This window comes from Prionailurus viverrinus, chromosome B3, assembly GCF_022837055.1.
Source record: "Prionailurus viverrinus isolate Anna chromosome B3, UM_Priviv_1.0, whole genome shotgun sequence".
NCBI classification, from domain to species: Eukaryota; Metazoa; Chordata; class Mammalia; order Carnivora; family Felidae; genus Prionailurus; species Prionailurus viverrinus.
Window position 1 is genome coordinate 75,719,439 of NC_062566.1, and position 72,089 is coordinate 75,791,527.

Below are 72,089 nucleotides of genomic sequence, written 5' to 3' on the forward strand. Positions count from 1 at the left end.
TGTATTAAGGCAAAATAAAGATCAGGACAAATTCTCTGACATGCCTTCCATTAAGAGGCGAGATGTCTATCCCATCCCCTTGATTCTAGGTGGGCTCTGTGACTGCTCTGACCAACAGAATACAGTGGAAATAATGCTGAGCCCATTTGTGGGCAAAGTCCTTAAGCAACTGATAGCATCCAGCTCATAGAAGAAGTCCCAACTACTCTCATGGAGAAATCATATGGTGATACCCTGAGACCACAGGGAGAGGGACCCAGCTGAGTCAGCCAAGGGACCCAAACGTGTTAGTAAATCTGTCTTGAACCCTCCAGGTCATCCCAGAGACCAGCTGAATGTCACCAATGATGCCAATCAAAGCACAGGGAAAAGAAGTACCTGAATTCCTGATCCACAAAATTATGAGATATAATAATATAGTAGCTGTTTTGCAGTGGTGGTTTACACAGCAGAAGAGAACATGTATAGGCATGTAGGTGCCTGAGATGGACCACTTCAGTTTTTAAGGCTCCTGGACTTTTGGCATGCACTCACAGATGGAAAGCTGTTCTATCTAGCCCAATTCAACGCATTCATGCATAGGGAAAAACATGCTGCTTTCCCCAAATAGCTCTTAATTTGTGACTTGATACCATTTCTGCAAGACAAACACTGGTGTGCTGTCCTGTGGAGCAAGTCTTCTCAACTGATTACACACTGTTAACAAAGTATTAATCTTTTAGTATATTAGCATCTCATAATTCATGGGCCACTTGGAACCCAGGTGTAAGCCAAACACACTGAGCCTACGCTTTGTTTTTCCCTTTAATTTCCTGAGCTGCCACATTATTTTCAACAGTCAGAAGGTAAATCTCTTCACTTCGGAAGAAAACCCTGCTCCCAGGTAGATAAGGAAACACATTCTTTGTTGTAAGGCCTAAGAATTATGGTGAAAGACATAAAGGTAGGCACTTTTAGTTAATGGCTTCCAAATATAATTTCATTCTTCTATTTAATTATATGTATCTCAAAGTATACTCTAAATGACTGTGAGAAAGAAGACAGCATATTCTGGAAACATAATGCACTTTTTTGAGTATCCACAGTTTGTCAAACCATAATATACTTTCATGGAAATGAAATCAATAAGAAAAACAACCCAAGAGAGAGAAATAAGGGAGACTTGACAAGTAGTCAGTTTGGTTTTATGCACAAACTACACTTGGTCAAAGTATTTTTTGAAGTGAAGTAATTTACTATGAATGTGCTTATTTTCTATACTAAAGTTTTTGTTGTTGGTTTGTTTGGTTTATTGTTCAATTGACACAAAAACAAAAGCTGAAGAGAAAACTTCCTTCAAGAGAATCCCATCCCAGAATTCTACACAAAGATGTGTTAATCCTTGACCTTCCACATGCAGGTTAATATCTCTAGAAGCTTAAAGAAGAGACATTTATGAACCTTTTATTTCAGACTTACCCTGACAATCACAGAACACAGAACTCTTTGCTGGCATGGAGAGATCAGTCTCTTAATCTGTAAATTGAGATTGATAATATCCAACCCATAGGTTTTGTTTTGGGAATTATATTTTGGAAGAAGAGGAATTAGCCAAAACACAAGGAAGGGTGGGGAAGAATAACCAAAAGGCAATGTCATATAGAAGTTAAGGGAGAGGATAACAATCTTTTATCTGGGTGGTGGAATTTGGGTTGCTTTTTGTATTCTTTGTAATTTTATATGGCTTAATTTTTTTGTCATTAACATGTGTCATATATTTTAAAAAATAACAAGACAACTAGAAAATCAGGAAAAGAAAATATTTCAAGGAAGTGTAGTCAAGAGGTTTTAGAGACGCTCAGAGACCCAAGAAGACAATGGCTTTTCAAAATACAAGTACCCCCTCATCCATCCTAAACTTTTTGATGGTACCTTGCTAGGTGGAGGGGAATCCTACCAGGAGCCAAATCAAAGAATGACTGGAAATACTGGTTTGTAAAAGTCCCTGTTTAATGATTAATTGCTGTACCTTATACCCATGGGGCTTCCCAATTTCTCCCATTTTATGTCCCATATCTCTGTATGGGGGAAGCTTGGCCATTGTTGTAATATTCTGGACTCAAAACAACCAAAATAGTTTAGGATATGATGCTGATTCCTTTACAGGTAGCTGTAAAGTTTTCAAGATTTTCAAGACAAATTGGATAAAATCTACAAATAAAAACTTTATGGTCTGTGAATGCTATTCCATAACTAGTTAAAGCTCTTTTTATTATAACAGAACACAAACATGACCTAAGTGTATTAAATGCAGCCTATCTTCATCTTATTTCAATTTTATGAAATGTTTAGTATTTTCCTATTAAATAATAAGCTTTCCAAAAATCTAGGATGAACAATTTTGCATGGCCTGCTTTAAAATGTGCAAGAAGTTCTGGGGTGCCTGTGTGGTTCAGTCAGTTAAGCATCCCCTCTTGATTCTAGCTCATGACCTCATAGTTCCTCAAATGGAGCTCCACCTCAGGCTCTGCACTGATAGCGTGGAGCCTGTTTGGGATTCTCTCCCTCTCTCGGGCTGTCTCTCTCTCTCTCTCTCTCTCAAAATAAATAAATAAATAAATAAATAAATAAATAAATAAATAAATAAGAATAAAAAAATAATAGGCTAAAAACATGAGGAAGCTAATAAAGAGGGTATTGGTGAAAAAATTAAAAAATGAATAAATAAAAAGTGCAAGAAGTTTTACGAAATTCTTTAGGCTATACTGGCTTAACAGAAGACATCCAACAGGTTTTGGAGGTTAAAGTCCTGGGTCTCAATGCCGTATCTGCCACACCATGGGTGTGTAACTTAGCGTGCAAGTTACTTCAACAGCATTCTCTTCAAGTACAGACTGAATTTTCTTTAAGCAGCAGGCATTGTGCTAACCACTGAGAATACAAAGAGAACAGGGTACAAATGGTTCTCCCTCATAATTTCTCTGGGCCTCCCCTATGTAAAATACTTACCTGATATGACTGTTACAAGGACAGGAGTGTACTGTATAGGGTTCTGACACAAAGTTGTATAACAAGCTATATTACTATCATTGTGACTCTAAGGGCAAAGGGTAATAGGTCGTACCCTGCGTAAAGACCATCGACCCCCACGATGGGGAAAGCCAGAGGAAAGCAGGTGTGGCCTTCTGCCCCGGGATCCTCACCTCCTCTCAGACCACTTTTCACTAGAGCCATCGCTGTGGTGAGCAGCCAGCGCTGGAGGAGCGGGACCAAGCCGGCGGCCCACGCCGGTTTCCCATCTGCCCTCTGGGCTCTACAGCGGCGCATGCGCAGCCTGCGAAGGTCTAGGTCCGGCTGTTAGCCCTGAGGGGCGATTCCTGAGTCCCAGGGAGTTGGGTTAGAGCTTAAACGCCCGGAGTTCTGCGGCTCTGTCGGTAAGAGCTCTCAGACGGAGAGAACCCACAGGCCCACAGTGGGCGCAAACTCAGCGAAGCACATTTGTATGGACTTTCCCGCCTTCTCTGTTTGACTGTCTCCGGTCTCTGTCCTGACATCCGCCATCACTTCCCCAATGAATGACAGGCATGCAACCCCTTGTCTCAGGCTTTGCCTTAGAGGGAAAACCAGGGTAAAATACTATCTATAGAAGGAAAATATTAACAGAATTTTGTTATTGGAGGAATGTGTGAAAATCACTATACAGTGGGGTGCCTCAGTGGCTCATTCGGTTAAGCGTCGGACTCTTGATGTTAGCACAGGTCCTGATTTCACTGTTCGCGCGAGTTGCAGCCGGCCTCCGGCTGTGGGGAAATGGCACCCAGCCAACTTGGGATTCTCTCTCCTTCTCTCTGCCCTTCCCCTGCTTCAGTGCTCGCTCTCTCTCTTAAAATAAATAAACTAAAAAAAAAAAAAAAAAGAAAGAAAGAAAGACAAGGGGAGCCTGGGTGGCTCAGTCGGTGAAGCGGCCGACTTTCGTTCAGGTTATGATCTCAAGGTTTGTGAGTTTGAGCCCCTCCAATCCCCTCTTAGCCCCCTCCCTCAGTAGGGAAGGTTTGGGGGCGTTCGGAGGGCTCCGTGCTGATGACTCAAAGCCTGGCGGCTGCTTTGGATTCTGTGTCTCCCTCTTTCTCTGACACTCCCCTGCTCACGCTCTCTCTCTCTCTTTCAAAAATAACCATTAAAAAAATGACTATACAATGAAATAATACATGGCCATTGAAAAGAGCGAGGTAAACCAATCCAGTTAATGTTAGAAACTTCTAAAACATACTGTTAAGAAAAGGAAGATGCAGATCAGTTTATGTAATATCTTATTTTGTAAAAAAAAAAACAAAAAACCCTCAAAAATTTCTATATCTGCATGTAAATATACTTATTTATAAATGTATAAAAATGTAAACATTTATTTTTATTGTATTATATTAATATATTATGAATATATATATAAACTTTTAAAAGGATATGTGCTAGTTTGTCAAATGTGTTTGGGGGTTGGGAGGAGAGGAGAGGAGGCTAGTTAAACAAAAAGAGGTCTTTATTTAAAAACCGTATATGTGACATATTATTCCATTCAGGTAAAATCATACAAATATGAGTATGTGCTTATGATAGATGAAAGAGGGATAGTCACCAGTATGCTAATGATCATCATCTCTGGAATGTGGGATTTCAGGTAGGCTTTTACTTTCTTCCTCACACTTTTCTTGTTTTAAGTTTTTCAATAATTGTAGATTTAAAACAAAATATAAAGAGGCAGTGTGGCATAGTGGTGAAGAGTACAGCATCTGGAGCCTGATAACTACATTCAAATCTTAGTTCTGTCACTTAGGGTTGTGTGATCTTGGACAGGTTATTTCATTTCTTTGGGCTTCAGTTTCCCCAACTGTAAAATGAAGATAATATAGTCCCTACTTCATTAGGCTGTTAAAAAAATTAAAAGGGAAATAGAGGTAAAGCTTTCAGAATGGTGCCTGGAACATAGTAAATGCTACATACAGGTTAGCTAGTATTATTTCTTCATATTCATTGAAAAGAAAAATAGCTGATGGACTTAGATGCACCTCTGGTTACGCAGTGAGAAAAGATAGCCTTCACTGTCATCATGGCCTGGGTAGCCATTTACACACAGCCACTCTGCTCCTGTAGGTCAGCAGCTTCTGCTTCCAGAAAGAAGGGAAAACAAAAGGGAGAGGAAGAAAGAAAGGAGAGAGAGAAAGGGAGGAGAGAAAAGAAGGAGAAAGAAAAAGAAGGAGGAGGACAGGGACAAGGAACGGAAGAAAAGGAAAGAAACAGAATAGTTCCAAATGTTCCACTTGGATGCTGGTGGGACAAGGCAAACGTCCCCCTCCTCCCAGGTTTCTGGACTGGCTCTAAAGGATTCTCTTCCCAGGTTCCTGGTAATCCCAATTCTTCAAGAAGTGTGCAAATTCATGTTGGCGGCCTATTTTCTTAATGGAGATGTAACTGTTAGTATTGTCCATATTGCTGACATTCTTGTCATATTCCTAGATATTAGATAAAAAAGTTTTAATCAGTTATAAATGAGAATGTACATACAATAATTCTAAAACTGTGTCTTCATCAAAGTTTGCTTGCAACTATGATACATGTGGCTTTAGTGCCAATTCTCATTAAGTGTGCAGTGCAATGTGCTGACACCCATGACACATTTCCCCTTATTCAGTCACAAAAATACTTCTAATTAGCCATAAATGAGAATGTACACACAACATTTCCAATAGCTACTCTGCTCCTATCAAAGTTCACATCAGAGAAAATTTAAACTGTTGCCACTGAGCTGCCTTGCCCCAATTCCAACAACTCTTATTTCAAAAATGCTTAGAAAATTGAATCTTTAGATCTCGCTGGGTAAACAGATCTGAGGTAGATTTATTTCAACCCAAGTCCTTTATTTGAGATATGTGTGCTCCTGAACCCAACTAAAATGCATACCATAGCCATTTCAAAGGCAGTGATAAAATTACTTGGTTAAATATTTTGGCTAGATTTCCTGTTTCCAGAGACCTGGGCTTTGTATTCTGTGGCTTCTGCATTGCCATGTGGTGATGTGGGCGGTATTAAATGGCACCACATCTGCCAACCTCCATAAGTACTATGCCCCACAGGGAAAGCCCCAGGCACCCATTACCACTGCGAGCCACAAGGACAAGACAACGCCAAATCTCAATAACCACCTTTAAATTCTCAGACCTTTGGCTTTCTTCAGGAATCCAGGCTGTAAGCTTCTTAGGATGACTACAGACCGCAAAGTACCGCCTCGTTTCAGTGTGGAGTCTATAAAATCACTTTAGTTATAATTCAGATATTCTCCAAACTTGAGGCTGCGAAGCATTCCGATCTGCTCTTAGATTTCTGTATAATCTCTCCTTCATTTTATAACATTCTTTGTCTTCTGTTGCTCTGTGCAAATACCAGTGCTTTACAAGTCATCAGGCCATGATTTGTGCATGGCCTGATACGTGGAGGTGAAAGGGGAGCTTTATGTGAGGCAGGGAAACGGTTCTGTTAAACTTTGCTTGCTTTCACTACCTTTAAAACTCATTAAATACGATTCTGCCTTTTACTTTGCCAAAGTGTTTAAAACCCATTTTAATGAAAAATTCTAATCCTATATAATCACACCATAAGCACTTTCTTTCTGTTCAAAGAGGAAACAGTGTTAAATTTTAATGCATACCTCTGGCAGGCTATATTAAAAGTGTTTAGTCAGTTTTAAATCCGATTAGTGTAACTGTTACAGATTAGAGAAAAATCCCAAGTGATTGGAGCAAGTCCCCAGCTCAAGGGAACTAATTTAGGGTCCAGGCCTGATCACGCCAGAATTAAAAGGAACCTCAAGACTCTTGCATTCAGTTTGTCCAAATTTTGTTCATAAGCTAATAAAATAAGGTCCTGTGCTAGGTAGTCAGCACTATAAAGACAAGTTTTCAAGTAGGAAGCAGATGAGACATAAAGCAACGCTAGACAAAGTGGAATGAGGGCAAGAGCAGAAGTGAGAAGCCCCTAAGAGAATTCAGAAAGGACAAAAATCACATTCCAGGGAGAGAAACACTGACACTTCTTAGAGGATGTAACTTCTAAAAGAGGCTTTCAAGGAGAGACAGATTCCATAGATGGGGAGACACTGCTAAGATTGGAAAAGGTAGAAAGTTTTCCAAAAAATAGAAAAAGTCTGTTGACAACTTGAAGGGAAGGGGGATGCCTCTTTGTTGAGCAAAGTGTTGAGCAGACACTATACGAGTCATCTACATCTATTTTCTCATTTACCCCGCCCCCACGACATTCCAAGGAGATGGTTATTATTATCCCTATTTTATAGATGAGAAAAATGAGCCTCAGAGAGATTGTCTAAGGTTAAACTTGCCTAAGGTTAAATAGCTAGCATGTAGTAGCACTCAGGAGAAAAATATGTTTGAGCTTTTGTCAGTATTTAGTCTCAGGAACTCCCTGCATCACACCTTCCTCTTAGCCATTATTAAGGCCCAATTTGTTGTAAAAGACTTTCCTGACCACATGAGTTAGAAATGAGATTTCCAGTCCCTGAATTCACAGCACTCTTATTGTCTGTTACCCAAGTGGCATTTACTCCACCCTGGCTTCTATTTTTTTTTTTCTTTCCTCATGCAAATGTTGACCTCAGTGCTTCTTAATTGGTTGGGTCAGTTGAGCAGGAATACCAAAAACATCTGAGAAAATATGCATATATATATTTAAATATTTATATTTTTGAGACTGCCCTCCCACCCTCATCACTTTGCCTTCCTCAGTAGTCTGTTCTAGAGGAGAGGGTAGTTATCCAGACCCTAAGAATGCATGCCAGCACTTGTGAAGGCACCAGCCATAAGCATCTTTTAATATTCCCTCAGTGGTCCTAATTCCCACCCCATCCCAGGTAAGAATAATTAATTAAGCTAGCTGGACTGAAAATCAGGTGATTTGACTCCAGGCACCTGGGTGGCTCAGTCAATTGAGCAATTCTTTGTGTGTGTGTGTGTGTGTGTGTGTGTGTGTGTGTGTGTTTATTTTTTTGAGAGAGAGAGAACAGGAGAAGGGAGAGAGAGAATCCCAACCAGGCTCTGTCCTTGAACTCAGGAACTGTGAGATCATGACCCGAGCCAAAATCAAGACTCGGATGCTCAAGGCATCAGGATGGCTTAGTCAGTTAAGCATCCAACTCTTGATTTCAGCCCAGGTTATGATCCCAGGGTTGTGGAACCAAGCCCTGCATCGGGCTCTGTGCTGAGCATGGAATCTGCTTAAGATTCTCTCTCTCTCTACCCCTGTCCTCAACTCATGCTGTCTCGTTCTCTTTCTCTCAAAAAAAAAAAAATCAGGTCTCAACTCTGCCACTTAGTAGTTGTGTGATCCTTTGAGACCCACTCTTATCATCTATAAGTTGAAAATCTATGTATCTGCTTTACCTACATTTTAGAATTAATGTAAGAATCAAATGACTAAGTCTGTAAAGTATTATGTAATGATATGGTATTAAACGTGTCTGGATCAGAAACACCTTGAAAGCAGGACAATGCATCTTGACTATATATATATATATAAATATATATATATACACACACTAAGTGATTGCACATAGTGGATATTTAATAGTGGTTATTGATTTGCACATGTATGTCTTAGAACCTTACAGAAATAAAGCATATTCAACTAAAATGTCAGGAAAAGTACTGAAATGTCCTCCACCTGGAATACCATTTACCTCCCAACCGCCTCTCCCACCTGGATACATTTTAAAGACAATGCCTGTTTAAAAGTCACGGAAGTCTCTGAACAGGCTCCAGATTGTCATTATCTATCATCTTTCTTTTTTCTCAGTCCTCAATCGGTGCCTCCAAACCAAAATGTTCACCTATATCTCAGGCAAGATGGAACTCTGCCTTAATAAATTAATGATTACTCAAGAATAGAGGACATGTTTTACCTTTCAAAAAAAAAATCTTCTAGTGAATGGTAAGAAAAAAATTAATTTCCTCATTAAAAAAAAGGGCCAGGAAGGGGAAATGAAAGCCAAATATAAACCCCCTACAGTAAGAGAAAGGACGGCAAAAAAATAAAAACAAGGATTCATGAATGCAGGAAGAAATTAAAACAAACCTGCAGGCCCTCATAAATACAGCAATCAGGCAGCTCCATGCATGCATCCCATATTTGAATTTTTATTTTACATGAAGTATTTTTGTATCTGCTTTGCCTAAATTTGGCCTCTTACCAAAGCCTAATGACTCTACTTTATGTTAAGCTTTTCGAAGGATCTAAACTTAAAACTAGGGGGAGAAAAACCTGTTAATTTATCTTGCAGGAAAAGGTGTTATAATTTGAATGAAAAACAGCAAGCAGACAGATAAAAAGGAGCTGGCACAGAGCTCAGGCAATCAGTAACATTTTTTGTACCTGCAGGCTGAGAAATTGTCTCCAGTGTTGTATGATGTTATTACCATTGCCTATTTTCACTTGTACATTAGGTTCAAGCATAATTGTGTGAAGATTTGAATGTTCTCCACAGATTTACTATTTTAATAAGCTCATAATGTTAAAACACTATATGTGTTGACAGTGGTACTTACACTGTATTAAGGAAACAAATCAAATCATTTCCTTTAAAATGCTAAACAGCCTAATTTGACCTTTCTACAGGCCCTGGTCGTATCAGAAATAGTTCAGATAATAGTCTTCTTTCTGACTTTTCTGTCTTTTATCCCATCCATCAGCAAAGGTACTGTCCTCATAGACCATATGACCTTATCGCTCCAGAAACTGTCTTTGTCCTACTGAAGTTTATGGGGCAGAGTGGGGCCACTATGAGCCATATTCCTGAATATTCATAGTAACAAAAATAAGCTCAGGTACCAAAAAGCAAGTGTGTCATCTCGTTCATAAATCTAGTTTATGAAATGAAATTTAGGACACGGTAGGATATGGATGTATTAAAATAGCAGGAAACATTAAATCCATGCAGCAAGCAGAAGGGAAAATCATTGGCATAAGTAAATTCAAGATCAGAGACAGCTGGATATTGACATTGAGTTCAGTATTGAAACAGAGTCCTGTCCCCATTATGAGCAGGTGCTTTTGGTCTCTTCTTTAGTTGAAGAAATAATTTCATAATATTTGTTAAAATACAGATCTGTTTTTTAAAAAATGCAAAAATATACACAAGCATGGAGGAAAAAAAAAATCAATGATTCTATCTCTCAGAAATGATCCTTGTTACTGATGTTAGATCTTATTATTCCAGGCTTCTTCTGTACATGTTTGAATCTGAAACAAACTGATTTTTAAGTTGGTGTTTCTCTTTCCACTTAATGTTTTAACATTTTTCCATGTGATTAAATACTCTCCAACTACAGTAACACATTAATAGCCATATAGTATTCCATTAAGGAACACTGTATTGCCTATTGTTGGATATTTAGGTTGCCTGGAGAACCCAATTAAGATGGTACTGAACTTATAGCAAGTTCTTTTTGAATACCAAAGCCTGTCCATCTGCACTCCTCGTGTGATGTTTTGTAGCTCTTAAAGCCTCTGGCTTTTGTGAGTTTAGTGACTTGAACTTTTCTATTGACTTCCATTTAGTTTTAAAGATATATTACACAAAACATCGCTTTTGTCTCCAGACTTGTCAAAATAATTGTATCTGCTTCAATTAACATTTTACTTCTACAATTCAGTATTGTGTACTTTGTATATATTTGTTTCTGCAACATCATCCTTAGAATAAGTGTATGAAATAATATGCACACTTAAGAAGCACTGCACCAATTACTTCCACCTAATCCAAAGACAACTCTCATCTATTTATTGATTCATTCACCAAGTACTTATTGAGCACCTACTGTATAACTTCTATGCCATGAGCCATGGAAGAAATATTTAAGCATCTACACTGGGTATGTCTTTACTTCAAAGTCAAAGCCACTAGGAAATGTTTGTTTTTCTTATATTTTCCTCAAATATCAGAAGCAATACTTAATTTATATTATAAAAAGATGTCACCCTACTTTTGAGTAGCATGTAGACCCTTTTCAGCTTGTTGACCAGTTAATTAATCATAAATTCTAACACATCTCTCTTGACAGAAATGTAATCTATACCAATTTTAGCCAAATCACCAGGATTTTCAGCAGTTCTATACTTCTGTGGCCCTTAGATAACGGCCAATAGATATGTTATGCAAGAGACTCATCTTGGTAAGTGTGATGGGCAGTTATAGTAACAAATTTTAAGGGTCCCATCACGTCCACATTAAGTTTTAGAACCTACCCATCAAGATCATCCAATATCTCTCTTGGCTATCCTCAAGCTAAACTATGTTCCTTTATCCCATCATTTCACTTTTTAAAATGTCTACCTTTACCTTATCATTTCTTCAGTGATTCAGCTCTAAACCTAAGACTTCACTGATTCTATCTCCCAGCCTTCGAACACCCTCCCAAACTCCCATCAAACTAAACAATGGCCCTTTTCTAGTGAATACTTCAAAGAACACTCAAAGCTGGCCTCTTTCTCAAAATCTTTCCTGACTGATTGGAAGATAAAGCAGCTTTCCAAAGAGTTCCATCTCAACAGCATGCCATTCCCCATGGAATGTGTATTTGGATATAGATAGCGTTGTTACATATGTATGAGAATATGTTTTACTTATTCACCTGCCTTTTTTCAGCCTGATTGCAAGCCCCTGAAGACTAAGAACATGTTTTCTCTCTATTCTGTAATGATCCCACCCCCACAGAGTTATACTGCTAAATGTTGGTGCCACCTTTCTTCAAAGCATTTATCAATAATCAAAACATTTTAACTAGCTAGATCTTAGAATACAGATTTTTAGAAGTAGGAGACAATGTTAGAGGTTACCAACTCCATCACCTTCCTTTTCTTTTTAAAGCTCACATTTATTTAGGATCTATTACATGCCAGATACTATGCTAATCTCTTTATGTGAATTATCTCAGTCTTCACAAAAACTGATATGGTAGAAACTCTAAATATCTCCATTTTTGTGTGCATACCAAAACCCTCCTTACACCTTTTCACAATAAAGTACATATAAATGAAGGAATCGTAATAGCTTAACATAGGCTGAGAACTAGAATAAGATAGGAGAGGCACCAGGGAAGCAAAATTTAAGGAGGCTTGCTCTTTCAGAGTTGTAAAGCACCTCCTTAAATTTGAACCTCTACATACCTCTCTTGCCTCACCCTAGTCTCAGCCCTAGCCAAACCTTATTGTATGTCAGGTACTGCTCTAAGCATATTTATGTAGTTAATGTAACAATCTTATGAGATAAGTAGTAGTATCCTCATTTACAAATGAGGAAATGGAGATGAAGTAATAATATGCCTAAGGTCTCACGGCTAGTAAGTAATAGGGATGGAATTCAAATCCAAGCATCCTGGTTGGAGATAGATAATTAAATGAATACTTGAAAGAAGGAATGGATGAATATTTTTTAAATTTTTTTTAATGTTTATATTTATTTTTGAGACAGAGAGAGCACGCGTGCATGAGCGGGGGAGGGGCAGAGAGAGAGGGAGACAGAATCCGAAGCAGGCTGTCAGCACAGAGCCCCACGCTGGACTCGAACTCGTCAACCATGAGATCATATGTGAGCCAAAGTCGGACGTTCAACCGACTGAGCCACCCAGGCACCCCAGGAATGGATGACTATTAAGGCCCCACTGAAAGTTTTAGGCAGAACTGAACCCAGAATCCTGATTTTCTGACTCTCAATCTAGTACGGTTCCCCCATACCTCTAAATATTAAACTTTCTTTGATGGCTTATCAAATTAAATGTGAGCAATTGTTGATTTTTCTCCAATTGAACAATTTTTTTAAAGCAGGTGATAAAGATATTTGAATCAAGCACATGTAAAAGGTACCTGTCTATAATTTCTAACATTAATAGACATTTTTTTCTCCAAATTATTTAATCTCCATAGGTGGGTCAAAGTCAAATTTCCAAACTATTAGAAAAATTATGAACTATAACTATATGCTACCAGACTGCTCATTTTCTGCCAAAAATTGTAGATCTGAGTATCTTCTCAGATCCTTTCCTGGACCACTTTCTAGGTTGTTCCTCTGGTTCTGGTAATACTTTAGTGGATTCCATAACCCAGAACAATGGAGATTATCTTCATAAAAAGATCTAATACTTCACAGAATGTTAAGTTGTTGCTTTATCTTCCATAGAATATTTTTTCTCTGTCTTAAAGCTTTCTTCTCTTAGTAAGACCATCCCTTCCTTGATTTTATGTTACCTTGGTAATTCTCACATTGCAGGAAGTTCCCTGATGATGAAGTTTATAATACTTGCTTCTCAACAAAAATCAGTGAGTCAGGTAAATACTACCATTTTGGTTACCATTGATATTAGCTTAGTTTTTTAATTTCTTAATCTTCAACTCTTAGAAATGAATTTGATTGGCCCAGATAATCTTTCTAGGCAGGCCCAAATCACCTATGTCTAGCTGCCTATGGACTAATTCCCCTTAAATTAAAGATCCGTCTATAATCTAATCAGGCTACAGAGGTAAGGATCCATAGTAGGGGCAGAGACCCATAAAAGAGATATTGGCAGTTTAGGGAAGCTTCATATAAATGGAACAGATTGGAAAGTGAAATAAATAAGCAGAACAAGGAATTTTTTTTATACTTTGATATGTATTTCAGAAACAATTTGGAATAGGGTAGTCTCTGTGAATTAATTAGAAATAAATTCGTTTTTAAAAACTACTCAGTGAGTGTTATCCTCTAAATAAAGAACTAGAACAGTGGGAAAACTTGGAAAAATCAGGAAAATGTCATCAGGAAATTGTTGAAGAAGACTTCAGTAGCATCTACTGTCATGAATGAGTTAGAACATGTGACCTGCCAGTCACTATTAACACCTAGATATGAACATATAAGACTGACTTCAGTCCCTAAAAGTACATCCAAGAAGTTCATGGACACACTTGATAATATTTCACAGTTGGAATGTCAACCATTTTATTTGAATGCATTTATGTCGGTTTCATGTCCTTTTAGAATAAAAGTTTCTGAAGACACTGCTTTGCTATTTAAGATTTGCCTTATGCAGCATCTAACCCCACACATCAATCCAGGCAATAAATAAATAGAACACTATAAAGTGTTGGGAAATAGAAATATTTTTATTTTTCATATTTATTTTTAAATTCATTTCTCCATTTCAGGGAAAAAATAATATAAGCCTGCATAGTAAAATGGAACCGGGCGCCTGGGTGGCTCAGTTGATTAAGCATCCAACTTTGGCTGAGGTCATGATCTCCTGGTTTGTGAGTTTGAGCCCCACATCAGGTCCACACTGAAAATGCCTGCGATTCTCTCTCTCCCTCTCTCTTCCCTGCTTGTATGCACTCATTCTCTCTGTCTCAAAATAAATAAACTTAAAAAAAGAAATGGAACTGCTATAGATTTTGGAGCTAGACAGGACTGGGGTTTTTTAAATGTATTTTTGAGAAAGAGAGAGAGAAAGAATGAGAGAGAAAGAGCACATGGGCAGTTTGGGTGGGGGAGGGACAGAGAAAGGGGGACAGAGGATCCAAATTGGGCTCTGCACTAACAGCAGCAAGCCCGTTGTGGGACTCAAACTCACTAACTGTGAGATCATGACCTGAGCCGAGGTTGGATGCTCAACCAACTGAGCCACCCAGATGCCCCTAGACAGGACTGATTGTGAACAGTGCTTTAACCTGAATGATCTCATCTTATAAATTTTTATGAGGATTAACCATAGACTATGTAAAGAACGTACAATGCCAGCACTTGTTAATACGTGTAAAGTAACTTTTAGTATTTCATCATGTATATTTATGGAGGAGAATCACAGTATAGAAACTACAACAGACCGATATATCTAAATGCAAATGTGGCCAACATAGACAAATCAAATATTGAGGAATTCTGTATCAATCAGGGTAGGCTAAATTAATGAATGAAAAACCTGGCAGTGTCTCAGCTTCATTTACTCAGGGACTAGGGCTGACAAAGATATTACCTTCTAACAGCTACCCCTTCTGCAACATGCAGACTCCTCAGTCACTAGCAGGGTAGGAAGGCACTAGAGGGTATCAACTGCTAAGCATATATCAGTATTAGAAATGATATGTATTAGTTTTACCCACAACCAATTGCAAAAGGTAGTCAACATGGCCCCATCTAATTGCAAGGTCTTAGAGCAATGTAATCCTTTCATATGATTCAAGGAGAATCAGACGTGGTGAACACTAGAAGACCCTACCAAAAGCATTTCCTTAGTTCAGAAGACTATCAAAAAAGAACCATATAATTGAGTTTATAATAAGGTTTTGTTTTTTAAGAAATGCATTTTATCTTCATTGTGACTTAGCATGCTATTTGGTCATTTTGGGTGTGGGGAAAAACCTTACAAATAATCATTGCTGGAGTTTCCCTGAGTATACCAAAATAAAAGAAGTTGCCACCCAGAAAGGAATTTTGTACAACAAAGTGTTAAATGAAATACTACCAGACAAAAAAGGTAATACTCTTTTGCTGTCTAGCACCACACAAGATGCTAACTAAAAGAGTAAATAAAAACATTCAACATGCATTTAGCTTTCATAATTTACCTTCTGCAAGGTTGATTTAGAGTATGCAGAATATGCCACATTATTTAAGCTGTAAAAAGGAGCTGCTTTACACTACCTGCCATGTACAATTATAATAATCTGTCAGACAAATATAATTACAGAGTGTGATGTCTGTTTGAGTGTGAAGGCTTTGATTGTGTGGTATTGTCTGCTCTACACTGTGGCACAGCATAAACAATTGTACTCTATGGTAACTCTCAGCCAGGACTGATGCCTGCATCAGGAAAGCCCCATCAAACAGCACAAACAATTGTACTCTATGGTAACTCTCAGCCAGGACTGATGCCTGCATCAGGAACGCCCCATCAAACAGCACAGATGGTTGAGTTTGGGCTGGATGTTTGTTTGTTTTTTCCCCAAACACTTTTCCAAGGCAAACTTGACCACAGTAAGCCTTCTGCAGTACAATGTGATAGGTCTCCAAGAAATTGGTAATAAAAGTGAGCAGGAATTGGAGACCAAGGCAGGATATGGTCAATTAACAAGTACCAAACATTTTAATGATAAAAAGTAGGTTGTGAAAGGAATGCAAGGGTCACTTTAATGATTAAAAAACATAGGTGACACTCCATGGGTTTAAAAGATTAAGTTGATATTTTATAGAATAAATTGTTATTGTAATTTATTACTAGACTCTCACACCAGCTGACAAAATAGAAAAGTGTCTTTAATAATAGTATTAAAGGGGCGCCTGGGTGGCGCAGTCGGTTAAGCATCCGACTTCAGCCAGGTCACGATCTCGCGGTCCGTGAGTTCGAGCCCCGCGTCGGGCTCTGGGCTGACAGCTCAGAGCCTGGAGCCTGCTTCCGATTCTGTGTCTCCCTCTCTCTCTGCCCCTCCCCCTTTCATGCTCTGTCTCTCTCTGTCTCAAAAATCAATAAACGTTAAAAAAAAAAATTTAATAATAGTATTAAAGAAATTGGAAGGGGGTGCCTGGGTGGCTCAGTCGGTTGAGCATCCGACTTTGGCTCAGGTCATGATCTCACAGGTTGGTGAGTTCCAGCTCCACATTGGGTTCTGTGCTGACAGCTTGGAGCCTGGAGTCTGCTTCAGATTCTGTGTCTCCCTCTCTCTGCCCCTTGAACTCTCTCTCTCTCTCTCTCTCTCTGTGAAAAGTAAATAAACATTAAAAAAAGAAGAAGACGAAATTGGAGGTACGTTAGGCTTTAAATTAATTGTTTCCTTGCCATACCATGTATGCAGGTTGGATCAGGCTATTTTTTTCTTCCAAATTTTTATTTAAATTTTAATTGGTTATATAGTGTAATTTTGATTTCAGTAGAATTTAGTGATTCATCACTTACATATAACAGCCAATGCTCATCATAACAAGTGGGATCAGGGTATTTTTAATTTATTTTTCAGTTGATGATCTCATCACTGTGTCTGTGACTTTCAAACCAGAGATTCTGCTGTGGGACTTCTCTCTCGACAAGGTATACCTTTTGCTCTTTAAAATGAGACTTGCCTGGAAGGGATTTAAGAGGTATTCACTTAGCAAATTCTGCTCTGTTATAATTCGTGTGGTAAAGAAATTTTATATTATAATCCAAAACACTACACCTGAATAAATGGTCAGCCCAAAGTAACAATCTCGATTTGGCACCTTGTTTTCTTTTAAATTAAAAATATATAATGTTCTGATTATATCTGAACCAGCTCAGAAAGATCAAACAGCTTTTCATTAACAACACAAGTTTCTCTTATCTCTGAAAGAACACTAATATTCTGTCTCTTCCAACCATATCTCTTCCAACTAATCCAGAGAGTAGTTCTTATACAGCTGATACCTTTATGCTAGAGATGTGAGTTTTCTGGATGAATTCACCATTGAGAAAAAATAGTATTTTTATGATGTTTCAGTGTTTCTATCTTCCATTGTAGGTTCCAAGGACAATAGCAAATCTACCACAATATAACCACAGAATCATGAAATCTTTGCATTGGAAAGACCTCTACCTAAATAGAAATTATTACTTCATTCTTTGGACTTTAATGTACCCCGTGTAGCTTTCTCTTATGGTTATTAAAAGGATAATATGCCTACTTATATTGGTCTACAGATTCCTTAAGACCAGAAATTATTCTTTACTCCTCTTTTTCTCCCTAATGCTTAAAATAGGGCCTAGGGTAGCACGAATAGCTGAATTGATAGATGGATAGAAAAAAGAAAAAAATACTATATTGCAATAATGGATATTTGTTGGACTATCTCCAGTATCTACTCCCTCCCTTCCTTTCCAACAGTCCCAATTTCTGTTTGAAGATTCAAGTCATTTCAGAGAGCCTCTTATTATCTCCAACTCCAGGAGTAGAATATGTAATCTAGGTTAAACCAATTAGCACATTCCATCCATCTAACAAGTTTTTGGCTCTGCCTTGAGCACATGACCTAACTAAAGATTTTCATTCAGAGTGAATCTCAGAATTATTTCTGGGAAGGAAGAGACAAAGATGCCTTTTGCTGGATGCAAATGTGGAGGCATGCAGCCCTGGAGCTGATGGCAGCCACCTCAGGAGCATGAGGGCAAGTCTTAGAATAGAACCAACATTAAGAAAGGTATATGGAAGAGACAGAAAGAAACTGGAAGCCTCATTTGAACCTAATCTTATCTCTGGAGTTTTCAGCTACAAAAAAAGAAACAAAGAGGAAAGAAAATTCCCTTATTTTTCATGTTAGCTTAGGTCAGATTTTCTGTTTCTTACAACACAAAGCATCCTGATTCAATTGTAAATAATGCCATTGAACAGATGTGAGCTGAACAAGCACTATGTACTTCAGAAATATTGGCAAGCCCTAATGCAAACCATTCCACAAACAAACCACAAACCAAAAGTGATGAACACTCCTAATTTCCATTTCCCACTGAAAGAAATCAAGACTTCCTGAAGAAATGGTTAATTCCAGGTCTTGTGTAGGAAAGGTACAAGTTGAGACTAGGATATCTAGTTAGGTCAAAAGGCAAGAAAGTTCTCAGAAGCTACTATGCTAAGCCAATTTGAAAAGGTTCCTATTAGCCAAAAGTGGGACAGCTTGAGCATCAAATAATAATAATCAGTATTACCATTATTATCATATATAAAATGAAATATAATAATATATTAACAGTACAATAATTTATAGCTATTATATTATTATAGTTAATTATTATTAATTATTGTTATAGATTTAAACTGATCACATATGTTAAAATCAATGCATTCATAGTGGTACTAAAGGAAATAAACCTCAATGATCAGAGAGAGTATTAGGAGACCACCTAAATAAAGAGAAACAAATATTTAATTTGACTTTCTTGTAAGAACTATGCCTCAGGGAAAAATAATAGTTGTTAAAGAAAAGTTTCTCACTATAGATATTTTCTAGCAAAGAAATGAAGAAAACTCCATGTTGCAAACCCTTAATGCAATAATAGATCTAGGCAATAAGCATCAGTTGATGCTTACATCCCAAAAAATAAAAACCACACATTATGTGTTTCTTGACGGAAATACACTATACCACTTATGAAGTATTCTTGTCAAATAATCAAACCTGGATCATATCAAGCCTCTTAGTCTAACTACTATTCCACAGGAAATAAAAAAGAGATGCAATCAACAAAATCCAAAATGTGGGAAGCTCTACAGAAAAAATGACCCAATTTTTATAAATAAATTGCAAGGAAAAATAGAGGTATAACTTACAGATTAAAAGATTCTTGGCGCACCTGGGTGGCTCAGTCAGTTGATATCTGATTCTTGATTTCAGCTCAGGTCATGATCTCAGTCTGTGGGTTCGAGCCCTGCATCAGACTCTGCACTGACAGTGTGGAGCCTGCTTGGGATTCTCTCTCCCTCTATCTCTGTCTCTCCCTAACTTGCACACACACTCTGTCTCTCAAAAATAAATAAAAAATTGTTTAAATAAAAAAATAAAAGATTCTTAAGAGACAAAACAATCATTCGGTAATGTGCAGATCTTGCTGACATTCTGGTTTGAACAAACCAATCATAAAAAATAGGAGACAGATTATTTGTTTTTCATGTGTGGAGTTTGGTGAGTGCTTTATAGATTTTGGATATTAGCCCTTTGTCTGATATGTCATTTGCAAATATCTTTTCCCATTCCGTCGGTTGCCTTTTAGTTTTGTTGATTGTTTCCTTTGCAGTGCAGAAGCTTTTTATCTTCATGAGGCCCCAATAGTTTATTTTTGCTTTTAATTCCCTTGCCTTTGGAGATGTGTCAAATAAGAAATTGCTGCGGCTGAGGTCAGAGAGGTTTTTTCCTGCCTTCTCCTCTAGCGTTTTGATGGTTTCCTGTCAAATAATCCAGTGAAGAAATGGGCACATGACATGAATGAACACTTCTCTAAAGAAGACATCCAGATGGCCAACAGGCACATGAAAAGATGCTCAATGTCACTCCTCATCAGAGAAATACAAATCAAAACCACACTGAGATATCACCTTACACCAGTCAGAGTGTCTAAAATGAACAAATCAGGAGACTATAGATGCTGGAGAGGATGTGGAGAAACGGGAACCCTCTTGCACTATTGGTGGGAATGCAAACTGGTGCAGCCACTCTGGAAAACAGTGTGGAGGTTCTTTAAAAAATTAAAAATAGATCTACCCTATGACCCAGCAATAGCACTGCTAGGAATTTACCCAAGGGATACAGGAGTGCTGATGCATAGGGGCCCTTGTACCCCAATGTTTATAGCAGCACTTTCAACAATAGCCAAATTATGGAAAGAGCCTAAATGTCCATCAACTGATGAATGGATAAAGAAGTTGTGGTTTATATACACAATGGAATACTACTTGGCAAGGAGAAAGAATGAAATATGGCCATTTGTAGCAACGTGGGTGGAACTGGAAGGTATTATGCTAAGTGAAATAAGTCATACAGAGAAAGACAGATACCATATGTTTTCACTCTTATGTAGATCCTGAGAAACTTAACAGAAGACCATGGTGGAGGGGAAGGGGGGGAAAAGGTTACAGAGAGGGAAGGAGGCAAACCATAAGAGACTCTTAAAAACTGAGAATAAACTGAGGATTGATGGGGCGTGGGAGGGAGGGGAAAGTGGGTGATGGGCACTGAGGAGGGCACCTGTTGGGATGAGCACTGGGTGTTGTATGGAAATCAATTTGACAATAAATTTCATATTAAAAAAATAGGAGACAGAGACATTGGGATGCGGACTGGATATTTGATGATAGTAAGGAATTATTATTTTTATTGGGATGATAATGTTATCATTTTTGTGATTTTTTTAAATTTCTTATCTTTTATTCATACAGAAATAGTTATGGATGCAAAGACATGGTATCTTTAATACAACAGTAATAGAGGAGAGGGGAAGTAAAGGTAAAACAAGATTGACCATGAGTTCATTGTTGAAGTTGAGCAATAGGTATATGAGGGTTCATTATACTATTCCTTCTAATCTTGGGTAATATTTAAGATTTTCCACAATAAACTTTTAAAGTATATCGTTCCATTATCATTCAAAATCATATACACATGCCATCCTTTCTTGCTTTCACATAAACAGACTGTCATTCTTCAATCATGTTTTAATTTCTCTATGTTGTAATTTACCCACATACCTACCATAGTCTGTGATATCTGCATACCTTCTTCCCAGACAGTGGGCATTATCCCATACATGCCCACTCATCCCCATGGAGGAATTATAAGAAAACCATCACTCTCCAAGCTCATGCACAAAGACTTCATTTTTATAGACATGATTTTCTTCCATTCATTTCCTTATACCTCTATTCTACTTTAATGGCACTGTTCATTCCAATTCCCATACCCCCCTTTAAAAATGAACCATACTCCCTAACTTATCCAGAAAGACCTATAGCCAGCACTAGGTTGAAAATTTCCAACATCTACATTTCTGTGAGCCTCTATACATAATCTGGCTCAGTGTAAACCTCTTAAGTGAAATGCTCTCCTGGAAATAAAACCTGCTCTCTATGTTCTTCTATTTTATTTCAAACTCAATACAAAGCAATGGTCCCCAAAGAAAAGTTATGCTGGAGTTAGGTTCACACTATTTCCCTGAAATGTAATATGAGATTTAAACACAGATGATATGACTGGTTAATAAATGTCACCATTGAGTGGCTTTGTTCAGCTAATAATATCATTCAGATCATTATAAACAAATTGAAGGGGTTCTTATGTGAAACAAACACGGCAGGACTTATTCCTGCGAAACACAAGACCAAGGCAGGGCAGCCAATCCTAATGGCCTTCAAGAAGGGGCAAAGCTGGCGTGCAGCTTTGTGGTATCCCGGGAGGATTTTATTTCCAAATATAAAATTCATGCCATGCTCACAGGCAGAACCTTAGAATAGTCATAATGATCTAATGGCAGCATTACTATGGAAGGCTGCTACTAATACTTTGAACCACTGCCGTTCTATACAGATCCAGGGATATGATTTCAAAGCTCATGTGGAATGAAGACTGCCCCAGCTGAAAGCAATCCACCTGAGTAAAAAAGAGAAGAAAGAAAAGAACAGAGCAGAATGCAACTGAAGCCCACAATTTGGGATTTCTAGGATGGGGAGGTTGGAGTTGGTTCTTTGATTATGGGGTTTCTTTTATTATTGTTGTAGTTTGAAGAAGGAGTGGCAAAGAAAGAGAAAATGTCTCTAAATTGGAAAGCATTGCCTGACTCTGACTTTTTGAATTACCTCTAACTTAAAGATTATGATGTGTTTATTTCCTCATCTAAGAAGAGAAGGATAGTAATTGCCTCCCTCACCCTCATGCTCTTTTCCCTCTGCTGTCAAGGGAATAAGAGCTTATTGATGACAACTCCCTTGTGCTCAATCTTGCTTCACCACTGACAGCAAAAATAAAAGAAATAGCATATTAACTGCAAAAGAATTGGGAACCCCTATAAGTCCGACCTAATAAACATCCAAGAACTGTTGGGTCTGTCGCTTGACTTTTGGACAAAAATAGCTGTTGTTGTATTTCTAGAAATCAAGGGAAACATCAGATCCTTTGCAAACAAGAAAACTGCAAAACAGTCAAGTGCCTGTATTTATAGGTAACATTCACTGTTTCAAAGCTAACCCTGAAATTCTCATGGAAAGAGGTTCTGACAGAGCTAACAAGCCTGGAAAAAAAAAAAAAAATATATATATATATATATATATATATAATTTTTAAATGCTGCTAAAACTTCCTTTCATTCCTTAAATAATTTACAGTTAGAATTCATAATTTTAGCAGTATTTCTCACATATAATGCCAAATTTGGAAACACCTGTTTAAAGTATATTATAGCGTGTTTAAGACACATTGAGTCTTTGGAGAAAGGTGCTGTAGAAATCTAATAAATGAAAGCTCATTTTTGAAACCTTATAAAAATACACGCATTTGAATTCATTTTTAGCTAGACAATCTCCTTGGCAGGTAATATGTAGAGATCCCACATGCCTCAGATTTTAAGGCTGTGGAGTATGGGAAGAAAAAGGTCATGGCCTAAAGAAGTTCATTCTGAGTGGAATAGTTCTCAACAAAAATCCAAGAGGAATGCCAATTTTGGCCTTGAAAATGCATTCACTTATGCTATTTGGAATGTGAAAGAAATTTGAAATATATAAAAAGTAGAGTTATAAAGGGCAGCTGGATTCAACCACATGGCCAAATTTGAATCAGCAAACTGACATTCTCTGAGATAACACACATTATGTCCTTTAAAATTAAAAAAGGAAAACAAGAGCCAAGTATCATTACTCATTTGTTATTTTGTGAGCTAGTTCAACTCAAGAATACATAATTTTCTGGTTATAATGCAAACTAAGGAAGGATGAGAGCCAGATATAAACAATCTCCTCCTTCTGGAGTAAAATATACAGCTATCCAGGGATTCGACATGATTATGAAGACAGACGCTTTGATTCTTGGATGCTATAGGACCTGGCCTGGCAACCTATAAGTTTATAATCAGAGAGGTAAAGATGAGTCTAAGAGATATAAAAAATGTAAATAAAATGCTTTGTAGTGAGCTAAAGTGGGATTGAGTTTATCATAACCAAAGTAGGGTGATGCAGAAGGTGCAGAAAAAGGTTTCACCAGAAAACCAGTGTAGTATCATCTTAGCTAAAATACGACATTTGAACTTTTACACAGAAGCATGAGTTTCTAGTGCATTAAGCTTTGGGATTATATATTGGACAAGTTCTTACCCTTATTTTTAATTTTTCTTTGATGATTTTGTTGACTATTATGTATTACCAATATATATATATATAGCATGTGATTAATATGTGTATTTTGCAGAGATGTTTTATTTAAGCCAACTAAATAATGTCATTCATACATAACTTCCAAATTTAGGACAAATATAGAAATATTTTTTATGCTAATGTCATTTATTATATTGAAATTGCTCTGATCATTTAATTTCCCTGTTTGCTAGAGTTGGAAACAGTTTACATACCACACCATAAATGACTTGGTCTTCTAGTATCTTATTTTCTTATTCTAAAAGTGTAATATGAGATTGAGGGCAAAGTTGGGAAGATGACAGTAAGAGGACCCTAAGCTCACCTTGTCCCATGGATACAACTAGATAACACATCAGCATAAGTAACCCAGAAAATGACCCAAAGACTGGCAGAACAAACTCCACAACTAAAAATAGAGTGGGTAAGAACAGAGAGACTTGGGGCGGGGAGTGGGAGATCCAGGGGCATGGAGAAGGGAGAGAAATAGATTATAAAACTGGAGAATCCACATGGGGAAGATGAACCCCCTATAAGATTTTGCTTTGAAAGTGAGAGGGGCTGAATTTCGTGAGTTCTTACAACCAACAGGACTTAAAGCCTGAGATTTTAGAAGTCAGTGGACTCAGATCTGGAAGAGCTCAGAGGGTGAGAGGAAGCAGAGTCCCCACCCTTAAAGAGACAGCACAACAGTCTGAGGAGATAAAGCCTAGAAGCAGCAGTTTGAAAAATACCTGGGACATACGGAAGGGAGAGGAGTCGACTCATTTTGGAGCACATCATGGAGTGGCAGGAACTGCTGAGGAACTTCTCCAGGAACAAAGGAACTGGCTGACACCATCTCCCTTCCCCATCTCCTAGCATAAACACATGGCCAACTGCAGAAGCCACCTCTACGCCAGCATTCACTATCTAACTTTCTACATCAAGCCTCACCCCCTCACACTTTGGTGGATCCACTCTTCCCAGTCACTTTTGCCTCAGTCCCAGTGCTGTGGGCCTTCTCCCCCAGAAGACCTGTGCAAACCTTGCCAACACCTTGCCTCCTGAACTGCATGCTTTGTGAAGCCTCAGTCCTCATGGTGGTGGGGGGGCAGCTGACACTGCTGAAGCCTGAGTCACACCTTGTTAAAATCGCATGCTCCACCCCATCTGTAGACCAAACACTTTGCCACAACAGGCAAAGAGAGCCTCTGCATGCAGCTGGACTGAACGAAAATTTGATCAGGACGATGACCTATGCATGCAACACACATAGGAGACACCCCTTGAAGTACCAGCTTCTGAGGAACATGGTATACCACACTGCAGGGCACTACAGGACCTCTTCTTCATAAGGCCATTGCTTTTAAGAGCCGGAGACATAGCTGACTTTCTTAACACAGAGAAACAGACACAGAGAGACAAAAGGAAAAGACAAAGGAATATGTCCCAAATGAAAGAACAGGACAAAACCACAGCAAGAGACTCAGCAAAAAGGATATAGTAATATGCCTAATGGAGAATTTAAAGTAATGATTATAAAACTACTCCCTGGACTTGAGAAAAGAGTGGAGGACATCAGTGAAATCCTTAACAAAAAGATAAAAAAGAACCAATCACAGATGAACACAATAAATGAAATTTAAAAAATATACTATATGGAATACAGTGACCCCAAGACCAGCAATGGAAAGTAATCAAGCTGGGCAGATGAAAAAAAATTATCAAGATATGAATAGACTTAGGGAAGTCAGTGACCATCAGCATTATAGGGATCCCAGAAGAAGAAGACAAGTAAAAGGGGGGGCAGAAATTTTATATGAAGAAATAATAGCTGAAAATTTCCCTAATCTGCAGAAGGAAACAGATATCCAGATCTAGGAAGAATAGAGATCTCTAAACAAAATCAAGCCAACAAGATCCATACCAATACACATATTAATTGAAATGGCAAAAAGTAGTAATAAAGAATTTTAAAGCAGCATGAGAAAAGAAGACAGTTACATACAAGGGAAACCCCATAAGTCTCTTAACAGATTTTCAGCAGAAACTTTGTAGGCCAAAAGGGACTGGAATGATCTATTCAAAGTATAAAGGAAAATATCTACAGGTAATAATATTCTATTTAGCAAGGCTATCTTTCAGAATAGAAGGAGAGTTAAAAAGTTTCTCAGACAAATAAAAGCTAAAGGAGTTTATGACCACTAAACCAGCTTCCAAGAAATGTTAAAGGGAACTCTGAGTGGAAATACAAGACCATAAATACGAGTAAGCAAAGCAGTAAAAATAAATATATCTATAAAAATCAGTCAAGGGATTCACAAAGTAAAAGGATACAAAATATGACACAATATACCCTAAATATGGGGTTGAGGTGAGAGGAATAAAGAATGGGTTCAAACTTAAATGACTATCAATTTACTATAGACTGCTATGTGCATAAGATGTTATATCCAAACCTAATGGTAACCACAAATCAAAAACCAGTAATAGATATGCAAAAAATAAAGAAAAAGGAACCCAATATATCACTAAATAAAGCCAGCAAACTATGAGAGAGTAAAAGCATAAAGGCTCAGAGAAGAACTACAAAAATAACCACAATATGAGTAACAAAATGTCAATAAATACATACCTTTCAGTAATTACTTTGAATGTAAATAGATTAGACATTTCAATCAAAAGACATAGGGCAACAGAATAGATTAAAAAACAAGACCTATCTGTATACTGCCTACAAAAGACTAATTTCAGACCTAGGAACGCAGGTAGATTGAAAGTAAGGGGATGGAGAAACATTTATAATGCAAACGGATGTTTAAAGAAAGCTGGGTAGCAATACTTATATTGGACAAAATAGACTTTAAAACAAAGACCATAACAAGAGACAAAGAAGGACACTATATAAAGGGGACAATCCAACAAGAAGATCTAACAATTGTAAATATTTATGCACCCAAGCTAAAAGTACCCAAATACATAAACCAGTTAATAACAAACATAAAGAAACCAATTGATGGTATGCAATAATAGTAGGGGCTTTAACACCCTACTTACATCAATGGACAGATCATCCAAACAGAAAATCAATAAGAAAACAGTGGTTTTTGAATGACACACTAGACAAGATGGATTCAACAGATATATTCAGAACATTCCATTCTAAGACAGTGAAATACACATTCTTTTCAAGTACACACAGAACATGCTTCAGAAAGTATCACATTATTAGACCACGAAAGAAGTCTCAACAAATTCAAAAGGATCAAAATCATATCATGCATCCTTTCTGACCACAACACTATGAAACTACAAATCAATGACAAGAAAAAATCTGGAAGAGCACAAATACATGGAGGCTAAATAATATGCTACTAAACAATGAATGCATCAACAAGAAATCAGAGAAGAAATCAAAAATTGCATGGAAACAAATGAAAATAAAAACACAATGGTCCAGGGGCGCCTGGGTGGCGCAGTCGGTTAAGCATCCGACTTCAGCCAGGTCACGATCTCGCGGTCCATGAGTTCGAGCCCCGCGTCGGGCTCTGGGCTGATGGCTCAGAGCCTGGAGCCTGTTTCCGATTCTGTGTCTCCCTCCCTCTCTGCCCCTCCCCCGTTCATGCTCTGTCTCTCTCTGTCCCAAAAATAAATAAACATTGAAAAAAAAATTAAAAAAAAAAAAAACACAATGGTCCAAAAATCTTTGGGATGCAGCAAAAGCAGTTCTAAGAGAGAAGTTTACAGCAATACAGGCTTACCTCAAGAAACAAGAAAAATCTCAAAAAAACTAACCTTTTTAATCTAAGAAGGCTAGAAAATAGAAATGAACAAAACCTAAAACCAGCAGAAGGAAGGAAATAATAATAAACATTAGAGCATAAATAAATGATATAGAAACTGAAAAACAATAGAACAGATCAATAAAACCAGAAGCTGGTTCTTTCAAAAGATAAACAAAATTGATAAAGCTCTAGCCAGGCTCATCAAAAAAAGAGAGAGAGAGGACTCAAAATCAGAAATGAAAGAGAAGAAATAGCAACTGACACAACAGAAATACAAATGATAGTAATAGAATATTATGAAAAATTATATGCCAACAAATTGAACAAAGTCCTAGAAACATATACCCTACAAAAACTGAAACTGGTAGAAATAGAAAATTTGAACAAATTACCAGTAATGAAATTGAATCAGTAATCAAAAACCTCCCAATAAACCAAGATCCAGGACCAGACAGCATCACAGGGAAATTCTACCAAACATTTAAAGAAGGATTAATACTTATTCTTCTCAAACTTTTCCAAAAAATAGAAGAGGAAAGAAAACTTCCAAATTCATTCTATGAGGCCAGCATTACCCTGATACCAAAACCAGATAAAGACACCACAAAAAAAGAACTACAGGCCAATATCTCTGATGAACATAGATGCAAAAATCCTCAAAAAAATATTGGCAAACCAAATCCAACAATACATTGAAAAAATCATTCACTATCAAGTGGTATTTATTTCTGGGTTGCAAGGGTGGTTCAGTACTTGCAAATCAATCAACATAATACAACACATCATTCAGAGAAAGAATAAAAACCATGTGATCATTTGCCACAGCATTTGACAAAGCACAACATCCATTCATGATTAAAAAAAAAACAAAACACCTCAACAAAGTAGACTCAGAAGGAATATACCTCAACATAATAAAGGCCTTATATGAAAACCTACAGCTAATATCATAATAAATGAGGAGAAACTAAGAACTTTTCCCCTAAAGCCAGGAACAAGACAAGGATATCCACTCTCATCACTGTTATTCAACATAGTACTGGAAGTCCTAGCCACAATAATTAGACAACAAAAAAGATTTAAAAGGCATCCATATTGGTAAGAAAGAAGTAAAGCTTTCACTATTTACAGATGTCATGATACTATAAACAGAAAATTTGAAAAACTCCACCAAAAAACTACTAGAACTGATAAATGAATTCAGTAAAGTCACAGAATACAAAATCAATGTACAGAAATCCATTGAATTTCTATACATTAATAATGAAGCAGCAGAAAGAGAAATGAAGAAAACAGTTCCATTTACAGTTGTACCAAAAATAATAAAATACCCCAGAAAGTAAATCTCCCAGAAAATAAAATGACAAAGAAATGTGTAATAGGAAATAAATGAAAAAAAATTAGAGGCCTGATCCAAGAGGTCTGTATCTAAGTTCAAAAAGAAAGAACAGGGATGCCTGGGTGGCTCAGCTGGGTAAGCTTCTGACTTCGCTTGGGTCATAATCTCACAGCTCATGGGTTTGAGCCCCGTGTAGGGCTCTTGCTGACACCTCAGAGCCTGCCTGCTTTGGATTCTGTGTGTCTCTCTCTCTGCCCCTCTCCCGTTTACACACTGTCTCTGTCTCTCAAAAATACATAAAACATTTTAAAAATTAAATAAAAAAAAGAACAGAGAAAATAGTAGAGTAGAATTGCAAAAAACAAGAAATTTTTTCCAAATTGAAGTAAGTCTAAAGGTGGAAAACAGCAAAATGAATAACAACAAAAAAACTCACATGAAAGCACATTATCCTGAAATTTCAGAACAATGTGAGTATTAATGCTACAGAAAACAATAACTTTATTAGAAAGAAACACAATCATGATTTCTAGTTGACTAATTATGGCATCTGACTGGAAGAGACAACACAGATCTGCCAGAAAGTTTGCTTTGCATCAGCTCAGGGGTTAATACTGCCACAGGTGTCTATACATTGCAACTTCCTGTCCTCTCTTACTAGCTGGTAGTCAACTGTCCTGATTAACTAGACAACATAGTGAGTCAGCTGATGTTTGATATTCAGCATTTTAGGAGTATCAATGTATGATGTATGAAAGCATGAGTCATATGCTAGATGACTGTTGTATGGAAGTTGAAGATGGTCTGTAATAATAACACTAACATTTATTGAATTCTTACTATGTTCCAAGTGTTTTCCTTGCTTTATCACTGAAAGTGAACCTTATCTATCATCAACTCCACTTTACAGATAAAGAAATTGAACTTTAAAGAGACCAGGCAACTTTCCCAGGTTTCTAGGTCTCGGATTAGAATGCAGGCAGTGTAGTTTCAAAGTCTGTGCTCTTCACTGCTGTTCTCTTCTACCTAAATACATACTTAGAGAAATACTGAAAGTGATAGAAATTTGGGAAATCAGGGTGGAAAGAAATCTCCTCTGGTGGAGGTTGTAGTAGAATGAAGTGAACTAATGCCAGACTGCAGGAGTCAGGAGGGATAGGAGGCAGATTTGTCAAAATTGAGAACTGGTGTGATTTTGTTAATGATTCATTTAACTTATGGAGAGATGCTGATAAGCTTCTTTACTGAAGAAGGCAAGAACATTGGCATCAAAATGGATCTTCTGAGACTCTCCCTTCATCCCTTCCGTGTCTTTTTACTACCATTTCTTTCACTTCTCATTCACTTTAATCACCAGGCTTCCCATTACAAGCAGAGAAATCCAAGCCTGGCTTCTCTTCTTTGAACTTTTCTTCGCTTCCATTTGCCCACAGCAGTCTTGGCAACTAGGCACAGTGATGGCAACCTGAAGGCAAGGAGGACCTGGTTCCCCCTCCCACCCCCGGCCTCATTAAATATGGTGCAGTTCCTACCAAGAGGGCTGGGGGTGGAGGCTGTGTGGGCAAAAGACACAGCTTCCAAATGTTCCTGTAAATATTCATAAAAACATGTCAGTGTTGCTAAACCCACAGCAAATGATAATCATCCGTCCCCCTACACCCTGAATCCTTTTGCTGTTAATCCTTTTGTCTGCCTTGAAATCTTACCCACAATTGTTTCTTCCTCTATCCTTGTGCATTTGAATTGCTGCTAGCGACCCCAGCCTTTGCAACCCTTCATGAAAGTCTGTGGTACCCTTTTAAAAACAGTAGTCCTCTGTTGCCAGCAAGAGATGTAAATGACATACGCCATCCTAGGGATGTTGCTTCGTCTCATCTCAATTCCTTGCTCTTGGGGAACACAGCAATTATTCTGCCCAAGAACTGATGGGGATTTCTGAACAACCTGGCACATCTAAAACATTTTTCTGACTCATTGAGCTGGCATATACTGCTAGATCAGCACTGGCCCTGCTCCACACAGCCTGTCACCAACAGTGGGTGTTGTTGTAAGCACTAGTTTTGATTGTGGCAAGATGGGCTCTGTGACTCTCCTCTTGTTCTGTTGAGTTCAGAAAAGGCATCTGGACTCCATTCACATTACATTTGACAAGAGTCCAAAACCTAAATGAATGTTGCTAATAAAGAACTGTAAGGAAAAAACATGTTGAGAACTACTGAGTGTATTCAACACATATCAAGCTTAGAGCAGGGGGGATAGGGAGGAGAATAAATGCACTGGGTTAGGATCACCAACTGGAGGGCAAGCGCTCTGGGCTCTGTTCCTGGCTCCATCCAAGAACTGTGCCTCAGATTGCCTTCTTTAAATTGAGAGTGCTCAAAAGTGCTTTATGATGCAGAAGAGACTACATGTAACCTTGCATATGTTTAACTCTGCTGTTGGTCAACTAAGTTTCAAATGAGCTAGTATTAATTGAACAACCACTCTGTGCCTAAGTCAATGGCTGCCAAGGGGTGGCTTTAGCCTCTGCGTAATCTTTACTGGCTCCTTCTCTCCAAATTCTTTGATCTGGATAACTGGCATGTCCTCTGTCTTTTATATAGTACATTTAAACTTGGCCTATGCCCAGGTCCCTTTTATCTTACACTGGCATATTTCTTGATTTCTTGTGTTTCAAACTCTATCTTGGTCCCAGAAGACTTAACCAGCACAGAAGAATTTATTTCTAAATTGGTCAGAGTAGGCTGAAAAATTTTAATACATGTAAACTTAAACTGTATGTCAATAAACCCCCCATTGAACAATGATTATTTTCTGTCTAAATATGAATTATCTGCAAACTATACATAACCAGAGTAAATGAGGAAACTTTTGAAAGAATATCTTAAGTTTTATGAGGGTTGCCTAGATGATTCAGTTGGTTGAGCATTGGACTCTTGTTTTCAGCTCAGTTCATGACCCAGGGTCTTGGGGTCAAGCCCCGTGGGATTCTCTCTCTCCTCTACCGCTCTGCCCTGCTCATGCCTGTGTGTGTGCGCTCTCTCTCTCTCTCTCTCAAAAAAAAAAAAAAAGAATATCTTAAGTTTTAGGATAATTATTAAATTCCTCTTTCAGATAACATTTAGCTAAAATAAAATAAAATGATGGATTCTAGATAACCTTAGATAATCCTGATAAAAATTATATGATCTATATATGAAACATTGCTTGTCTTTATGTTATCTAATATAGAGGCAATATGCCTGGCTCATTAAAAAGTGCTTTCACATTCACTGTTATTCAACGTAGTATTGGAAATCCTAGCTTCAGAAATCAGACAACATAAAGAAATAAAAGGCATCCAAATCAACAAAGAAGAAGTCAAACTTTCACTTTCACAGATGACATGATACTCTATGCGCAGACAACATGATACTCTACATGGAAAATCCAAAAGACTCCACCAAAAACCTGCTAGAACTGATCCATGAATTCAGCAAAGTTTCAGGATATAAAATCAATGCACAGAAATCTGTTGCATTTCTATACACCAATAATAAAGCAGCAGAAAGAGAAATCAAAGAATTGATCCCATTTACAACTGCACCAAAACCCATAAAATACCTAGGAATAAACCTAACCAAAGAGGTGAAAAATCTATACACTGAAAACTATAGAAGGCTTATGAAAGAAATTGAAGAAGACACCAAAAAATGGAAAAACATTCCATGCTCATAGATTCAAAGCACAGTGTTAAAATGTCTATACTACCCAAAGCAATCTACATATTCAATGCAATCCCTATCAAAGTAACACGAGCATTCTTCACAGAACTAGAACAAATAATTCTAAAAATTGTATGGTACCAAAAAAACCCTGAATAGCCAAAGCAATCCTGAAAAAGAAAACCAAACCTGGAGGCATCACAATTCTGGACTTCAAGCTATATTACAAAGCTGTAATCATCAAGACAGTATGGTACTGGCACAAAAACAGACACTCAGATCAATGGAACAGAATAGAGAACCCAGAAATGGAACCACAAACATATGGCCAACTAACCTTTGACAAAGCAGGAAAGAATATGCAATGGAATAAAGACAATCTCTTCAGCAAATGGTGTTGGGAAAACTGGACAAGTGACATGCTGAAGAATGAACCTGGACCACTTTCTTACACCATACACAAAAATAAACTCAAATTGGATGAAAGACTTAAACATAAGACAGGAAACCATCAAAATCCTAGAGGAGAAAACAGGCAACAACCTCTTTAACCTCAGCCACAGAACTTCTTACTCAACATGTCTCCAGAGGCAAGAGAAACAAAAGCAAAAATAAACTTACCAAGATAAAAAGACCTCATCAAGATAAAAATCTTCTGCACAGTGAAGGAAACAATCGGCAAAACTAAAAGGCAACTGGCAAAATGGGAGAAGATATTTGCAAATGGCATATCATATAAAGGGTTAGTATCCAAAATCTGTAAAGAACTCACCAAACTCCACACCCAAAAAACAAATAATCCAGTGAAGAAATGGGCAAAAGACATGAATAGACACTCTTCCAAAGAAGACATCCAGATGGCTAACAGACACATGAAAAAATGCTCAACATCACTCATCGTCAGGAAAATATAAATCAAAACCACAATGAGATATCACCTCACACCTGTCAAAATGGCTAACATTAACAACTCAGGCAACAACAGATTGTGGCAAGGATACAAAGAAAGAGGAACCCTTTTGCACTGCTGGTGGGAATGCAAACTGGTACAGCCACTCTGGAAAACAGTATGGAGGTTCCTCAAAAACTTAAAAATAGAACTACCTACAACCCAGCAATTGTACTATTAGATATTTATCCAAAGGATACAAAAATGCTGATTCGAAGAGACACATGCACCCCAATGTTTATAGTAGCACTATCAACAATAGCCAAAGTATGGAAAGAGCCCAAAGGTCCATAGGCAGATGAATGGATAAAGATGTGGTATATACAGATATACAATGGAATATTACTCAGAAATCAAAAAGAATGAAATCGTGCCATTTGCAACAATGTGGATGGAACTAGAGGATATTATGCTAAGTGAAATTAGTAAGAGAAAGACAAGTATCATATGGCTTCACTCATATGTGGAATTTAACATACAACACAGATGAACATAAGGGAAGGGAAGCAAAAATAATATAAAAACAGGGAGGGAGAAAAGACATAAGAGACTCTTAAAGAGAATAAACTGAGGGTTGCTGGAGGGGTTTTGGGTAAGGGGATAGGATAAATGGGCAAGGGGCATTAAAGAGGAGACTTGTTGGGATGAGCACTGGGTGTTATATGTAACTGATGAATCATTAAAATCTATTGCTGAAATCATTATTACACTATATGTTAACTAACTTGGATGTAAATTTTAAAAAACAATAATAATAAAAGTGGCATCACGTGAATAAGAAGAAAATATTCCCAATGAATATTTTAACGGCTTTGTTCAGAGAAATTTTCTCTATCTAAATTTTTGCAGAAATATTATGATGCAGGCAAGGTATCTATATGTTAAGACTGTTTAGTTTTAGCTCATGACTCTAAGACTTTAATCAGTTCAGTTTAAAGACTAGGAAAAGTAAATAAAAGCTATAAATTATCTAATGTTGCTGTTGGTGGATTATTTCATAGTAGATAACCATGTCAACAGCTTGTCTACTCCACAGGTGAAACACTGGGCCAGGAATTTAGAGTTGTAATTTGTCAAGCAAACATCTAGTATACAGTGTTGATGGAACATATAATAAAGTATTAATAATGCCCATATTATTTTGGGGTAGTAGAAGACTGCCCTTTTTGAGTATGGAATATCTATACTTGGATCTAGCCATGTATAAGCACATTTGAACAAGTAAGGATTGGAACACAGCATTCATAACATAACGACGTTCAAATATCTCTATAGGTAAAAAGTCTTCATAAAATTGGAAAAATATATTGGCTGACTTAAAGGGGGGAATAGTAATGAGTACAGTTGCATATGTGGTAAGTTCCAGGCACTGGTGAAGCAGTCAAGCATCAAGGACCCTGAAGTAGCTATAAAGGTAAAATTATAGGGTTGAGGGATAGATTTGGGATTCAGCTACTGAAACCATATGAGTTGAGCTCCTAGAGAAGGAGCATACACAGGAGAGAACAGGGGTCCAAGGCCTGAAGCTTGTGGGACTCTTGTGACTACAAGTCAGGAAAGGAAGTTGACAGAAATGTGGAGACAAGTCAGAGAAGATGATAATTGAAGAATGAATCTCATATTTGGATTAAAGCAAATCACTCATTTAGATAATCAGCTATCAAACCAATATTTAGAGTGCTTATTTGTACCTGCACCTGTGCCAGGAGCCGGAGATATAAAGATAGAAGGATGCATGTCTTGCTTTTTAGTGTTGGAATAGAAAACTAAGCAATATTATATAAGATGATAATTGTTTCTATTATGAGATACTCACAAATTACATGGAACTTTTCAGGGATGTCTTCTTCAACCCTCAATTCCCTCCCAGTTAACCAAATTTCCTCTCTCCATCACAGCCAAATTTTGACATTTGCTGTTTCCATTTCTTTACTTCTTATTCCTCAACTCACTCTAGGGTAGCTCTTGCAGCCACCACTCCCCCAAAGTTGCTTTCAAGTGTCCCTGCTAAATTCCAAGGTAATCTTCAGTCCTTATATGCTTGACCTCTTGTCAGAATTTGATATCCTTAATCATTCTTTCTTTTTAAAATACTTTCTTTCTTTGGCTTTGCAAGGCAACACATTCTCTCTCACCTTATTGGCCAGTTCTTTGAAGAACTTCCTCTACACCATAAATATCGGGGATCCCTAGAGCTCTATCTTCTTTTTTTTTAAGTTTAGTTATTTATTTTTTAGAGAGGTGGGGAGGGGCAGAGAGACAGAGAGAGAATCCCAAGCAGGCTCTGTCATTGCAGAGCCCAATGTGGGGCTCAAACCCACAAACCACAAGATCATGACCTAAGCAGAAATCAAAAGTCAGATGCTTAACCTACGGAGCCACCCAGGCGCCCCTCTCTTCTTATTATGTGTACCCAAATTAGTTCCTCACCATACTCATCATACTTCATGTTATTTCATTGTCTTTCCTAACACTGTAAACTTTGTGAGGCCAGGATTATGTCCCTGCTCTATTTCTAATGCTAGCCCCATGTATGACATGAAGTTTGTGCTTAATAAATATTGACTAAATGAATAGTGACTAACTCTGAGAATCCTTTAAAAGTCATATTTGAATTGAGACTTAAAATAGTAGGAATATCAAGAAAGTAGATGGTAAATGATTAGAGACATTTGTGGAGTTTTGAACAGATGAGTGATATACCAAGATTTGAAAGTTGGATCACTCCAGTGGCAGTGTGGGAATAGATGGGAGAAGAGGATTCAGGACAACTGATATTGCAGTAGTTATAGTAAAGAGGCCAATGGCTATAGAGATAAAGGAAAGGGGAAATGAATGCTTCAAAACATAATTAGGAGGTTGAACCAATAAGCCTTAAAGATGAATTGGCTACAGGAAGTGACAGAGAGGAATCTTGGATGCCTTGGATTCCTTCACTAGCATAGGACACATAGGAGAAAAGAAATTGGGGAGAAAAGATTAGGACCCAGTGAGATCTAGGTTTTTAAGTGTTCCATTATGGGTGCAGAAGTTAGAATACATTATAAAGTCTAGGAGTTCAGGAACCATGTCAGTTTAATCACATAGTTCATCCTAATGTTGGTGCTTGAAAAATTCCTTTGATGGTATTGATGGAATACCACATTGCCAATACTGCATTGCAGTTCCATCTAGGGGATCCCCCTTCTACAAAGACGTGTGTTTATTTACTCATCCCAGTGGGGCTTTATGACTAGGTTGCCCTTTAGATGAACATTATCTATTTTTGCAGATGCTGTTTCAAAATTGATTAGTTCTCCAACCCACCCACTGAAATCATCCAACCTATTGAAGAAGCAGAATGGGATGTGGATTATAGGGTTTCAGATAACACCAAGTCCCTTGTGAAAGGTATGTTATTTCATTGCTTTGTTCTGCTTTTGGAAGAGTGTAGCTGTGTTTTCTTTTCTCCAACTGTATAGGTCACAGCAATTTTTTTTTCCACCGGGAATTACAAGCTATAAGGAAGATTTCCAGAGTAGAATCACAGTCTCACACAAATGTTAAATACAACTAATCAGGGCCTGGAAGGTACACAGAGGGTAATTAGTAGGTTATATTTGGGTCAGTACTAAGGTCATTTATGAGATACTACAAGAAAAAGACTGTTTGCCTTTCTGTAGAGAAAAATGGAAATACATTCATTTTGTGCACTGTAATATATGCATTAAAATGGGTTAAAGGCATTTTTGGTAATTTCACATGTATATGTATCTCCGTATGTAAGATGATTTTAAAGCACAAACTGAAACATTGTACTCTATTCATAATGAGAGTATTAAAATTGGTAACAAGGAATTGCATAAGTTTGTCCACTATGCTATAACTAGTGTCAGAATTGACAAAAGGGGATGTTCATTCTTAACAGAGTAGGCTTCTGCTACTAAAGAGATAGATACTTATTTGGTAGTCTTAAAGCCTTCACTGTACAACTATCACTAATGAATTCATAATAATAAACCATGTCATGTTTATAGTAGATCTTAGTTCCATGGCCTGTGTGGGCTTTTCAGGGCTTCCCTGACTACTGTGAACACTAAATGAGAGAAAATAATGTTAACTCAAAGTGCAAATGTAGGATACACATTTAGGAATCACTGAAGACAGTGTAGGATTATCAAATTGGTGAACTACAGGAATGGACTAAAAACAAAAGACATAAAATCTCTTCTTCACATACTCATACAAGTTGATCTCATTTTCACCCATTGTTTTAACCACCACTCTAATGGAACACATTTCTCCTCACTTTCTCTCTCTGGGTCAGACCATCCCTCTTAAAGTACAGATCCACAGATCCAACTGCCTTCTATATCTACATCAATTTCTGTCTAAATCCACAACTTTATCAATATCTTTTTATTCCAGTGTTCAAAGTTAAGCTCATTATCTTCTCCCATAAACCTCTCCTTCCTGCTGAGGTTTCAAATAACCCAAATGTTTAAACCTGGGTATCACCCTCCTTTCCTCTCTCTCCTTCACTGCTTGTGTATAAACAGGCACTTCTTAGAATAACTTGGCCTAGGGGCGCCTGGGTGGCTCAGTTGGTTAAGCGGCCAACTTCGGCTCAGGTCATGATCTCGCGGTCCGTGAGCTTGAGCCCCGTGTCGGGCTCTGTGCTGACAGCTCAGAGCCTGGAGCCTGTTTCAGATTCTGTGTCTCCCTCTCTCTGACCCTCCCCTGTTCATGCTCTGTCTCTCCCTGTCTCAAAAATAAATAAAACATTAAAAAAATTTTTTTAATAAAACAAAGAATAACTTGGCCTATAAATATCTAGGGAGACCATTCCTTTTATTCCCTTTTGTCAGTCTTAATTCAGGTCTTCATGATTTTTTCCCCTAAATGATTCTAATAATCTCTTAATGGATCTCTCAGCTTCAGTATTTTCTGATCTTCTCTCTTTAATTCATTCTTTGAATCTCTACCAGGGTGTTTTAAAATACAAATCTGGCCATGTAACTCCCCTCCTTAAATCCTTGATCTGTCTCTCTTGCCCTCAAAAAAATGACCCTTAACTTCTACTTCTCACATAAAATAAAAGGCATCAACCATGAACACTCTTTTTTTTATGTTTATTTAGTTTTTTGAAAGACAGTGTGAGTAGGGGAGAGGCAGAGAGAGAGGGAGGCAGAGGATCCGAAGCAGACCCCATGCTGACAGCAGGGAGCCTGACACTGGGCTCCAATGCGAGATCATGACCTTAGCCAAAGTCAGATGCTTAACTGACTGAGCCAACCAGGTGCCCCAAGCATGAACACTCTTAACTTTATTCACCTCTTCCTGTGTGCATATGTATTTTCACTATTCCTATCTTTGCCTCCTTCTCACCTTCCTTATTTCTGGCAAAAGCAAAGTTCTGGGCCTGTGATCTATGTCTCTTTTCTCCCTCCCCAGGGCTCTCAGACCATCATTTGTAGCCATTCTCCTCATTCTCTACTTCTCTGCTGCCTCATTCCTCTTAACATACAGACATGTCCAAGTTTCCTTGATCTTAAACAAACGAAAGTCATCCCTCAGATGAAACAAGGCCAAAACAGAACTCACCATTTCCCCATAGCACCTGTAGTTAACTGTTTTTTGTCCTTCAAAACAGAGCTCAAGCTGTACTCCCCACTCCAGCTCTGTGCTATTATATCATCTTCAATATTTACCTATCAAACACTTCATATATCAGAGTTAACTATTTATTTGCTTGTCTTGCTTAGTAGACTGTGAGCTTCTTAAGTGTGAAAACAGGTATTATATCATTATTATCAGAAATTAATTAAGTAATGAGTATATATGTCAAAACATAATCTCAGGTCTGGACACTATTATTTTTATAAAGTTTCTATTTTTAGCTCTCATTTTGTCAGAAACTAAAGTTAATCAATCAGGTTTTTTACCCATTCCCCTACTCCCTAAAGAGTTGTGTATAGATTCCAGGCAGGTTATAAAGTACTGATGCTGGTGGAGGTAGGGCATGGGACATGTCTGGTCCCAAGTTGCCCAGGCTGCATCTCTGTGATTCCCCATTCCTGCCTGGTCTCCATTTAATGTACATTCAAATGTCTGCACCTTCCTGATCCAGACAACAAACCGACCTGATTTCTCTCAACTACTTTCTTCTCTCAGGAGACATGTAACTGGAATTTCTCTTGTTCCTTTTCCATCCTGAGATTAGGACAGGGGTTGAGCACTGAGTAGGACCTCATCCCAGGAAATACCAATTTCTTAGCTTTTTCTTACTTTGTCTCTCTCTGTCTCTCTCTGTCTCTCTGTCTCTGTCTCTCTCTCTCTCTCTCTCTCTCTCTCAATCTGCCTCCCAGAAACAGCTGTTATCAAGCTGGCTTTGACCTTTGCTTCTAAATCTGTTAGCATAAACTTCATGCCCTGAGTATTTCAGGGGTTAGGTCTTTGAAACTCCAAATCCTAGTGTATTAGTCCTGATGCTTTCTACTGGAAAAGAAAAAGAAAGAAGGAAAGAAGAAAAGAAGGAAAGAAAGAAAGAAAGAAAGAAAGAAAGAAAGAAAGAAAGAAAACCCAAAACAAAGCCTCCATAATGAAAAGCTTTAATGATCTCATATAAGAGGAGATTCGGGGGTAGGGGGCAATTCTTGGTTTGGTTCACAGACCAGCATTGTCAATGATTTTTCAGGTTTTTTCCTTCTCTCTGTTACTCCATCCTCTGTATGTTGGCTTTTTTCTCAAACTTGTTTGAGACCTCATGGTCTCAAGATGATTGTCTTTCTTATCATTAGGGAGGAATATTTATCATACTTTTTTTATTTAATTTTTTTTAATTTAATTTTAATTCCAGTGTAGTTAACATACAGTGTTATATGTTAGCTTCAGGTGTACAATATAGTGATTCAACAGCTCCATATGTTACTCAGTGCTCATCAAGATAAGTGTACTTTAATCCCATTCACCCATTTTACCATTCCGCTACCCAGGTCTCCTCTGCTAACCATCTGCTTGTTCTCTATAGTTAACAGTCTGGGTTTTTTTTATTTCTCTCTCTCTCTCTTTGTTGTTCTTCATTTGTTTTGTTTCTTAAATTCCACATATGAGTATTGTCTTTCTCTGGCTGGCTTATTTCACATATCATTATACATTCCAGATCCATCCATGTTATTGCAAATGGCAAGATTTCATTCTTTTTATGGCTGAATAATATTCCATTGTATGTATAAATAGATATAGATGATACAGATATAGATAGATATATAGATAGATATATAGATATAGATGATGTAGATACCACATATTCTTTATCCATTCATCAGTTGATGGACACTTGGTCTGCTTTCATATCTTGGCTATTATAAATAATGCTGCTATAAACATAGGGGTACATGCATCCCTTTGAATTAGTGTTTTTGTATTCTTTAGGTAAATACCTACTACTGCAATTACTGGATCATAGGGTGGTTCTATTTTTAACTTTTTGAGGAACCTCCATGCTGTTTTCCAGAGTGGCTGTGCCAATTTGCATTCCAGCAGTAGTGCATGAGTGTTCCTTCTTTTCCACATCCTCACCAATACCTGTGTTGTTGATTTTAGCAATTCTGGCAGATGTGAGATGATATCTCATTGTAGTTTTGATTTGCATTTCCCTGATGGTAAGGGATGATGAGCATCTTTTCATGTGTCTGTTGGCCATCTGTACGTCTTCTTTGGAGAAATGTCTGTTTATGTACAGAAATCTGTTGCATTTCTATACACCAATAATGAAGCAGCAGAAAGAGAAACCAAGGAATTAATCCCATTTATATTTGCACCAAAACCATAAAAATACCTAGGAATAAACCTAACCAAAGAAGTGAAAGACCTGTACTTTGAAACTATAAAACACTGATGAAAGAAAATGAAGAGGACACAAAGAAATGGAAAGACATTCCATGCTCATGGATTAGAACAACAAATATTGTTAAAATGTCTATACTACTCAAAGCAATCTACACATTTAATGCAATCCCTATTAAACTACGAATAGCATTTTTTATAGAGCTAGAAGAAACAATCCTAAAATTTGTATGAAACCACAAAAGACCCTGAATAGCCAAAGCAATCTTGAAAAAGAAAAGCAAAGCTGGCGGCATCACAATTCTGGACTTCAAGTTATACCACAAAGCTGTAATGATGGTACTGGCACAAAAATAGGCACAGAGGCCTATGGAACAGAATAGAAAATCCAGAAATAAACCCACAACTATATGATGAGTTAATCTTTGACAAAGCATGAAATAATATCCAATGAGAAAAGGACAGTCTCTTCAAGTGTTGAGAAAACTGGACAGCAACATGTCTAGAGATATTTTAGAGTGAAACAATAAAAAGCTAACTCAGAGTGATTATTCAGAAATCCAGACTTTTCTTGAGGAGACCCCCAAATATCAATATTCATAGATCTTTTCTTAGGAACTGGTCTCTTATCTTCTGCCAGGCATATATACACCTGGCAGCCAATATTACTGGAGCTTAGCAACAGAAAAGGCTGAGTAGGTCTTCTCCCTTTCTATTATAAAAACTTTTATTCAGACTCTGTGCTTTCAGTGAGTATCTCACCCCAGCATTCCACTGTGCTTAGTGTGCCAAAGTCCAAACGCTCTCTGATTCAATTTCTCTAATAAATAAATAATGTAATATCATATATATATATATATATATATATATATATACAAATAACATACAGGTGGCGTTATACTATCCACATTACTCTGTCTTACTCCTTTGCTTTAAAGACTTGTCACAAATACTATTCTGTGTCAGTACACATAGCTCTAACCTCCACTAAGGGTATCTGTTGCCCAAAGGCATCATCCTTAAAATGAAAATTGAGTATGAAAATCAGGTTACCTCTTTAAGCAAAACGTCCCAATCAAGTGAAAACTCATTTGCCTAAAATTGGTATGTGATGTTCAATAGACCAGTCACATCTGACATTATCTTAAACAAACAATAAAATCAAGATGCGTCATAATTTATGTTATTTATGTTCTCATTAATATCATTTACATTTAAGTTCATCCATCCCTACCACCTCTCCACTACTCCCAAAATCACTACACTTTGAGAACCCAAAATTTTTTTATGAAAAATCCAGTGAATACCCGACCCACATGCCTCTATTTTAATCCAAATATAGATTTCTGTGTAAAGTAACAATGAAAAAAAATTAAGTAGGGGGAGGTACAGACTATATAAATGTCTTTAAGCCTGTTGATTAAATGTTTAGCTAAGTAAAGACTCCCTCTCTTCCCCCTCCCCCGCCCCCAAAAAAAGATTCCCTCTCTCCCTAAAACAAAAGAGTAAAAGCAAATTCCAATGTTTCTAAAAAAAAAAAAAAGATGTCTCATTTTTGCAATTTTTTTTCTGAGGGGTTTTAATGGGGGTGTTTGGCTGCAGTTATTAGAATCCACTCTCACTATGTTAAGCCAGTAATTAATATATTAAAAGACATTAGGTTACTTACCAGGGAAAACTAGAAAAACAGACTTGAGGCTAAACGGTCTAAAGTTAAAAAGATTGCCATTGCACCATCACCCTGCCACTTCTTTGTCAGGAGTTTACCCTGACAACCACTGATGTCCCCTAAAGCAGGACACCTTTGACACAAGCAAACAAAATGGAAGCTATTCTATTTTGTTGCTCATTTCTAAATTAAAGTACCTGAGGATTTTTTTTAATAGTAAGAATGGTAAGCATGTGCATTAAATGCTTTTTAAGTTAGGCTGTTCCCAGTGCTTTACAAGTATGAAATCATGAATGCAAACATCATCTCAGCTCTCATCTTTAATAAAAAGTTGAATTATTCTTCCTTTAAAATTTCTTTATTTTTTCCTTTGGTTTTTGTAATTTTTTCAGCTTTAGTAAGTTGTAAATCGATAGTGCAGTAAACTGCATATAGTAGAGGTATATAATTTGATACATTTTGACATATGTATACACCTATAAAACCATTACCATAAAAAGATCATGAATGTATCTCTAGCCCCTAAAACTTTCTCTATACTCTGTGTAATTCATTCCACCTCCCTCATATTTCCCTGTGCCAGGCAATCATGAACCTATTTTCTTTTGCTTTACTTTTCATTTTCCAGAATTTTATACAAATGGAATTATAGTTATTCTTTTTTATCTGGATTCTTTCACTCAACATAGTAATTTTGAAATTAATCCATGGGATTTTATGTATCAATAGTTCATTCCTTTTTATTTCTCAATAGTATTCCATTGTATGGATATAGCATATTACATTTATCCAGTCATTGTTGTTGTATATTTGGGTTGTTTCCAATTTGGGCCTTTACAAATAAATCCCCTATGGATATTCATGTGCAAGTCATTGTGCAGATGTATGCTTTCATTTCTTGTGGGTAAATACATAGAAGTAGAATGTCTGGGTAAGTAATATATGTATATCCTACTTTTTAATAAGTTGCCAAATTGTTTTCCATAATCACTACACAAGTTTACGTTGGCATAAGCAGTCTATAAGAGTTCCAGTAACTCCAGATTCTCATTAACAGCTGACATGGTCAGTATTATTAGTTTAAGTCATTTAACTGGGTGCTTATTATAGTTTTAATTTGCATTTCCAAATTGATTAGTGATGTTGAGCATATATTTGTGTGTTTAACTGCCATTTCTATATCTTCTTTGATGAAGTGTCTGTTCAAATATTTTGCCATTTTTAATTAAGCTATTTGTCTTAATATAATTAAGTTGTAACTTTTCTTTGTATATTCTTAGTATAAGTTCTTTGGCAGATAAATGTTTTGCAAATATTTTCTCCCATTCTGTGGCTTGGATTTTCATTTTCCTAGCATAGTCATTCAAAGAGTAAAAGTTCTAGGTTGTTTTTCTTTTGTAGTTTGTGGTTTTTGTGTAGTGTTTATGACATCTTTGCCAAATCCAAGTTAACTAACATTTTTTCCAATGTTTTCATCTAGGAATTTTATAATTTTAGCTCTTATATCTTAGATCTATGACCCATTTTGAGTTAATTTGTGTATATAGAATGAGATCATGGTAGAGGTTCACTGTTTTGCATAAGCTATCCTGTTCTAGCACCATTTGTTGAGAATATCATCCTTTCTCCAGTGAATTTTCTTAGTATATTTGTCAAAAATTATTTGACCAAACCTATTTAGGTCTATCTATGGAATCTCTATTCTATTCCATTGAATTATATGTATATCTTTGTACCTATACCATCCTGTCTTGATTATTGTAGCTTTATAATAACAAATCTTGAAATCAGATGATGTTAGTAGTCAAACTTTCTTTTTCATGGTGTGTGTGCATGTGTGTGTATTTGTGATTAATTTAGGTTCTTTGCATTTCTGTAAAATTTTAGAATCAGCTTGTCAAAAGAATGCTGGGATTTTAATTCTGATTCCTTTGAATATATGGATCAACTTGGGAATAGATGACATCTTAATAATGTTGAGTCTTATGATCCATGAATACACTAAACCTATCTATTGATTTAGGCTTTCTTTAGTTTCTCTCAACAGTGTTTTGTAGTTTTCACTGTACATGTCTTATACAAATTTTGGCAAATTTATCTCTAAGCATTTCATATCTTTGATGCTATGATGAATGTTTTGGGTTTTTTTTAATGTTTTATTTTTTGAGAGTGAGAGTAGGACAGAGTGAGAGCAGGAGAGGGGCAGAGAGAGAGGGAGACACGGAAGCTGAAGCAGGCTCCAGGCTCCAAGCTGTCAGTACAGAGCCCAACTGGGGGCTCAAACTCACGAGCTGCAAGATCACGACTTGAGCCAAAGTTGGACATTTAACTGACTGAGGCATCCAGGCACCCTAATGGTACTATTTTAATTTTAATTTTAATTTAATTTAATTTAATTTAATTTAATTTATTTTAATTTAATTGTTTACTACTAGTATATAGAAATACAATTGGTTTTTGTATATTGACACTGTATTCTGCAACTGTTCTAAACTTACTTATTAGTTCTAGTGACTTTTTTGTCAATTCCATAGTATTTTCAACATAGATCGTCATGTCATCTGTGAATACAGATAGTTTTACTCTTCCTTTTCCAGTTTACATACCTTTTTTTTTTTCCTTGCCTGACTAGAATTTCTGGTTCAGGGTTAAAGGAAATTGGCAAGGGACTTAGGAATTCTAATTTAGGTGGGCAGAACTTATAAGTTAAGAATTTTCCCAAATACGAAATAAACTACCTAAAAGGAGATGGAGAATCATAAATATGACAATCACTTCAAGAAAGGAGAGATGGGCAGCGAACAATAAAAGGAGAGTCAAAGAAATAAACCAAAACAAACAAAAATAAAAAATACCTTTGCCAGGGCACCTGGGTGGCTCAGTCAGTTGAGCATTTCACTTCTGCTTAGGTCATGATCTCGTGGTTCATGGGTTTGAGCCCAGTGTTGGTCTCTGTGCTGACAGCTCAGAGCCTGAAGCCTGCTTCAGGGATTCTGTCTCCTTCTCTCTCCACCCCTCCCCTACTTGTGCACGTGCTCTCTCCCTCTCTTTCTCTCTCAAAAATAAATAAACATAGGGACACCTGGGTGGCACAATCAGTTAGGCTTCCGACTTCAGCTCAGGTCATGATCTCATGGTCCCTGAGTTCAAGTCCCACATCACGTGCTGTGCTGCCAACTCAGAGCCTGGAGCCTACTTCAGATTCTGTGTTTCCCTCTCTCTCTGCCCCTTCCCCACTCATGCTCTCTCAAAAATGAATAAATGTTAAAAAAAATTAATAAATAAATAAACAAACAAACATTTAAAAAATGTTTAAAAATACCTTTCCCCTCCAACTTTTTTTTCCAGCTTGAGTCTTTCTACAATAGATTAAGAAAATGGGCCCAACTAGGAGGTTAAAAATACAATGCTAAAGGTGAAGTAAACTGAACGACACATGTAAAATTTATTTTTCCAGGAACATTGAATTAATTTCTCTCATAAGCATCTATGACACTCAACAACTGTTAATTTTACTGCTAATTATACTACAATGAACAGTTTTGATTTTGTGCATTGTTAGGCTGTTTAACATGTTTGAGAGTCTCTGGTTGAAGAGTGCTGCCTCAAAATTCGTGTCCATCCAGAATCTCAGAACATGATCTTATTTGGAAATAGTCTTTACAGATGTAATTAGTTAAAATGATCATACTAGATTAGGGTGGGTCCTAAATCCAAAGATTAGTACCCTTATAAGAAGGCCATGTGAAGACACATAAGGAAGAAAGCCATATAATGACAAAAGCAGAGATTGAGTGATGTAGCTATAAGGAAGGAATGCCAGAGGTTGCCAGGGAACACCAAAAGCTAAGGAAGAGGCAAGGAAGGATTTCCTTCAGAGGGAGCACAGCCCTGCTGATACCTCGATTTTGGACGTCTAGCCTCCATTACTGTGACAGAATAAATTTCTGTTGTTTTAAGCTAGCCAGTTTATAGTACTTTGTTACAGAACCCTCAGAAGCTAATGCACACATGGTACTGAGGAAGTGGGCGCTCCTATAATAAATACCTAAAAATGTAGAAGTGGCTTTGGAACTGGGTAATGGATAGAGGCTAGAAGAATTTTGAGATGCTTGATAGAAAAAGCTTAGATCGCTGTGGGGAGAAATGGTTAGTAGAAAGATCGACATTGAAGGTGATTTGATGAAGTCATAAGAGGAAATGAGGAATATGTTTTTGGACACTTGAGAACTGACGACCCATGTTATAAAGTGTCGAAAACTTGGCTGATTTTTGTTCTAGTGTTGGGTAGAAAGTAGTACTTAAAAGCAACGAATTTGGATACTTACCTAAGATTTCCAAGCAAAGTGTGAAAACTTCAGGCTAATTTCTCCTTACTGCTTGTTGTGAAATGCAAGAGGGAAAAGATATATTGAAGAAGGAAATTTTAAGCATAAGTTACCAGCACTTGATGATTTGGAATATTCTCAAACTACCCATAGAGCAAAAGATGAGAAAGGGTCTTCTGGAGAGAACACCAATGGTGTGGCTAAACAAACTTTTGGTAAAAAGATTAGACATACAACTAACTCATGGATCTAAGCAACCATCTCAACAGAAGTCCAGAATGAAGATGGGTTATCCAAGAAAGATTTGTAGAAGACCCTCTTGTGTGATATCTTGGATCCCTATGAAGTACACAAAAGACCAACAAGGTTTTTGAGAATGTTATATCAGCAGAAACACTACCAACTTGGATTAAACAGACATCACTGGAAGGAAATGAAGGAAGAATTGATCCAAGGGTAAAGCCATGGATTCAGGAGGCATCCTTGAACCCAGACGTGGAACATGAAGCTATAGATGACTATTTTCAGGACTTAAAACCTAATGTAATTTGCTATGCTATTGTTAAGCACTGGACCCTAGTGGCAGTTTTCCATGATGTATTCCCTACTAAATGTGTTTTGTACATGTTTGTGATATATGGGCATTCTCAAGTATAGGCTCCTACATTGGTCTTTTTTGCAAGTGTTGAAATCTAGTGTTCTTAAGTAAGTATTCAGTAAAGGCAAAATGGCAGTAATTTATATTATCTTATATCATATCACATCATATATTTATGTTATATTATATCGTATCATATTATATCATATATACACATATATTATACACACACACACATATACATATATAACTGGGCTCATTCTTCATTGGGTTTATCCTTAACTCAATTAGCCAGTGTCCAAATTCAGTATATTAATTTTTATTAGAGGTCTCTATTTTGATCTATTTATAAAATTAAATGCTAAATTTTTACCTTTTTTAATATGTTGATAACTAAGCAATTTTACATGGTTTTTGTGGAAGTCAGATGAGACATTTGATTTATTCTGATTTTGTGTGCATGTTTATCAGATAATACATAAGTTATGGCTATTAATTACATGCTGTGTCTTTAAAAAAGTATTTTATCGGTTGAGCTAATTGATAAACACTATGTCAGCACATTTATTTAAGTTATTGATTAGAGTTAGATGAATGAATGATAAGGTCAGAACTAATACATGTGATAACATGAAAAAATGAAAAGGGAGGAAATCAGCATCTCTTTTATCTAATTTATTCCAAAACAATATTTTCAAAACGATGCTTGATTAAATAGAACTAAAACTTAGAAAGATGCATTCAAAGGGAGTTTGGAATCCAGGTTCCTGACACAAACAGGCCAAACCATTTGAGAAAATTAGTGTTTCTCCAAAGAGATAAGCCATGACAGGTTGATCGTGACTGAACTTCTCAATGCACCAAATGCACATACAATGTTTCAATGAATTTTAACATTCTGAATTGGAATCTGTGTTGTTAATGGCTTTGCTGCATAATATTCACAGAGAAGCCTCGATAGTGAGCAAATGATCAAAATTAACGTCAATGTGCAAAATAATTTAAGTCAAAATACACATGACCCAAGCCTTTTAGCAAGTAATGAGTTATTTTAATCATTTCAAATTATACTTTAAAAAGTTATTCAAAATTCTAAGTGAATAAAATACCTTTTTTCTTTTAAAATCTTTTTTTCATATTAGCTTGTCAAGGCCAAAATGATATATCGTTACACACCTCAAATATGACTGCTTTTCAAACACAAAATGTCTACAATAAAAATCAGATTTACCTGATTAAATTAATACTAGGGCTTGTGAAGAACATTTTTTCAATAAAAGACATATTTTGAAATATACTCACTGCTTCATACCAGTTACTTTATATAAAATCAACACATTTCAAATAAAAGTATTCCAATAATATGTTCTTAAACTCAGCTGAAATGAATTTGAATGTTTTATCTTATAGTTGTTCTCCCAAATTATAGGGCATGAACATTTGACCAGTTTGAAGGGCGGCTCTAGACAAAACAAGCATTATAGTCACAGTGGTTCTAAAAATAGGAAAGCAGGAGCAGCTGGGTGGCTCAGTCAGTGAAGCACAACCAACTCTTGATTTCAGCTCAGGTCATGATCTCTCGGTTCATGAGATTGAGCCCTCCTCTGTACTGACAGTGCAGAGCCTGTTTGGGATTCTCTCTCTCCCTCTTTCTCTGCCCTGCTCTTGCTCACACATGCTCTCTTTCTCAAAACAAATAAATAAACATTTTAAATAAATAATAGATAGATAGATAGATAGATAGATAGATAAAGGAAAGCAGTGGCTTTCAAAGCTGTTAGTTCCGTGCTGCTATGACAGTACCGTGCTTTATGCAGTCATAGCTATTCATAAAGCAGACAGTCCTTGAGATTTTTTTGTTGTAAAAAGTTTACTTAATAAATACACAAATCATGTACGAAAAAGCAGAACAATATAGAAAATCAGAAAAGAGGAGTTATGGGGAGGGAGAGAGATTAATTACTGAAGAACGTTATAACAAGTTACTTAGAAAAATATAAGCATATGCCTCTTAACACAAATTTTACATTTTAAATTGTTTTAACATGATAGCTTGTGTAATAAAACATAGTATGTAAACTGCATGCCTTTTGTTTCCAAACTCCTTCTGTGGGCAGTGGGTGTTCAACCCAGGGTGAGGAGTTTCATAAACTAGCAGATACAAAGAAAATAATAAACACCCACAATCCTCCAACTAGAGATAATATTTGTGCTGGTTAATTTCTGTTTGGACCTCTAGATCCACTCTCCATAATTTTCTGCCCTGCTCTGCTTCAGAAGGCTGATCTCTAAGGACAGCATTACCAGGTTTCACATATGCTGTGCCTAGTGGGATATCAGATCACAGGATAGGAAAAGAGCGAGGTTAGGATCTTCCCCAGCTTCAGCTCTGGTTACTGTTCCCTGCTTTTGCCTGCCTGGGACTAAGGCTGGTCACACCACCCTCTGTTGCTAAGTCCCTGGATGGTTTCTTAACCCTCCCACACCTCTATAAATCATCCCTTTAAACTTTCTTCAGCTAAACCCTATTAGGTGTGCCATCTGTGTCCTCCTGGGACTGTTACTTGTGGATCACAGTTAATAGTTTGTTTTATTTCCATTTAGTCTTTTAAGTGTATGCTTTTATTTTGCTTAATGTATTATAATAATTTTCCCATGTTATTGAAAACATTTTGCAAAAATCATGTGTGACCTAATTTACTTAACTTTTTGTTGGACTATCCAGATTTTCAATAACATAAACAATGTTACAAAGAACATCTTTGGATATAAATCATTGGATTTCTGATTCTTTCCATGGGATGAATTCACAAGATATGATTACTGCATCAAGAGTAAGAACACATTTAAAAAAAAATTTTTTTTAAGTTTATTTGAGAGAGAGAGCACATACAAGTGGGAGAGGGGCAGAGAGAGACAGGGAGAGAAAGAGAATCCCAAGCAGCCTCTGCACTATCAGTGCAGATCCTGATGTGGGGCTGAAACTCATGAACCGTGAGATCATGACCTGAGCTAAAATCAGATGCTTAACCAACTGAGCCACCCAGGCACCCCTGAAATTTTTTATATGTGCTTTCCACATTGTACAGATTGTCATAATTATCAGCATAGTGCTCAACATGCTACATCCCTGACAGCATTGAATATTATCATTTTACATCTTTACTAATCTCGTAAGTGAAAAGGCATCTTTTTTCCATTTGCATTTTTGTGTTACTTATAAGGGGAAATTTTTTAACATTGGTTAGTATTTTTCCTTTTATTTATTTGAAATTATTTATTTTGAGAGAGAGAGAAACTGAGCACACAAGCAGAGGAGGGGTAGAAAGAGAGGGAGAGAGAGAATCCCTAGCAGGCTCCACACAGTGCAGAGCCCAATGCAGGGCTTGAACTCATGAACTGTGAGATCATGACCTAAGCCAAAGTCAAGAGACCAGTGCTTACCCGACTGAGCCACCCAGGCACCACTCCTTTATTTTTTTTGAATAGTCTTGTTTGCATATTTATTTTTTAATTGTTTAAAACAGGCTTTATTCTGAAAAACTTTAAATATATATTTTTAATTAGAAAAAAATGTTCTAATGAACCCTAATGGATGTATTATCCAGCTCTGACAATCATCAACACTTACACTGCCTTTGGAAAAATTCTTAAACAAAACCAGCACAGAACAGGGTTCTCTAAAAAGCCAGTGTTGCCCCATTTCTGACACCCAGGCCCCAGTGCTTCTCACTCTCCACTAGACTGGCTACTTTACATACTGCTCCCACTTAATCCTCCCCTAGTCCTTCATTCCCAGCAAGATGTTCATTTACAACTTACTCAGGGTCACTAGCTACCCATTCAGGAGCTAAACCTCAGCTCAGAGATGAGGCTGAAGTTTCCTGGCTAATAAGAATCAGTTTTGGTTTGGTTGGTTGGTTGGTTGGTTGGTTTTTATTTTATGAGAGAGAGAGAGAGAGAGAAGAGAGTGAGTGGGGGAGAAGGGGCAGAGGGAGAGAGAGAATCTCAAGTAGGCTTAAGCTCAGCGAAGAGCCCGACATGGGGCTCAATCCCAAGATTCTGGGAATGTGACCTGAGCCAAAATCAAGAGTTGAACAATCAACCAACTGAGCCACCCAGCCTCCTCTATAAGAACCAGTTTTTGTTGTTATTGTTGTTGTTGTTTTAATGTTTATTTATTTTTCAGAGGGAGCTGGGGGGGGGGGAGGGGCAGACAGAGAGGGGCACAGAAGATCTGAAGCGGGCTCTGCACTGACAGCAAAGATCCCCATGCAGGGCTTGAGCTCACGAGCTGTGAGATCATGACCTGAACTGAAGTCAGACACTTAACTGACTGAGCCACCCAGGCACCCCTATAAGAACCAGTTTTAAAGCAATAGCTGGCTACTCTTCTTCCCTAAAGAAATGCAGTGCCTTTAAAAACAAGCAAAGCTACTCTTTCCCAAGAATGGCACTCCTATTTTAGTCTTTTTCCCCCTCTTTTCATCTGAGAATGAAAAAATTTTGAGACACTATGGCTACTCCATACCCCTCTAGCCATCCCTGCCTACCTTTTGTGGTTCTGATGATAAAGCAAAGAGGAAAGAGGCAAGTCAGAGAGATAAAAAGCCACCCCAGTAGCTTCCTGGCCTTGCCTTGCCTTCCAGGTGGGACCTGACATCTTTCTAATTGATTGTGGAAAATACTAGGCAGTAGAGATGGCAGGACCCAAGAGGAAAGAAAAAGCTCTGGTTGAAAGTGCTTTTTCCCAGTACCCAGGAGAGGAGAGGAAGGCCAGTGTCCTAGGAGTGAAAGCACCAGGCCCATTAGTTTCCAGGCAGGACCAGCTCAATGGAGACCTTTCTGATGCTAATTATTTTTAGCTCAGATTCTTCCTTCAGAGGGAAGAGGAGTGGCCACCAGGAGAGACGGGGTCCTCTAGCTTTATTTGCCATTTTATTTACAGCTTGTCATAAGGATAATTGATGAAGGCCTCAGATCCCATGACCTAGAAGAGCCAGGATTCTGGGGAGATCCCAACTGGAAACAGGCAAGAATGCCCTCAAGTTCTAGCTCAGGTACCAGTTTCTCATCCTCACCCCTCTGTTAAAACTTGGGGCTTGGAAAGCCACACCTCACAGGATGGTAGAGAGGGCTCAAGAAGATAAGACAGCACATGTGAAGTGACTGGCATAGAATCTAGCATGTAGGAAGAACTCCATAAATGGTAGCACTGCTGCAAGCTGTTTTCTTTCATGTTCTGCAAAGGATGTAGAAATAAATCCAACAAAAGGCTCCTCCACCCTCACCTGACTGCCCTGGCCAGGCAGCTGGCCACTAGAGTGGCTCTACCTTCTTTCCCCACACTGTGACCTCGAATTCTGACCCTTTTGCTGGTGATTTCTCCCACAGAGAGGGAGACAAAGGGAAGTGTGTGATCCAAGGCATCTACCAGATGAGAACCAAGGTAGATGGATTTTGACAATCTGATGACAATCTGATGGAGAAGCCAGGAAATGACTAGGAAGAGTGCAGCACCCTTTGAAAGGATGTTTTATTTCATGAGGCAGCACAGTGGGACTGAGCGCACATTCTGAAGATGACCATCCTGGGTTCTACGGGGGCTCAGCCACTTACCAGCTATGTGCTCTGGAACAAATCTCTACTTCTCAGGCCTGTGCTTCCTCATCAGGTATTGCCCTGAACCAGGCCTGATGGGGCTACCAGCTGTAGGAAAAGCAGAGTGAGCACTTATGGCCTCCAGTGCTGACAGGTGTGAACATCATGGGTCCTGGATCCCTTGTTGCGCAGGAGACCACCATGGTGTATGCTGCTTGGAGGTGGCAATCCAAGAATGGTCCAACAGGTAGATGGCCAGATAGATTGCCAGGTGTTAGCAGAGTCAAGATGTCTGCAGAAAACCTGTAGCTCTTCAGGAGTGGAAAGTGGGCTCAGAAGGCAGGTAGTTTCAGCACCAGTGCAAGGGATATCTGAGGAAATGTGCCCTTCCCACCACAGCTCCTCCATCATCACAAAAAGAGCACCATGATCTGAGGCTACTGGGTCTCAGGGCATATTATATCCCTTCCCATGAATGCATCTATATTCTTTATTTATCTACTGCGATTTGTATAAGCTTGTCATATTTACAACTTTAAATAGATTTATATCATTTCTATTGCAAATATTTCCCTAGCCTGTATCTTGTCATTTAATATTGCTGATTGTACAGCTTTTTTTTTTAATGTGGTCAAATCCATCAATAATTTATTTTTTCTTCCCTGTATGAAGCTCACAAAGTTCCCCTTCACTTGGAAATGAAAAATATATTCACCTAAAAAATATATATGCATATCACCTATATATTTTTTTATAACTTTTTGTTTCAAAATAACTTCAAATACACAGGAAAGTTGCAAGAATAACTTAAAGAGTTCTCATAGACACTTTATCAAAATTCATACATTTTTAACATTCTGCCACATTTGCTATTTTGCTTTATCATCTCTCTCTTGCATGCTCACTCACTCGCTGTCTGTCTCATGTATGTGCATGTGTGTGATGTATTTTTTCTAAATTATTTGAAAGTAGAATGTATACATCATGTTCACTTCCTACTGCCAGGAATATTCCTACAGCCACGGTACAATAATGGAGTTCAGGGAATTTAACATCAATACAAGATTTTTATCTAATCTGCGATCTATATTCCAATCTTTTCAAATATTTCAGTAATGTCCCTTAAAGCATTTTCCTCCTCAAGCACAGGATGGAATCAAGAATCATGTACCACATTTAGCTGTCATGTATCTTTAGTCTCCTTTAACCTGAAGCAATTTTGCAATCTTTCTGTGTCTTTCATGACATTTTAATTTTTCAAAAACATAAGCTTGTTATTTTATAGACTATCCCCCAATTTGAGTTTTTCTAATGCTTCCTCATGAGTTGGAAGTTATACATCCCATGAGATGTGTCCTACTCATGTTATCACATCCAGAGGTACATAATATCATCAACACCAATTGGCAATTTTAATTTTGGTTCCCCAGTCATGGTATTGTATGATTTTCCTACTGTGTGATTAAGGATTTTCCTTTTTCAATGAATAACAATCATTATTATGTTATTGCATGAATAACATCATCTTTATCAAACTGTCTCCCTAGATTTAGCATCCACTGATGACTCTTGCTATAATCAGTCTTCACCATGTAGTTGCAAAATACTTATTTTCCAACTCTACTACTCCCTCTACACTAACTGGTGGACAGAAAAATCCTCTTCTCTCCTATTCATTTGCTCATTTATCTAATTTTATTAGTATGTCTTCATTTTTATTCAATGTTTATTCTAGTTGCTTGATTTTAAATCTTTTATCTGTTTTGTTAATTTTTAGTACAGCTTGTTTTATTATTTATTATGAAAAAGCTTTATTCTTAGAGAATTTGCAGAGGCATTACTGTAATTTCAAAATATTTTCATAATCATTATCCATTTTATCCCCATTTGAGTTCTCTGTTGCTGCATAACAAAGCATCTCAAGCACAACAATTTATCATGTCTTATAATCCTGTAGGTGAATGAGGCAGTTCTTCTGCTAATCTCTCTGGGGCTCCCTTATGTGGCTTCATTTAGCTGACAGGATGATACTGGATAGCCTCATTCATGTATGGGTCATCAGCTGGGTCTCTGTCACCACCAGGTTTAGCCTGGGCTTCTTCACATGGTGGCTTCAGGGTTCCATGAAAACAGGAGTAGAAACCGCAAAGCCACTTATGGTCTTGCTTGAAAGTCACATGTCACTTTTCACCATATCTTATTTGTTAAGGCAAGTCATCAAGCCAGCCCCAATCCAGCAGGTAAGGAGATAGACAGGTTCTCTTTATAGGAATACCTGCAAAGTGGTTTTAGCCATTTTTAATTCACCATAATCCCAGTAACAATTCTGAGAGATAAAGAAAGCCAGTTATTGCCATCCCTTTTTTACAGATCAGGAAACTGAGGTATGAAGAGGTTCATCGGTGTAGTATAAAGCAGTTCTACTTTTAAAATGGTCCATAATGCAGCTCCATTAATATCACCTGGGTGGTTGTTAGAACCGCAGATTCTCAGATCTCACCCGAGGCCTACTAAATTACTATAGATAATAGAGCTATTACAGCAATAGATACCATCAGTACTATTCTATAGTATTACACATATCATACTTTGGAGTAGGTCCCAGGAATCTGTGTTCTAATAAAGTCTCCAGATACTACTTATGCACGTAAAGTTGGAGAAGTAAATGGATTTGAAGCGAGTCGAACTTAACCACACTCATGTCCCAGTTTTGTCACCTGATAGCTGGATGACCCTAAATAGATCACTCACCCTTTTGAAACTTCAATTTTTCTTATCAGAAAAAAATGGTAATATCTGCTTTACCTACTCCAGCAGCCTATTACGAATATCAAAAGAAAGAAGATGTTACATGGAAAAGCAGCCAGGAAAATAATGATGAATATGGTAATGTTGCCCAAGATCACAGAATTTATTAGAGATAGAATCAAGACTAAAACAGCTGTATTCCTGGTCTTAAACCTCTTCAGGGATAAATACTAATTGGGCCAGCAGCTTTTCAGTCTTTTCCAGATCTTCAGAGCTATGGCAAACTGCAATACTGATTGCAAAGAGCCAGCAAACAGTGAATGTGACCTGTTCTCATTGAAACAAAGAGCCCTCCCCTCTCCTGTCTCCTTCTTCAGTAACACAGACCCCTCCACTCCCTAAACAAGCTCACACAAGGCCATCACAGCAGGGCATGGCTATCTTTTTTTTCTTTTCATGGGAAAAGATTACTGAGTGGGAAGTGTTCGGGATGAGTGAATGTTACTGGGGAGTGGGAGGTGGAGTGACAATCCTGGCCTAGATTCTGTTTTTCAAGTTTGATGCATGTCAGTGGAATGGCATCTACAGCCTGCTGAAGCTTTTGGAGAGTCAGAATTTGAGAGCTAGTGGGTGAGAAATTGCCATCTCTTACTGATTATTCACCTCCTCCAACCTATATTTTTAATTCACCCACTCTTAATTCTAATCTTCCCTCCCAGCAATTTTCTAAAACTCAGTCTTATCAGCTTTCTCAGTCTTCCTCAGGCTCAATCTACTTAGAAAGGAGGTAGTGAAGTCTAAATGATCCCCTCACCCTACTTAACTGAAAACCCAATTTTGCAACCAAGTTGACAGAAAAAAAGATGTAGCTAGGCATTAAAAAAAAAAGTGCAACATAGAAAAGGAGGTAGCACAGACTCCCTGGGCTCAAAGCCCAGCTCCATTCCTTACCAGCCTTGCACACACTTAACTCTGTTCATTTCCTCTTCTGTGAAATGCGGTTTTATGAGGGCTCCATGAGTTAATCCATGTAAAGCCCTTAAGAACAGTGTCTGGCACATGCAACAACATGGAGCATTATAGACTTTGCCACATTGTACTACATTACCACAACTGCCTAGTCTCCTGCCTTTAACGCTTCCTTGCATCTAACTCATTCTCCCATGATTAATCTTTCTCAATTACCATTAAGTCCCCTTTCTCCCACCTTAGAGAATATATTACCTATTGCACAAACTCTAAGCTTCTTGGCTTAGCATTTAAGACATTTCTCACCAGTTCCCTCCAACTCTGTCCAACCACATTACCCAATATCTTTAGTGATATTTCACTAGTGGTATTTCACTAGTGATATTTCACTTTTCACTCTGTTGATAGTGTCCTTTGATGCAAATTCAAAGAATCTTGATTTTTAGTGCCATAAAATCTTTGAAAGACATATTTCAAAATAAACATAAACCTACAATATGTAATTTAGTACTGTGCACATAAAATGTGTATTAGTTTTCTATTGCTGCTGTAACAAATTACCATAAACTTAGTTGCTTAAATATTTAGCGAAAAGATTCCCTTGGCACTGCAGACATTTTGAGCTGGGTAATTCTTTGTTGTGGGAGGCTGTCCTGTACATAGTAGGATGTTTATCAGCATCCCAGTCCTCTCCCCACTAGATGCTAGTTGCAACACTTCTGTTCTGAAGACCAAAAATGTCTCCAGATATTGTCAAATGTCCACTGGGGATAAAAATCTCCCCTAGTTGAGAACCAATGCTCTACAAAGACCCCTTCTCTTGCTATGTTTTTTTTTCTTTACCATTTCTCAAACATGCCTGGACTAATTTCATTTTGTATCTTTTACTCAAAGTATATTAATTTTTATTATGGTAAGATATATGTTAAATTGACGATTTTAAGTATATAGTCCAGTGGCTTTATGAATATTCACATTGCTGTGAATTCACCATCAGCCATCTCCATAACTTTTTCATCTTCCCGGACAGAAATTCTGTATTCATTAAACAATAACTTTCCATTCTTTCCTCCCCCCCCAACACCTGGCAATAACCATTCTACTTTCTGACTCTAAATTTGACTACTCTATCTCATAGAACTTTTTTCTATCTCATAGAAGTTTACTCTATCTCATAGAAGAATCATAGAATTTTTGTCTTTTTATGTCTGGCTTATTTCACTTAGCATAATGTCGTCAGGTTTAACCATGTTGCAGAATTTCCTTCCTTTTCAAGTCCAAATAACATTCCATTGTATGTATATGTCACATGTTGTTTATCCATTCATCTATCAATAGACAGTTCGGCTATTGTGAATAATGCTTCTATGAACAGGTGTATAAATGTCTGTTCAAGTCATTGCTTTGAGTTATTTTGGGTATATACTCAGAAATGGAATTTCTGGATCACATGGTAATGCTGTGTTTAATTTTTTGAGGAAGCATCATACAGTTTTCCATAGCAGCTATACCATTTTGTATTTCTACCAACAATATACAAGCATTCCAATTCTCCACATCTTTACCAACACTTACTGTTTTCTGGGGTTTTTTTTGTTAATAGACATCTTGACTGTGTGAAGTGCTATCTCGTGATTTTTGTCTTGCATTTCCTTAATCATAAATGGTGTTGAACATCTTTCTCTGTGCTCACTCGTAATGTGCATATCTTCTTTGGAGCAATGTCTGTTCAAGTCCTTTGCCCATTTTTTAATGGGGTTTGTTTGTTTTTGTTATTTTTGTTGAATTATAGGGATTCTTCATATATTCTGAATGTCAACCCCTTATCAGATACTTTTGTCTCATTCTGTGGGGTGCCTTTTCACTCTGTTGATAGTGTCCTTCGATGCACTAAAATTCAAAGAATCTTGATTTTTAGTGCCATAAAATCTTTGAAAGATGTATCTCAAAATAAATATAAACCTGCAATAGTACCGTGCACATAAAATGTTAGTTTTCTACTGCTGTTGTAACAAATTACTATTAACTTAGTGGCTTAAAACAATATAACTTTATTATCTTATAGTTCTATAGGTCAGAGTTCTGAAATGGATCTTACAAATCTAAAATCAAGATGCCACAGGGCTCCTGAGTGGCTCAGTCAGTTAAACCACTAACTCTTGATTTGGGCTCAGGTCATGATCTCATGGTTCATGGAATTGAGCCCCACATTGGGCTCTGCACTGTTTGCTCAGAGCCTGCTTTGGGTTTTCTCTCTCTCTCTCTCTTGAACTGCCCCCCCCCCACCTTTCTCTCTCTCAAAATAAATACACTTTAAAAATTAAATTAAATTAAATTAAATTAAATTAAATTAAGATGTCAGAAAGGCTGCATCCCTTCTAGAGGGTCTAGAGGAGAATACATTTCCTTGCTTTTTCTGGCTCCTAGAGTTCAGCCACATTCCTTGGCTCATTTTCCCTTCTTCCATTTTCAAAGCTAGCAACACTGTATTGCCCTCTAACCATTCTTTCATAGCCATGTTTCCTTCTGACTCTCAACTCAGTCAGGAAAGGTTCTTTTAAGGATCCATTTAATTAGGTTGGGCCCACTTAGATAATCCAGGATAATCTCCCCAAATCAAAGTCCTTAACCTTAATCACATCTGCAAAATTCCTATTGCCATGAAAGTTAACACATTCACAGGTTCCAGAGGTTAGAGATCTTTGGGGTCCCATTATTCTGCCTATCACAAAGAGGGGGGGAAATGTGAAACAGAAGTAAACCTGAAATTAGTATTGTTATATGACTTTCTGAGCACATTTTCTCCCTCTCATCTTAGCCAGGCAGCATAAGTCTTCATCCTCTGGACTTTTGGATGCTAACTGAATTTCTATAGATTCTTTTTTTTTTTTTTTTTTTTTTTTTTTTTTTTTTTTTAAATTTTTTTTTTTTTCAACGTTTATTTTTTTGGGGACAGAGAGAGACAGAGCATGAATGGGGGAGGGGCAGAGAGAGAGGGAGACACAGAATCGGAAGCAGACTCCAGGATCCGAGCCATCAGCCCAGAGCCCGACGCGGGGCTCGAACTCACGGACCGCGAGATCGTGACCTGGCTGAAGTCGGACGCTTAACCGACTGCGCCACCCAGGCGCCCCTGAATTTCTATAGATTCTTAAGACCATCTGCTTTACTGACCAAGATATTTCATGAATTCACACTCTCTTTTCTGGTTTAGAATAATCAATATTAGAAACAGATGGGGTGAAATTTTTCTAAGTTTTGTCATAACTTTAGTAAAAGAAGAAAAATCTAGCAAATTGAAATGCTACTTTCATACTATTAGTACATATATATATGTATATTAAATATACATATTAGTAAGTGTGTTAATAACTTTTATACTTGTATAAGTAATAGGTATTCAGCCAAAAGTGGGCAATGGGATTTTTCTCTTAAGTATTAGGGCCCTGAGGATACCTGGCACTAGGTAATGGAAGCAGGGTCATCATGTTAAATCATGTAGTCTGTTTTTAGCACAAGGTACTCCAAACCTAATTTGTATTCCATCCCAATCCATGCCCTGAATTATGTTCATCTAGAAGAAGGGGCACTTTTGTCAAATATTACAAAGGTGCCATATGAGCTAGTGGTAGCCTCACCTGGAGAGTATTCATAAGGAGGGGAGTGCACCCTTGGCAACTCCTTTTTGGGTCACAGCTATACCTAGGACACTGAGAGAAGCTACACATACACTATGCAGAGTATTCTAGTTCACTGCCAGAAGAGCATAGAACAGCCAATAGAAATATATAGCACCTACCCTTAGACATATAGCTGAAATACTTTGAGAGAATGTGGCCAGGGCAGAGTCAAGCTCTGACTAGCTAGCAGGTCTGGAGACATAGGTTAATAAAAGGTTAATAAGACATAGGTCTTACTGATATTGTAATACATAATAAAATATAGTTAATATGCTATCAGACATTATGGCCACCCTGCAGATAAATAGAGAAGTAAAGAGAGTAAGGAGAAGGAGGACAAAAAGAGGCAGAAAGAGAAAGATGCATTAGAAATCACCCAGCATAACCTTATATACAAAGATAAAATTCATCATCATCCAAAGGATTCTCTGAGATGCTCTTTGTTAAGAGCCCACAGTTTGCTTGTTCCCATGTAAAAATGCACTATTCAAACACTGACAAACAATATCTAAGAATCCCTAGTAGAGATAATACTACACCATTGGCTTGTCATTCATTTTAAGGATTTTTTATTGTGGAATAGGAAAGATCTGAAATAAATGATTATGGTTCTGTAGAAATATATATTTCAGTAAAATCACACACATTTCTATAGATCCATACACTGAATGTTTCTTTTAGAAATCAGATACAAATAAATATTGGTGGAAAGAAACGTATTCAAATTTATTTTCAAAATCATAACTTTAGTAAAAGAAGAAAAATCTAGCAAATTGAAATGCTACCTTCATACTAAGTATTAGTACATATATATGTATATTAAATACATATATATTTTTATATACATATTAGAAGAAAGGAAATGCAATCCTTTACAGGCGCAATGAAGTAAGAGCTTATCCTACAACTCTAGGATTTTGATGAGGAGCACATTCTTTTTTTAAATTTTTTTAATGTTTATTTATTTTTTATTATAAAGAGACAGAGCACAAGCAGGGAAGGGGCAGAGAGAGAGGGAGACACAGAATCTGAAGCAGGCTCCAAGCTGTCAGCACAGAGCTTGACACGGGGCTCCAACTCACAAACCGTGAGATCATGACCTGGGCCGAAGTCAGACGCTCAACTGACTGAGCCACCCAAGCACCCTGAATGAGGAATACATTCTAACTCAATATTCAGTAGACAAATAAACATGCAATTCACAGCCTGACCACAGCTTTGGTATTTCTAGACTCCTGTCCAGGCTTTCCCCATTCATGTCACTCTATCTGTAAGCACACTAAATTTCATACTGTTCCCTGAATTTTCTGACCTCCATCCCTTTGGACAGACACTTCCCATTACCTGGAAACTCCTCACCTCCTTATTTATCTGACAAACCTCTATTCATCGATAAGGCCCAGATGAGATGCCACTCTTATTAGTTTCCCTAGTGTTTCTTACTCCATTCCCCCTACTATAACTGCAAAATTATTAACATTTGTGTTTCCAAAGCACTTTATATGACATGTGTGTCTATTATAACACTACACAATGCATTATTATTTGTGTATGTGTACATATGCCACTCACCTCTGGACAGGTACTGGATTTGTTCATCATTTTTCTAGTACTCAGCAGGTAGCATATTACATGGCATAGACTGATGAATAGAATTGAAGAAACACATAAGAGATGAACTTTCTTTTCCCTGAGATGATATCCATTCCAGAGAATATAGAAATATCTTTACAAGACCAATAATGAGCTTAATGGTACTTAATATCAATTATGTTCAATCTTCAATTTTAGAAATAGCTTCAGATGTAGGGTTTTTACCAATGGCAGTTAAACAAAGATATTAAATGAAATTTTATTGCAGCAATTGCTCAAGTTGAAACAGGTTTGAGAACAAATCCAATTTAAATACATGCTATTTCCTTCTATTTACCTATAAGATGTTTAAAATGGAACACTCTGGGGCAGAATTATAAAAGTCTCCATCTTCAATTGCGAATTGTGAGGAAGTCTTTTTTACAGCTTTTCAAACATTGTACTGTGGTTGGTTATTCAAAAGTTCAAATTATGTCAGATTATTCCACCACCATACATCACTATAATGTTCATTCAAATGAACCTATCCTCTCTGGAAATCTATTTTCCAATGGACTGACTGTATACTTCCCCAAGATGGCACAAATTAGGCCAATTTCTCTAGATCATGCTCTGTAAAACTCCAGGCTCCCATGGTGGTGGGCAACAATTCAGAGCATAGGTTGATGAGGAAGACTATACCTCCTCCAACTGAGTTTTTGTTTAAAGGCCTGAAGCTGGCAAAGATCTTTAAACTGATTATTAGATCTTTAAACTGATTAGATCTTTAAACTAATTCCCAGTTAGTGACTTTGGGGGAGCTAGCATTCTCATAATATTTTGATGAGTTTGAGTAGTACAAAGTAATAAAACTAGTCTGGAGAGTCAATCCAAGAATATATATCAAGAACTTTTTAAATCTTCAGACTTTTTCTAGTTTGCCCCTAAAACTCTCCCATAAATATCTGAATGATATTTCTAGCTGATTTCTGAGTCCTTGCTGTGTGTAACACTTGGACTTCTTTGTGCTATTTGCTTTCCAAAGAGTAAGCTTATCTTCCATTTACCCAAAGGATCTGGAAGCAGGCCTGTTATTTATGCTGGCACTTCAGCTTTTCCTCTGGAGTCCATTTTTCTCTCACTTGAATGGTTTTGTGAGTATATTTTGTCATTATTTGGATATCTTGATTGTATTTTCTTTCACTTTTAGAATAATGTATTTTGCTTTATATCATTGTAGTCCTACTACTTTAATTTACCATAAAGTTAAAAAAAAATTCCAGAAAGATGTTGCAAATGAGTCCAATGTTTCTTCTACCCTTCGCATGCTACCTTATGCCCCAAAGTATTCATCTTTATGAACCTCAGTTTGGAGGCCAGGCTGGAAAGCCATGATACTCTCAGGGCCTATAAAGGTAGGTGGGTTTTCTGGCCCAACACTGAAAATCCCCAACTACTATACTTGTCATGTTTCCCCACTTACTATCAAGCCATAAGCTGTCTCTGTATTTCCTTTCCTATGCCTGATGTAACAGCCTTTGTCTCACTTTTACACTGCTTCTTACACACTGTCATGATTAGGACATGATTTTAACAAAGATTTTATATTGAATGTAAAAATTTGAATAAATATACCTGAGTGAGTGTCTGAAGAATTCTCCTCTGAATAAATGTATGAATGTTAGTGTGTGGACATTTTCTCTACTTTGACCACTCAGAGAACCTTTTTATCTCTTCTAGTTCTTGGCTGCCATTACAGATAAGTGAGATTTCTGGTAGCTAAATTCTGACTAGATAAACTGTTAACAAAACTTAGGTGATAGGGTAGACAATGAGTATCCCACTTAAATTAAGAAATAGTACTTGATAGGAAAAGCTGTCCTGTTATCTATTGCTGCATTTTTTTATATCAGCCCCAAAGCTTATGCATGTAACAGTAAACATTTATTCTCCTGCTCATGAGTTCTCAAGTCACCTAGGATTCAGATAATCTAAAATGGGCTTATCAGATAACTTCACTTCCAGATGTGGGTCTCACTGGACTGAGCCCTGATGAAGGTTGGGCTAAATTCTGTTCCATAGTGTTCATTCTAGGATCCAGACTAAAAGGGCAGGAGCAACCTGGGCAAGCTCTTATGATGATGCACAAGAGGGCAAGACCATCTAACATGAGCACATTTCAAGCCTCTGCTTATGGGATGTCTGCTAACACTCCATTGGTCAAAAAAAGTCACATGACAAAGTCCCAACATCAGAGGGCAGGAAAATATCCTTAACCTACCATAAGGTCATGGCAAAGATGTGGATGCGTAATACCTCTACAGGAGAGTGAATAAATTGTGAGAAATTCAATCTACCAAAGGCTGGATGACCTCTGACTAGAGCCACTAATCACAGTGCACTTTCTAGAAAAAAGAAAAAACTTTAAGGCAATTTCTGAAGGTGAAAGAAAGGTACCTTGTGTAATAGAAAGTGAGAGGTTTTTGGGCAACTGGGTGGCTCAGTCGGTTAAGCGTCCGACTTCAGCTCAGGTCATGATCTCACAGTCCGTGAGTTCAAGCGGTTCATCAGGCTCTGTGCTGACAGCTCAGAGCCTGGAGCCTGCTTCAGATTCTGTGTCTCCCTCTCTCTCTGCCCCTCCCCTGTTCATGCTCTGTCTCTCTCTGTCTCAAAAATAAATAAAAACATTTTAAAAAATTAAAAAAAAAATAAAGTGAGAGGTTTCAAATATGATTCATTGAATAAAGGACATTATGAAAGAAGTGGAAAGTAGTGCTTCCTAATGTGGCAATTGCATTAGGATGCATGTAAAACTGAGATTGCTATAGGCTGGCTTTATAAGTGATAATTGATTGCAAATTATATTGACAGTTATTGAACTTAATTATTCACCACAGGAACCATCCTTAATCAATTAATCAGGGCACAATTCAACTTCACTTCTTGCACGTGGCAACAACCAATCTTTTTTTTTTTTTGCTTTTTTTTTTTTTTTGCTTTTTTCTTTACCTACTTTGTTTGCTGTTGTTGAAACATTTTAACAAATTAATTAGATGTTAATTCTTAGCAATAAATGAAACCCTGAAGGTGCTTAACAGCAAGTAAGCTCCACAGCAAAATCTATTTATTTCCAAAGTTTTTCCTCAGACTCTGAATAAATACAATCTCCTCCAGAGATTACAACCAAAGAATGGTTCCAAGACTATCCTCACTGATATCAGCCAAAAGAGACATCTCCAAGGATATACTATAGGTCTAGCTTGTTTTTTATTCAAATTTTAATCAAATGCCTTGTAAAAAAATAGATATCGTATGTTTTCACTCATATGTGGAACTTGAGAAACTTAACAGAAGACCATGGGGGAAGGGAAGGGAAGGGAAGGGGAAAAAATAGTTTCAAACAGAGAGAGGCAAACTATGAGAGACTCTTAAATACGGAGAACAAACTGCGGATTGATCGGGGGGTGGTGCAGGGTAGAAGAGGAAAATAGGTGATGGGCATTAAGGAGGGCACTTGTTGGGATGAGCACTGGATGTTGTATGTAAGTGATGAATCATGGGAATCTACGCCCAAAACCAAGAGCACACTGTATACATTGTATGTTAGCCAACTTGACAATAAATTACATTAAAAAAAATAAAGTAATAAAATTATTTAAAAAAAATAAAAGACATAGAAACCCTATTTTTTGACATTTCATCTGACACAGTGATGGTAACTCAAACTTCTGAACAGGATGAATGATGCACAGAAGCTTACAAGATAAAATGTAGTAGGAAGAAAAGTCATACCACATTCTCAATGGTGGTGTACAACCAAAGCCCCCAAATAGGATGGGGAATAGAAAGTAAAACCCACTCACATGAAAAGAATCTAGCTGTATTGATTAACATCAAATAATAGAAATCAACATTGAAATGTAACTTCAGAAACATTGGTGAATAGGTGGACTGCATGCATATCCAACAAGTTCAAAATAAGAAAAGTAATAGTTCCCTTATTCTGTTTTGGTCACACTCCAGGTCACACTCCAGGTATGTATTACTGTGTTACAGTTTTCAGAGGAAATTGAAATACAGAAATGTATGTACAGAAGATTGTGATTAGGGTAGAACATCATTTCAATATCAGATCACGTGAAGAATGATAGCAGGAAAAAAGATATATTGTCTAAGCAAAGGAGAAGGTAAGAGAACAGGAAAGTTGACTTTAAATATTATAGGATTGGCCTGAGGGAAAAGGATGAAGATGGATTCTGAAAGAAGATTAATTGACAAAAGCTTCAGGAAGCTAGCTGTCAGCTCCATACAAATCTCAGATTTCCCCTGCCCAAACTCTCATCTCACAGAGGTGGTCCTCAGTCATAGCCAGTCTGTGACCGAAAGTGCATTCCAGCCCCACAGTTCTAAGATTCTGTACAGGGAACAGATGTGTCAAATTTGTTATTACACTGAATTTTTTAAGTTCTTTCTTCTATTGAAAAATCAAGTACATCTTTGCAAAATAAAAATAGAATTTTATTATAGCAGTACAAACATTTTATGCCATTCTTTATAGTTTCAAAACTATGAATATCCAATCAAACTTCATAATTGCTTTCATAAGTGCCTAATTAAACTATAAATATTATTAAATATATCCACGTACAGTAAGAAATGGAAACATCTGGATGAAAAATGAGAAATTTAGACAAGCAGCTGGATATTTTACCTACACAATGCTAGATACCAAGATATTCAAAAACATCAAATGGCTGATAGAATTTTAGCGCGTCATCTGGGTATTTGACTGTATCTTCTTCTTTATTTCACATTACTTCTTAGTTTCTCAGTTTCTCTATTTTTTTAATGGGAATATTTTATGCATTTCTCCTACTAAATAGCATTATCCAGTCACAGATAAAACACTGTCTCTCCTTTGCTGTCAGTTGACCCTCTACTCTGACCTCACTCCCTTTGTTTCACCATTTTACCAGGATATCGGCACTGCTGACACAAAAATGACACAGAATATTGGAAATTCAGGAAAAATCAAGTTAGGGGCTTTGGAATGCACCCCTCCCATCCTCTCCCTGACAGTCTGTGATGACTATCGGAAAACCCATCTGGCCTCAGAACCCCCAACTGTGAAATGTTCCCCAAACTATCCCCTGCCACCCCAACCCCCTACCATGCTTCTACCTTAGATGCCAGGGATCCATTTCCAATTCAATATCTTTCTCTGACTGCGGTTTCCAGGGCACATTGTCCCTTGATTTGCCTGATGGCCCTGGTCTTCATAGAGCTTAGAGTCAAAATAATAATGATGAAAATATTAATTCCAACTTATGAGCACCTACTATGTTCAAGCATTGCATTAAGTGGTTTATATGAATTAATTCATTAATATTCAGAACAACCCTATTGAAGCGGTGCTATAATTATCCTCATTTTGCTGATGAGGAAACTGAGATGAGTGAATTTAACAATTTGCCAAAATTGTCATAGACATAGCACCCCAAACCCCAATACATATTCAGGTTTTCTCACTTTGGAGCCCCTCTCTTAACCACTATACGATGCTGCCTCTCTAGTAGTCTACTCTAATTTCCAAACATTTCACCAAATTTCAAGGGATCTCAAACTCAAAGATGGTTATCATAGATTTATTCCATGTTTCAAGCAGGATCTGACACCCTACTTCTTTCTAGAAACGTGTGTACTTGGTATCAGGAAGATGGTGTTTTGTCCTAATTGAGCAATTCAAACTGCCTTCCAAGGATTAAAAAAAAAAAAAAATGCACTTGTCCTTTGCGTGTTCTCATTGTTCTCAGAACAATATAGGCACATCAGGTAATCCTGTACCATTTAAATATTTTTTCATGTTTCATAAAGGTTAATCCACATAAATGAAATATTTTATTCATTCATTTAACAAATATTTATTCAACTGTTCTAGGCACTGATGATACAAAAATGACACAGACAAAAATCTCTGCACCCATGGAACTTACATTCTTTTAGCAAGGTAAATATATAAATTATACAATATGTAAAATGTTGAAAAGTGCTAATGAGACTATAACGCAAAAAAGGGACATATGCAATGTCAGGGAGGGGGTTGAAATTTAGATACTGGTGTCCAGGGAAAGCATCATGAAGAACATAACTTTAACATAAAGACCTATAGGAGTGAGGGATCTCCTCATGAAGATAAATAGGAGAGGAAGCAAGGGCAGTCTAAATTGGGAGTATGCCTGGCATGTTCCAGAAACACCAGGAAGTCAGTGTGGCTGGAAGACAGAATATGAAGTGGTGGGAGTGGAGGATGGGGTGGGACAGAAACAAGAAATAAGGTCAAAAAGTAGAGGATGTTGGGAGTGGAGAGATGGCGGTATTCAGATCATGAAGAACCTTGTAGATCATTATAAAGGATCTGGCTTTTATCTGAATAAGCTGGGAAGCAATTGGAGGGTTTTGAGCAGAGGAGTGACAAGAACTGACTTTTGTTTGAATGGGATCCTCTGGCTGCATACTGAGAATAGACTGCATTGGGGCAGGGGTAAAAGCAAAGAGTCCAGGTAGGAGATTATCACAATTCATGTGATAGGTGTGGTTGGCTTGGTGCCAAGGTAGCAATAGGAGAGATAAGAATTGATAGAATTCTGGATACGTTTTGGAGGTAGAGCTGATGGAATTTGCTGACAGACGTGGGGTATGAAAGAGAGAAGTCAAGAAAGACCATGAGGTGTTTTGGTCTGAACAAATAAGAGAGTTGATTAAAAACTCCTTGAAGAGAGAATGAGCCACACATATTCACTTAATAAATAATGAATATAAATTTTAAAATACTAAAATGAATTGAAATTCCTCTGAAAAGTGTTAAATATGTGTAAAGCAAAAATAGGATAATAGGAAGGTGTGTTATTAAAATATAGGATGCTTCTACATTTAAATGTGACATTGATAGTCCCAAGTATCCCCTAAATAAAAAGAAAGGCTTAATTCTTTCCACAGTGATATTCAGCTAGTAGATACTGAACACAGCATAAAAATATTTGCCAGAAAATCTGATAGTCAGATTTTGATATTTATTAAGGACTTTCCATATTGAGTTTAATTAAGGATTTGATTATGAATTCTACCTTGAAGGCATGATTACTACTTATCTCTTCACTCTTGGGCCAAAGAGAATTACAGATGCTGAATATCTCTCTACTGCATCTATGAAATAGTCATTAGTTTGAAAAGGCATCTCTTTTCTTAGTGCTGAAAATTGCCTGGAGAAATTTAACTCATTCAGCTTTTATAGTAATCCTATAAGGAATCCTGGGTGTATTTTTCAACGTTTATTTATTTTTGGGACAGAGAGAGACAGAGCATGAACAGGGGAGGGGCAGAGAGAGAGGGAGACACAGAATCGGAAACAGGCTCCAGGCTCTGAGCCATCAGCCCAGAGCCTGACGCGGGGCTCGAACTCCCGGACTGTGAGATCGTGACCTGGCTGAAGTCGGACGCCCAACCGACTGCGCCACCCAGGCGCCCCCTGGGTGTATTTTTAATATTATAACTGAGAAGCTATATGAGTCATCACAACTAATTTCCTGATAAATATGCAATTGTCTTTTATTACCCTTTTATTATCACACATTAGGCTTTTATTCCTGTTAATATGGTCAAATATGATAGAGAAATAATGTTACTTTCTCAGAGGGTATATATAAAGTTCACTACCCACTTTCATTATTTAACTAAGCATCTTCTTTTCTAGCTTTCCCATTTCTAACATGTCAATGGAAAAACATCACCATGGAAGACTCGCTCTTTAAGGAACCCTGTCATTAACTAAATCCTTGTGTATCATAAAGAGCTGAAAGGTTACTGCAATCCATTTTAGCTCTTAAAAAGTTTTGAAACATGCTGTTAAATGTGTGAGGAATCATATGGCTATTCAACAAAAAGGAACTCCTGGGACATAGGTGGTATCTCCTTCCTAAGGAATTGAGAGGCTAGAATATCATAAACTGGCAATATATGGCAGCCCCACAGTCCCTCCAAAAGTAATGTTGTTCTGCCTTTTTCTAACTGCACACTCCTATCTTATCTCCTTTCTGCTTCTTTCCACCAACATCTGCTATGGCCCATTCTTAGCCTCAGAAATATTTAGAAACTTTAGTTTCCTTTGAAGATGGTAAGAATGGTTAAAGAAGCAATAATCACATTGTACAATCAAGCAGTAGGAAGGGAAAACAAGCAAGAATGAATACCTCCCCTTGCTCTCCCTTTGCAAATAATCTGGAAAAACTAATCCAAATGCTAGTGAAGTTTAAGAGTATTATGTGAAATTAATGACCAAGAAAGCAATGATCAAAACTGATTTAATCCAATCACTTAAAACAGCTACAATTTTTAAACCCCTGTATTTGAATGTGTAAAAATTATAGCTTTATTAATTTCTTCTGTAACACCTCACTTTATGTTCAGACACACTCCTCCAGTAATATGGTAGAATGGGCTTGTACAAACACAAAAGCTGGATTATTTTCATCTCTCAGGTTCATACTTTGTGACATCAGGTTGGTAGTTTGAAATTGGCTGTGGTAGGAGTACTTACTCCATGGAAATCATCAAATATTATAAATTTGAATTTTTTTGTGTTTCATTTTGTTGCAGGACAACCAGCTATTAAACATTTACCAGTATACTACTGCTCTCTCCATGACAGAAATGTAATCCTAGGCAGTTACAGATAAACTTTCCCTTCCTCCTCTTTCCCCTAGAGGAACGTCTACAATCTAAGGTGCTTCTGTATTATCCATGCATCTGGGGAAGAGCTCTCATCATCACCTAGCATCTGTCTACCATGACATCCTCTGGGATGTTCATATAATACATCTAGTCCTCAGTTATCATCTCCTTCCATGGTGACAACCATCAATGACATACCACTACTCCTGAATTGTGTGCTCCAATCTGCCTTCCACTATAGCATCTCTTTGTTACTATTGTGAAGTCTCTGGGTTTGCCTACTCTCCCTTGACTGACTTCTGCATACCTCCCTCAGGGACCAGGAAAATGTGCAATACCAGCAGGTTACTCTTGGTCTGGGAAATGCAAGTTTTGGTGGATTATCTCAGACTCTTTTCAGGCCCGACATAATCTTGTCATCATAGGCATTCTGTTGCTGCTATACCACACCAGGAGTATAAGGAATCCAGGCCTTGTCATTTTCTGAGACACTTCCTAGAAGATAAGACATGCATCTTCATTGCTCAGATTGCAAGTTATGTCAAAGGTTCGGTTCCTCTGCCCTGAGAGTCTGCCTAAGGAGATGGCAGGAGGCAGGGTCCCTGCTCAGTGACCTGTAGATCCCTGCTTTTCAGTCTAACACCCCACTTTCTCTTACTCCATCCAAAGAAAATTTTTATTTTCCCCCTTCGGTAAGGGAATGGCAGGGGAGC

At 37.4% G+C, this 72,089-nt stretch overlaps 1 long non-coding RNA gene across 2 annotated transcripts; it reads left to right on the forward strand.

Annotated features, from left to right (window-relative positions):
- Positions 1 to 3,330: 3,330 nt before the first annotated feature.
- LOC125168651 (uncharacterized) lies at positions 3,331 to 37,042 on the forward strand. Of its 2 annotated transcripts, none has more exons than XR_007153233.1 (3): positions 3,331 to 3,413; positions 17,017 to 17,087; positions 36,929 to 37,042. It is a non-coding gene; the product is annotated as an uncharacterized LOC125168651 (long non-coding RNA). The 2 variants fall into 2 exon arrangements; XR_007153234.1 differs by lacking the exon at positions 36,929 to 37,042 and adding an exon at positions 22,085 to 22,571.
- Positions 37,043 to 72,089: the final 35,047 nt, after the last annotated feature.